This window comes from Trichomycterus rosablanca, chromosome 2 (genome assembly GCF_030014385.1).
Source record: "Trichomycterus rosablanca isolate fTriRos1 chromosome 2, fTriRos1.hap1, whole genome shotgun sequence".
Classification (NCBI taxonomy): Eukaryota; Metazoa; Chordata; class Actinopteri; order Siluriformes; family Trichomycteridae; genus Trichomycterus; species Trichomycterus rosablanca.
The window spans coordinates 2,971,924-3,044,012 of record NC_085989.1 but is presented as its reverse complement, the minus strand read 5'-3'; the positions used below and the strand labels follow the sequence as shown (position 1 = coordinate 3,044,012).

The following is a 72,089-nucleotide window of genomic DNA, read 5'->3' as shown; positions in this document are numbered from 1 at the left end:
GATCTAAGAATCTTCTCTCATGGCTGGCATGTGCTTCCTTGCGAGTCTTTGTTTCCATGGTTACAACATAAACAAGTGTTACCTTCAAATGATTCTTTACAGAAACCATACACTGTTGGGGTAATGACGATAATGCTGGGGACAGTAATATATTGCTCAAAAATATGCATAGGTTGTACAAATATGAAAAATAAATTACATTTTTTTTCTTTTTAAGTTATTATAAAACTCATTTTGTGATTTTTATAATGAATTGATCACTTTTTAGCCTTTTATTAGAGCAGAGAATTTTTAAAGTCTGGGTTGGGGACAAGGCCAAAGTAGCAAAATATTGATGTTTAAATCATCATAAAAAATGGAAATCATAATTATTTTGGTATGTAATTTTTTTTAGTCATGCAATGAATGATCTTTTTAATACCTAAAATATTTGTTTTGTAATAAAGTATTTTTAACACAAATTTATAACCTAGGGACGTAAACGTTCCCCCAACTGAAGAATCACCCAATAACTGTTCCACATCTAAAATAAAATGAGTTCTAAGACTCATCCTGGGTAACGCAGACTGAAAATATTGATTGCAGCTGACATTTTGGATGTGTCCTTTCCCTCAGACGCTTATAATAATTCGGCTTGAAAAAAAATCCATTTGAATTTCATGGGGAAACGTGAAGCATGGAGAGGAATGTTTGAGCTCGGCGGGTAGCCTTTACACAAGGATTAAATTCCTTCAGAATCGTATTAATCAAATCAAATAAAGGATTTACGGCGCTGCTATATTAGTTCTGGGCGTGCGCATTAATGTGAGCCGGGATTCGGTGCCAGGACGTCGCTCCTCGGCTCCCTCGTGAAACAGCAGGAGGGTCCGGTCTGGTCACGCCGGAGCTAATCACCGCCGGTCAGGACGTTGGTGTTCGGGGGCCTCTGCTGTTGTGAAAATAGTGCAAACAGAGCCGCATTTCAGCACCGGTGTCACATAAAGCTTCCTGTGAAACATGGTGGGCCGGAGAACGCGGCTGGACTCGTGTTTATCTGTCTGTGAGCTACAGAGGTTACGGGTCCACCGGGGTGCATGATGTTCAGACACAGCTGGGTCAATTTAGCAGACGCTCTTATGACTGTGACAGTATACAGTCTGAGAGATTAAGGGTTAGGGGCCTTGCTCAAGGGCCCAACAGCAGCAGCAGCCTGGCAGTGGTGGGGCTTGAACCAGCGACCTTTTGATTACTAGTCCAGTATCTTAATCACTAGGCTATTCAGGGTCGCAGTGGGCACAATTCACTGGGCGAAAGGCAGGAAACACCCCAGAACACACTCACACACACACACTCACTCACACACTCACACACACACACTCACACTCTCTCTCTCTCTCACACACACCCTCACACACACACTCTCACACAAACTCACACACAATTACACACCCTCACACACACACACACTCTCTCTCTCACACACACTCTCTCTCACACACACACTTACACACACACACTCTCTCTCTCTCACACACACACGCTTACACACACACACACTCATACCTAGGTGCAATTTAGTATCTCCAATTAACTTGACTGCATGTCTTTGGACTGTAGGAGGAAACCGGAGCACCTGGAAGAAACCTGGACCGCTCCACTTAGGAATCGAACCCAGGACCCTCTTATTGTAAGAAGACAGTACTGCCCACTGAGCCACTGTGCCACCCTTGATAACAAAGGGCAGTTGTAGCCTAGAGGGTACTGGACTGGTAATCGAAAGGTCACCGGTTCAAGCCTCACCACTGCCAGGTTGCCACTGTTGGACCTTTGAGCAAGGCCCTTAACCCTCAATTGCTTAGGCAGTATACTGTCACAGTACTGTAAGTCGTTTTGGATAATGGGGGATTAAACCAGCGACCTTATGATTACCAATCCAGTACATGAAACCGCTGAGCTATTGCTGCCCAGAAGTGAAATTAAAGAAGCTTAAACTGGAAATGAAATGTCTTAACTGAGCAGCTACTGTATATTTGGCTAAAATTGGGCAGCTTATTAGATTTGTATGTATTTATTTTTTTATTGTAATATATTTTCATGTATGTGAGCGAAACATCCGCAGCTTTAATAAATCTAACATCTCAGGAGAGAAAGAGCAGGACAGTAAATACAGGATTGATTGGATTTTCTATTACCTGACTTAGATACACACATTAGGACAATTACGAATAAAAATCGATGAGGGAAATGCCTCGCACCCAAACATTTTGGATTATTGGACTATCGATCCGCGTGGCTCTGAACGGCAGCTAATGGCGACACGTAATAAAACGTCTGATGGACGATTTACATCGGTGGCTATTGATCGGCCGTCACTCAGACCACTATTGTGTACTGTAATTCAGGGATCTGTCCGGCTGTGGCTTCAGGTCCGAGATCTGTGGACATTCACTGTGGATTTGGAAATTAAAAATACACTGATCAACCATAACATTAAAACCACCTTGTTTCTACACTCACTGTCCATTTATCAGCTCCACTTACCATATAGAAGCACTTTGTAGTTCTACAATTACTGACTGTAGTCCATCTGTTTCTCTGCATGCTTTGTTAGCCCCCTTTCACCCTGTTCTTCAGTGGTCAGGACCCCCACAGGACAACCACAGAGCAGGTATTATTTAGGTGGTGGATCATTCTCAGCACTGCAGTGACACTGAGATGGTGGTGGTGTGTTAGTGTGTGTTGTGCAGGTATGAGTGCATCAGACACAGCAGTTCTGCTATAGTTTTTAACACCTCAGTGTCACTGCTGGACTGAGAATAGTCCACCAACCTAAAATATCCAGCCAACAGCGCCCCGTGGGCAGCGTCCTGTGACCACTGATGAAGGTCTAGAAGATGACCGACTCAAACAGCAGCAATAGATGAGCGATCGTCTCTGACTTTACATCTACAAGGTGGACCAACTAGGTAGGAGTGTCTAATTTTGTGGACAGTGAGTGGACACGGTATTTAAAAACTCCAGCAGCACTGCTGTGTCTTATCCACTCATACTAGCACAACACACACTAACACACCACCACCATGTCAGTGTCACTGCAGTGCTGAGAATGATCCACCACCTAAATAATACCTGCTCTGTGGTGGTCCTGACCATTGAAGAACAGCATGAAAAGGGGCTAACAAAGCATGTAGAGAAACAGATGGACTACAGTCAGTAATTGTAGAACTAAAAAATGCTCCTATATGGTAAGTGGAGCTGATAAAATGGACAGTGAGTGTAGAAAGAAGGAGGTGGTTTTAATGTTATGGTTGATCGGTGTAAAATAAAATAATCTGGATGTGGTGATTAGATCTGATGTTTGGGGTCTGTAGAATTATCCTCTACATGTTTTAAAAAAGGTGCTACAGTTTTGCAGAACGTTTATATAAGCAGAAGAAAATGTTTCATAACATTAGGAAAACACCTCAGTTCCTCATAACGTCGGATGATGAGCTGAGTTATTCTCGGGTCGCTGTAACCACTTTTATAGCTCAGCCCTATAAAGTAAGAGAAACAATATGAAAGGTTTTACTGCGCTACAGCCGTGATGAGGTGTGTGTTAGCGGTGTTTATAGCGGACTGGGGGAGTCTAATAGTGGCCGGGCTTGTTTTGTTTACTGTCTCTTTTGACGTCTTTATGAAAAAGAAAGTGAGGTCTGGGATGTGAGGTGTGAAGAGCATTTTAGAGGATGCCCGGAGCAAAGTCCACCATCCCAACTGTTTTACACAGAGCTTTACAGACACTGAAGTTGATTATCTTAATAATCCATCTTGGTTCTGAACATCCTTCTTTGTCACACCATCCACCTTCATGTCCTTCCTCTCCTCCTCAGCACCCTGCTAACCACAGAACTCTCATCCCTCTCTCTGCACATGCTCAGACCATCTCAATCTCACCTCAATAGCTTTGTCTCCAAACCTTCTAACCCACACCGTCCCTCTAATAAATTCATTTTTAATCGTCGTCACTCCTAATAAGAACCACAGCATCTTTATCTCAGCCACCTCCAGCTCCATCTTCAAACTGTTCAACCTAGCAGGTCTCACTACTGTCTCGTAAACTTTCCCTCTTACTCTGGCAGAAACCATTCTGTGGCCCACGTCACCCTGCTTCTTCACCTCTTTACCACAAGTACTTTTGTTAAAAAGTCAAAGTAATGTCCCAAATATTAAAGAGGCATAAGTGAATAACACTGATTATCTCTTCATCACGGCACCTGTTAGTGGGGGGGATATATTAAGCAGCAAGTGAACATTTTATCCTCAAAGTTGATCTTAGAAGCAGGAAAAATGGGCAAGCATGAGGATCTGGGCGAGTTTGACAAGAACCAAATTGTGATGGCTAAACAAAACTGCATCTCCAAAACTGCAGCTCTTGTGGGGTGTTCCCGGTCTGCAGTGGTCAGTATCTATCAAAAGTGGTCCAAGGAAGGAACAGTGGTAAACCGGCGACAGGGTCATGGGCGGCCAAGGCTCATTGATGCACGTGGGGAGAGAAGGCTGGCCCGTGTGGTCCGAACCAACAGACGAGCTACTGTAGCTCAAACTGCTGAAGGAGTTAATACTGGTTCTGATAGAAAGTTGTCAGAATACACAGAGCATCACAGTTTGTTGCGTATGGAAGGTGGTCATAATGTTATGCCTGATCAGTGTATCTTAGAATTGAAATTGTGTCTGCAACTGTTCTTCTTCTGTAAATCAATAATACATTTTATTTATATAGCGCTTTTCAAGATACTCATACAATGATTAATGATACTAGATACAATGATTTAAACACGTTCCAAAAATAAAATATAATAAATTTTCTTATTCTTATTTGAGCAAACCATCAGTGACAGTATAAATTTAATGATGTATAAAGCTTTATAATGGCTTTCAAATTTAAATCATTAGTGATTATAGCTGGACTACAGTTGGTGACCCCAGAATAATAATAATAATAATAATTGGTGGCAAAGTGACTCCTTACAGTAAAAAGGTCCTGGGTTCGATTTCTAGGTAAAGTGGTCTGGGTCCTTTCTGTGTGTTTGCAAGACCATTAAACAGAGCTGCTTGTTTGTTGTTTAGTTCATTCTCCGACTGGATTAAAGGGCTGGAGAATTTATTAACACTCGGAAATGTCATTAGCCGATAGTTCCTAATGGTAATTCCTTGACCCGCCTAATGAGCCCTAATGAGTCAATTAAGGCCAAATGGGTTATTTACATTAAACATGTATGTACCACCACTTAACTCAGCATTAACACATATAATCGAAACTCAGATTAATAAACTGCATGTTGAACTGGGGTCCCCAGATTTTTTCATACGTCCTTGTGTAATAACAGGGCTGATCAGATGAAGTGCAATTACTGCTCCTGCTCAACCTTCCTTTAGGAAAGTGACCCTTGAACAGCGCTCAACGTGAACGAAGCTTAACGTGACTTATTGTGCTAAAACAACAAGCGAGGAATTTCATTAGTGAAGAGAACTTATGAGCAGTAATAATGAAGAGAAGTTTAGTGCTCCTGTGTCGTTCTTTTAGTAAGTTAAACCACATTAAGCTTTATTTTTAACCAGAAGCGTTTTAGACTCTGGGAGAAGTTGATTCTGATTCTCACAATTTCTCAGAAGCTCAAGATGTAACAAAAGTTTAAAAGTGAAACAGTGAGGAAAATCCAGATAAACACAGATACATGTGGAGCTTTCAGGGTGGGCGGCAGGTGGGTAGCACTGTCGCCTCACAGCAAGAAGGTCCTGGGTTCGATCCCCAGGTGGGGCGGTGCGGGTCATTTCTGTGTGGAGTTTGCATGTTCTCCCCGTGTCTGCGTGGGTTTCCTCCGGGTGCTCCGGTTTCCTCCCACATGGATAAATAGGGAGGGTTGTGTCAGGACGGGCATCTGGTGTAATCAATAATGCGGATCACGATCCGCCGGCGACCCCTAACGGGAGCAGCCGAGGAAATAGAGATCGATAGACATGTGGAGCTTTCAGACTGGATTTCACACAGTGGTTATTCCACACAAATGCAGATTCGTCTCATATTCGCACTTTGCTGACGTTTTAACGCAAAGCGCCGATTTGTGCCCTTAGCCGAAGGTAGAGAACTGGTGTGCGGCATATCTGACCTTAGACTCCGGCAAGGAGTTCAGTCAGGAACGGGGCGATGTGGTGAAATCACAGGAGAGAGGAGACCAATGTAATCACGTCCACTCGATTTGCTGCCTCACGTCACATGGCAATGGAAAACAAAAATCAATCCGTCTGGCTGTAGAGAGAGAACGGTGGAGCGAGGTGTGCTTAGAGAGAGAGAGAGAGAGAGAGAGAGAGAGAGAGAGAGAGAGAGAGAGAGAGCGAGCTCGGAGGGTAAATGTATTCAGCTCTGGGAAATATTGGAGTGCCTAAGACACAATTGAAGATAAATAAGGCACAGGGGCATGACTTTAAAATAGTATATTAAAGGAGTGCCCGGGGGGATCGAAATCATTGCCTGTGAACCCGGTCCCGAAGCAAAATTACAGAGGGGGGTAGGAATGATTTCACGCTTCACTAACTTATTTTCTCAACAATTTTTTCCTCTCTCTTTCTCTCCCGAATGGTTGTTGGGTTGCTTTTCTGTTCTCGTTAAGCCCCGGGGACGTACGTGTTAAAATGTAGACGCTGAAGGTGAATACGAGCTTACCTTTCAGCGCTCCTTCACTCGTAAACCCACCGTGCTATATACAGCTCGTGACCAAAAGTATGTGGACGTCTTCTAATCGTTAAGTTATACATATATTCTCAACTTTGTGGCACCAAGAAGACCCTTCAAGGCTTGTACAGACTTCTGATCTCAGTTTTCATTTAACTAAATGGGCACAAATTCCTACATTCATTGTTCTGGACTAGGAAGTCCATCAGGCTCAGCAGGTCCTTCATTCCAGCAGCTATCAGAACCAGACCCTATAACCAATGACCACTCATTAGACTGCATATTCTCAATAACAGTTTCTATCTCGGCACTTTCTTTGTGATACAGTATGTTACTGGATATGTCCACATACCTTTGGCCGTGTTGTTTACGTGATATGTCAACATACTTTTGGCTGTGTTGTTGACGTGATATGTCCATATACTTTGATAGATTAAGGATCCTGTAGGGATATGTATGGCTGATAATGCCATATTTACTAGTTACGTGATATGTCCATACACTGTTGGCCCTGTTGTTTACGTGATGTGTCCACATACTTTTGGCCGTGCTGTTTACTTGATATGTCCATATACTTTTAACCATGTTGTTTACGTGATATGTCCATATACTTTGATAGATTAAGGATCCTGTAGGGATATGTATGGCTGATAATGCCATATGTACTAGTTACGTGATATGTCCATATACTTTTAACCGTGTTGTTCACGTGACATGTCCACATACTTCTGGCTGTGTTGTTTACGCGCTGGGCTCAGTGGAAGCAGAAGCACCTTGATTAGAGCCTGAGATGGAGTGAAGATTTGAGAAAATCACTTCACACCTCTGGTGTGACAGTTTAGCCGAGAGCGGTGCGGATAAGTGAGCGAGGTGCCACTGGATGGTACGAGGAGGAGGGAGGGGTGAGAACCACACGCTGGAGAAATGAGGTGGCATAAATTGAGTTTGAGGTAAACGTAAGGGAGCAAAAAAGCAAATATTGTTAAATAGTTTTTCTCTCAATATCAGTTTGATTTAATAATTAGTGCTAAAGCTTTATTACAATTCAAACTTCAAAGCAATTTACAAATCACCACCTCACTCAATTTGTTGACACGGATGTAACACATTTGTCAGCTGTTTTCAATCAATAATCTCTTTGTAAGGTCTGTCATTATTGAAGAGACTGTCCACAAAATTCATCATGTCATCCTTAGACAGCTGCTCCAGAGGTAGCTCAATAGTTAAGGTCCTGGACTATTAATCAAAAGGTTGTGGTTCAAGTCTCACTGCTGACTTATTGCCATTGTTGGGCCCCTAAACAAGGCCCTAATTGTATTCAGTCATAACTGTAAGTCACTTCGGATAGGGTGTCACACCACAAACACAAGATTTCACAACATGTGTGGCTTGGTGGGTAGCACTGTCGCCGCAGAGCAAGAAGGTCCTGGGTTCGATCCCCAGGCGGGGAAGTCCGGGTCCTTTCTGTGAAAGTAAAAAAAAAAGTCAAAGTGAACTTTATTGTCATTCAGACTATACAGCTAGGAGTGTACAGCTGAATGAGATTGCGTTTCTCAAGCTGTGCAGAATATGCAAAAAAGAGCATATAAAAGACAAAATATACATAAAGTTCTTTTTTTTAAAAAGATATACATTAAGTAAAAAAATTAAAAAATTAAAAAATTGTGCACAGACATTGTAGACAGACATAAAATACACGTTAAGTAAAGTGAAAAATATATACACACTAAGTAAGAGATATTGCACATAATTTGCCGTGGTGAGGTACCGGTGTAATAAATAAATAAAATGCCTAGTGTTAAACACTTAAGTTATTGCACAGAATATAATAGAAGAGTAGCAGCATGATGTAGGTATTTAAATTTTAATAAATAAATGTGGTCCGTTAGTGAGCAGGTATGTTGTGTGTGCTGTTATAGGGAGTTGAGTAATCTGGTGGCTTGTGGAAAAAAGCTCTTGTTGAGTCTGGCAGTCCTGCATCGGATGCTGCGGTAGCGTTTGCCAGAGGGCAAGAGGCTGAACAGTCCATAGGCCGGGTGTGTGGGGTCACCGACTATCTTGGTGGCTCTTCTGAGGCAGCGTGACTGGTATAATTGTTGTATGGAAGGGAGTGAGGTTCTGATGATTTTCTCCGCCGTCCTCACTACTCTCTGAAGGGATTTCTGGTCTGAGGCTGTACAATTTCCAAACCAGACTTGGAGGCTGTTGGTGAGAATGTTCTCTATAGCACCTTTGTAGAAAGTTGTGAGGATCGGAGGGGGAAGGTTTGCTCTTCTCATCCGTCGCAGGAAGTGAAGACGTTGTTGTGCCCGCTTGAAAAGGGAGGTGGTGTGTGTAGTCCATGTCAGGTCGTCTGTGAGGTGCACCCCCAGAAACTTGGTGCTTTTGACTGACTCCACAGCGTTTCCATGGATTGTAAGCGGTGCATGTACCATGTGTTTCCTCCTGAAGTCAACAGTGATTTCCTTTGTTTTGTTGACATTCAGTGACAAGTTGTCATTTTCACACCAGACAATGACTTTACTTCCTCTCTGTAGGCCGAGTCATCGTCGTTGCTGATAAGGCCCACCACTGTTGTGTCGTCCGCGAACTTTATGATGTGGTTCGAGTTGAATTTGGCACAGCAGTCATGTGTCATCAGGGTAAACAGCAGAGGACTCAAGACACAGCCCTGGGGAACCCCAGTGCTCATGATGATAGTTTGAGAGGTGTTTTTTCCAACCTTTACTGTCTGGGGTCTGTCCGTGAGGAAGTCCAATAACCAGTTACACAGTGGGGTTTCAATGCCTAGTGGTCCAAGTTTTCTCACCAGGTGCTGGGGGATTACTGTATTTAATGCTGAACTGAAGTCAATAAAGAGCATCCGCACATAACTGTTCTTATTCTCCAGAAGGTCCAGGCTCAGGTGTAGTGCTGCTGATATGGCGTCATCAGTGGAGCGGTTAGGACGGTATGCAAATTGGTTGGTCGAATGTTGCAGGGAGTCTGGATGTAATGTGGTCTTTTACTAGCTTTTCAAAGCACTTCATCATGATGGGAGTGAGTGCTATAGGGCGGTAGTCGTTAAGTGTTAGTGCTGGTGACTTCTTTGGTAGTGGTACAATAGTGGTGGTCTTGAAGCATGGTGGCACGATAGCTTGTCTCAGGGAGATGTTATAAATGTCTGTAAGGACATGTGCCAGCTGGTCAGCACATTCCCTAAGTACATACCCTGATATGTTGTCAGGACCTGGCGCTTTCCTTGGGTTGACTCTGTATAAGGTCCTCCGGACATCAGCTAGGTCTAGACAGAGTACTTCATCGTCCAGACTGACAGGGGCTTTTGATGTTATGGTGGTGTTCATTTCCTCAAACCGGCTGAAGTATGTGTTGAGTGTGTTGAGGAAGTCGGTGTTGTCATTGCTGAGTGGTGGTGGTGTGGGCCTATAGTCTGTGATGGACTGAATGCCTTGCCACAAGCGCCTGGGGTCTTTTGAGTTGCTGAAATGACTGTGGATTTTCTGTCCATAAGCACACTTTGCTGCTCTCATGCCCCGGTTCAGGTTTGCTCTGGCATGCCTAAGAGCATCTTTGTCCCCAGATTTAAAGGCGGCACGTGATTCTGTGTGGAGTTTGCATGTTCTCCCCGTGTCTGTGTGGGTCAGGTTAATTGGAGACACTGAATTGCCCTATAGGTGAATGGGTGAGTGTATGTGTGTGTGTGTGTGCCCTGCGATGGACTGGCGCCCCATCCAGGGTGTTGCTGTGTGCCTTGCGCCCGTTGTGGGACGCTGGGATAGGCTCCAGAACCCCCCATGTCTCTGATCTCAGCCCCACCGAACAGCTTTGGTATGAACCGGAACATTAACTGAAGCTTTCTTGACCGACATAAGTGCCTGTATGAGCACAAATTCCCACAGACATGAATCAAACTCTTGTGAGAATCTTTCTCAGACAAGCAGCTGTTGTTATAGCTGAAAGATCACATACAGGTCAGTCCATTTTACTATCATGAATGTCCACCAAGCTCATGATCAGGTGTCCGAATACTTTTGTTCGGAGGGTGAAGACTTTTTAAGGCCCTGTAGCCGTGCAGGACTGGTGGAATGAGCTGAAGAAATGAAGTGAGGATTACAGACTGAGCTGCCTGGCCCGGTCTGTGGGATGTGATAAGGGAATTTCTGGGAGGAATGAAGCTCTAATCCATCAACTGTATTTCTACCTCCCACATCTGTCACCCTGAAACTCAATTCATCTCCACAAATAACTTCCATCATCGACTGGATCTGATAATAAAATAATATACATGCGATTCAAGATTTAATCCAGACTCAAAGCGGGAGGAGATACGATCCCAACTCATCTGCGACTCGTGTGAATCTGTGGCTGAACGACTGGTCTGCACTTGTTTGTCCAGTCGTGGCTCGGTGGGTAGCACCGTCACCTCACAGCAACAAGGTCCTGGGTTTGATTCCCAGGTGGAACAGTCCGGGTCCTCCTTGTGTAGAGTTTGCATGTTCTCCCTGTGTCTGTGTGAACATGAGTGCTAAACATGCACATATTATCAAGAGTAAAATGAACAAAATAAATACATGTGTAAATATGTAATGCAAAACCTGTAAATAAATATTAAAATGTACTGTACTACTGGGGTGGGGGATTTCATTTACCTTGTGTGGTGGAGATGTTTTTTGGTGATGATATAGTGGGGACTCTGAGTATCTATTATTCTGAGTCTGAAGCTCTGCTGGTGCAGAACTAAGCACTAGAAGCAAAAATGAAGCATAAAACACAGAGGAAAAAGGCGAGAACGAAGCGAGCCTCCCGACAAAATAAAGCCTCTCACTTGTGTAAACTTAGGTGTGCGCCGACTAGTGGACAATCACTGAACTACTGGTGTTGGTCCGCTTCCCGGGGGAATTTTAAACAATCAACATGCAAAAATGGTCCAAGGAAGGAAGGAACAGTGGTAAACCGGTGACAGGGTCATGGGAGGCCGAGGCTCATTGATGCACGTGGGGAGCGAAGGCTGGCCCGTGTGGTCCGATCCAACAGACGAGCTGCTGTAGCTCAAATTGCTGAAGAAGTTAAATGCTGGTTCTGATAGAAAGGAAAAGAATACACAGTGCATCACAGTTTGTTGTGTATGGGGCTGCATAGCCGCAGACCAGTCAGTTAGGAAGGTGGTCATAATGTTATGCCTGATCGATGCAGAATCACCTCAGGGTGGGCACTGCACCCCATTACTCCCGGCGTCATGCTGAAATGAATCAGAATTCTTGTAGCACTAATTACGGTTCGGTCTTTATTAGACGTCGGGGTGAGGAATCAGCGGGAGGCGGCTTGTTGAGGTGTAAAAAAACAAGTGTTATAGGTTCTGATTTTAATGTTTTTTACTGTTGTATTTGATATAGGAATAAAAACGACGTGAAGTCTTATTTCTATGCTAATGCACTTTGAAAATGACATAATTAAATTCGTAGATAATTAAGCGCACACGTATTTTGGAGGAAAACACAATTAAACAGCCCCATCTGGTTATTGGAAGTGGTACCCTGTCTTTCATAATTAATATTTCGTTTGTCATGCGTGCACATCCCGCGCCCCTCCCTGCATCTGTCACAAACTGTAAGCGTGTACGACATGTGAGTACAAACTGAATACATCCCAAAGTGTTAAAACGGTTGTTTCACTTGGCTAGCGCTCAGTGTAGCGTAAATCACCGGCTTCATCTTTACCATACGTATTTTATAAGCTTCAGGGATCATCAGACTGTGTGTGTGTGTGTGTGTGTGTGTGTGTGTGTGTGTGTGTCAGTTGTAGAGTTGTCACCAACTTTTGATACACTGGTGTTGTGCCACTTTTCTGATGTTCTCTGTTACGTAGGGTGACCATACGACCTCTTTTTTGGACCCAAAAACATCACCAAACATGTTCCACCCTTGATTGTTTGGTGTTATAGGACCACTTCTGTTCTGACTATTATTATGAGTTATGACTATTATTGACTATTATCATTATGATATTGGCAGAGGTGGAAGGAGTACTAAAATATTGTACTCAAGTAAAAGTACTATTACTTTAATGAATTTTTACTTAAGTAAGAGTAAAATTACTAGTTTAAAAATCTACTCAAGTAAAAAGTAACTCATTTAAAATGTACTCAGGGTAAACGTTACTTTTTTAACAGGAGGGCGTGTCTCTCCTGTGTAATGCAAACAGGACAAGTGGATATAAATCTCACAATAGTTGTTTTTAATTCAAATATAATAGACAAAAACATGTTGATACAACATTTAAAACATTTAGGGATGTGTAATGTGTCATTTTAGTACAGACCATCCCATAAAACTTTTTCAAACTGTATAACCACTGAAGTTGGCATTAATTGTGGATTCTATAGACCAGCCTTCTTTTCATCACCAACAAATACCAAACAACATCATACTGAAAATCTCATAACTCAACACAAGTCAAGGTTACAGGTGTTGTGACTTTCACTAAATGACCCAAAGAAAACCTTCAAGATGTAAGAGACAAAACTTTGCCGTTCTTTGACATCAGACTATGTTATCAAATAACAAATCATCAAACTCCAAACATGTTAAACTTTTAAAATCACCCTTCCCTCCCTACTCTGTACCTAGATTACAGCTCCTTTATTTTAGCACCAGTTTATTTTCCATCCCAGAATTCACTGCAACAGTTTCCCAGATGTGATTTTTAACGGTTTTTTTTACTCAGTAACGGACGTTATTTAAAATGTAGCGAATTACAATTCTTAATACAAAACATACTTAAGTAAAAGTAAAATTACTGGTTGTAAAATCTACTTTAAAAAGTACAAGTACACAAAAAAACTACTCAATTACAGTAACGCCAGTAAATGTAATTTGTTACTTTCCACCTCTGGATATTGGTGTTGTCCTGGATAACCAGCTGACCTTCTCTTCTCATATAGCCAACATAACAAGATCGTGCCGGTTCCTCCTCTACATCATCAGGAAAATTTCCCCATTTCTCTCCATGGAAGCCACTCAGATTCTGGTCCAGTCACTTGTAATCTCACGGTTGGACTACTGCAACTCCCTCCTGGCAGGAGCTCCCATGTCCACTATTAAACCCTTGCAGCTCATTCAAAATGCAGCTGCTCGCCTGATTTTTAACCAACCTGAACACTGCCACATTACCCCACTGCTGCCACATCACCCCACTGCTGCCACATCATCACCCCACTGCTGCCTCATCATCACCCCACTGCTGCGTTCTCTTCACTGCCTTCCTGTAGCTGCACGCATTCAGTTTAAAACACTGATGCTTGCATTGGACCAGCCCCAAGCTACCTTCGTGGTCTAATCAAACCCCGCTCTGTACCGCGCAACCTCCGAGCCACTAGTCTCGCTCGACTTGATCCTCCACCCAGGACTCAAGGAAGACGAGCATCAAGGCTCTTCTCTGTACTGGCACCCAAATGGTGGAACGAGCTTCCTCTGTCTGTCTGAACATCTGAGTCTCCTGCTGTCTTTAAAAAACAAGCACTTAAGCTGACTTGTACTTACTTACTAACCCTCTTATTCATTTCTTTTAAAAAAATAAATAAAAATAAATAAATAAATAAAAACACTTTGGTTCTAACAGGTTTGAGCAGATTTGTGTTCTAGGACTGTTGTTTACTTAAACTAGAGTAAGGTAATGTTCACTATGGAAGCACTTCTGTAAGTCGCTCTGGATAAGAGCGTCTGCTAAATGCCGAAAATGTAAATGTAAAATATTTTGCTAATGCACAGCTGAGACTTGATCTCTGGAGCTGGAACTCTCTGGGTTAGTGTATTAGACCACTGCAGCACCAGAGCGTCCAGGCTGAAGATTTAAATCCTTACAATACCCATAATCCAACACTCCCCCGGTGAGAGGACAGACTTATTTCACACTCGTCCCCTGTCTGATGACCTGCCTGCTTCAGCTCTGTTTATTCCTGCTGGACCATGACACTCGGTCTCAGTGCTCAGAGTGGATACGGGTAGCGGACGCCGCCTCGCCGCTAATATCCTCTCCATCGTCTGCAGTATCGCCTCTGAAATGAACTGTTTTAAATGTATGGTTTTGGACGATTGCTGAATTGGGCGTCTCAGAGGAGCTCGCTGTGTCTGATTGGAAGCGTTTGAAGACATTAGCCATGCATTCGCGGCATTCGCGAGTCAGAATGAGAAGGTTTTAAACACTCGCCTGGTGAGTGTGTGTACGGTGGGGTGTGAATTCCTTCTGACAGTTAAATCACTTCTGCATTTGTGCTCATAAACGTGGGCCTGCGTTTGCATACTGGAACGATTATCTGTAACTGGATCATTGTGATTTGAGACACGGTGGGTCCGGAGTGTACCCAAAACCATTAAAATCTTAACCCCAGCACCTAGCACCTTAGAATCTTAGAAGCACTAGCACCTAAAAACATTATATTAACAATTAAACTAGTCATACAAACACTCTAACCACTATACACACAGATAAAGAAAGCAAATCGACCCCCTACTCTAATCTATTATTCAGTCATGATAATAGTAGTTTTTAGTTCTACAATTACTGACTGTAGTCCATCTGTTTCTTTGCATGCTTTGTTAGCCCCCTTTCATGCTGTTCTGTAATGGTCAGGACCCCCACAGGACCCCCACAGAGCAGGTGTTATTTAGGTGGTGGATCATTCTCAGCACTGCAGTGACACTGACATGGTGGTGGTGTGTTAGTGTGTGTTGTGCTGGTATGAGTGGATCAGACACAGCAGCGCTGCTGGAGTTTTTAAATACCGTGTCCACTCACTGTCCACTCTATTAGACACTCCTACCTAGTTGGTCCACCTTGTAGAGGTAAAGTCAGAGACGATCGCTCATCTATTGCTGCTGTTTGAGTCGGTCATCTTCTAGACCTTCATCAGTGGTCACAGGACGCTGCCCACGGGGCGCTGTTGCCTGGATATTTTTGGTTGGTGGACTATTCTCAGTCCAGTAGTGACAGTGAGGTGTTTAAAAACTCCAGCAGTGCTGCTTTTTCAGTAAAGGTCTTCAATCTCAAGGTGGGGCGGTCCGGGTCCTTTCTGTGTGGAGTTTGCATGTTCTCCCCATGTCCACGTGGGTTTACTCCGGGTGCTCCGGTTTCCTCCCACAGTCCAAAGACGTCCAAGTGAAGTGAATTGGAGATACAAAATTGTCCATGACTGTGTTTGATATAACCTGGTGAACTGATGAATCTTGTGTAATGAGTGACTACCGTTCCTGTCATAAATGTAACCAAAGTGTAAAACATGACGTTACAATAAACAAACAAACAAACAGTAAAGGTCTGAGTTTATTTTAAATCTACAGATTATGAATCCAAGTGTGTTTGAAATCATCTATTTATTGTCATTTTTTATGTTTCCTCAATGAATCAGATGTTTCATCTTTTAACAAAGAGTGAAGTTATTCATCTGCATCAAACAAATCTGGGTATGTAGATGACAGGCATCGGTGCCACCTCTACAGATGAGCAACTTTAGAAGCTTGAAAGCTCCTCCGCTTTTATTTTAAATTAGAATCTTTTTGAATGACTTTGAAGAGATTTCGGTTCATCAGTGATGTTCCTGAAACACAAACGCTATTTGAAATGAAATCCCAGCGGACCGGCTCTCTCGCTGTGCCCTTACAATCGTACGTTCTCTCTATTCGTCAGTGTAAGATGTTTACTCGTCGGGATGGAGCCAGCTCTCTGCTGATTTATTTCATTGCCCTCTCGTCTCCGTCCACCCTCTCGGTGCCAGCGCTGATGGGTCGAATCAGCCATGAAGAGGCACTTGGTAAATAATATTGTCCCATTTTCATGTCAAATGGCCAATGTAAAAGCCTCTCAGGCAGTTTGTGCCCTGCAGCCATTTCGGCCCCGGCCCTTTAGTCGGGTTTATTTACGCCGCCTCTACATTTCTGTCTCTCATCAACGGCCTCTGGTTATTTTCGTCTGGCCTGAAATTGTGCTGTTTTCACATCTCGTTGTGGAACAGCCGGTAATAATGGCCGTGGAGTGCGCAGACAGCCTCTGCAACCCGGCGTTATTAGAAAATTACACTTCTCCGTGCTACGAGACGAGAAGTCCGGCTCGTCCGCCCACGTCCGTTGTTAGGGAACGCGATGCTATCAAATCTCTCACTCATATCAGCTCGCTCCTGACTCCGCTTTCATAACAGCCACTCAGCGCCGTGTATTTTGGGCTCTCGATTTGCCCCGGCATCCGCCGGTTCAACGCAGTGGGTTGATTTGAATCCAGGCCAGCGAGGGCCAGGCGTGATGGTGTAATGAGAATACAGGTCTGGAGAAGTTTCTTTTATTTGGTTTGTTGTTTGGTTGTTTTTTTTAGGTTGATTTTTGTAGACTGGTAAGGATGAGTACAGCCTACACACACAGATCTGTTTTACTTTAAAAACTATCCCTGTAACCTGTGCACTTTTAACATCCAGGGTTGTTTGAAGACAGCACTAAAATGCAGTAACTTTTTCTATCTCTAAATGACGTTAGATGTTTTTGTTACTTTAATTAAACCAAGCTAAATAAAAACCTCATGAGCTGCCTTGCTGCCTATTACCTACCTGATCAGCTGCCTCAGTAGAGAGGATTCTAATAAGACATGGAGCTCATAAGGCAGATTATTCAGACGCTCTACTTGGACAGCGTTCAAACCGACGGGCTGAGGCTGCACAACCCGCCCTTCCTCCGTGTTCCGAAAACGGTTAAACTGTCCCTGACGAGCCCGAATTTACAAATAAATGACACTGCTGCACCTTTATACAAATTAAACATCAATCAGAATTTATTTACATTTGAAAAGAACTCTGTTGGTTGCTCCACATTATATTCGTCCACCACGTTTGTCATTTTTGGTGAGAGAAGTCATGCCGCAATGAATGCTGGGATTGCCTTCAGTGCTGAGGAAGCGTCGGGCGCTCCCTCGTTATTCAGTCAGATTATCGCTCAGAATGAAGGCACCTCAGTAGGAGCATTTTAAGGAATCTAGGAATTTTGGTGTTTAATTTTGAATTAATGGTCAATATTTTGGAAAGAAATGCTCAACAAGCCCGTATGGATGGATGTTTGGGTGTCTGGTATACATCCAGGTAGCATATAAGCCTTAAGGTTGCACATCTGGATCAACTTGTCGTTTATGCACTGACGTGATTCTATATTATGCCAACGATAATGTGTTTTGTGATTTCATTTTAAACGACGTTTTGGATGCCAGTACTGAGGCTATTAGTGTTTCTGGAATAGTAAATCACGACGTTAACGTTCTGATCGATTGCAGATTCTGTACCTTGTGTATATATGGACTGTTTTAGCTGTTCTGTATGAGAGGTTATGATGTTTAATTGTGCTTTATTTTTTCCCTAATGTGATGTAATAAGCATTCAGGTTCAATCATGATGTGGACTGGACATGTTGCTAAGCGTTTACTCCACTCACGGTAAAATACACAGATCAGCCATAACATTAAAACCACCTCCTTGTTTCTACACTCACTGTCCATTTTATCAGCTCCACTTACCATATAGGAGCACTTTGTAGTTCTACAATTACTGACTGTAGTCCATCTGTTTCTCTACATGCTTTGTTACCCCCCTTTCATGTTGTTCTTCAATGGTCAAGACCCCCACAGGACCACCACAGAGCAGGTATTATTTGGGTGGTGGATCATTCTCAGCACTGCAGTGACACTGACATGGTGGTGGTGTGTTAGTGTGTGTTGTGCTGGTATGAGTGGATCAGACACAGCAGCGCTGCTGGAGTTTTTAAACACCTCAATGTCACTGCTGGACTGAGAATAGTCCACCAACCAAAAATATCCAGCCAACAGCGCCCCGTGGGCAGCGTCCTGTGACCACTGATGAAGGTCTAGAAGATGACCGACTCAAACAGCAGCGATAGATGAGCGATCGTCTCTGACTTTACATCTACAAGGTGGACCAACTAGGTAGGAGTGTCTAATAGAGTGGACAGTGAGTGGACACGGTATTTAAAAACTCCAGCAGCGCTGCTGTGTCTGATCCACTCATACAAGCACAACACACACTAACACACCACCACCATGTCAGTGTCACTGCAGTGCTGAGAATGATCAACCACCTAAATAATACCTGCTCTGTGGTGGTCCTGTGGGGGTCCTGACCATTGAAGAACAGCATGAAAGGGGGCTAACAAAGCATGCAGAGAAACAGATGGACCACAGTCAGTAATTGTAGAACTACAAAGTGCTTCTATATGGTAAGTGGAGCTGATAAAATGGACAGTGAGTGTAGAAACAAGGAGGTGGTTTTAATGTTATGGCTGATCGGTGTATACTATATAGATGTTATTTTAATATGTGTAATGTTATTGTACCCACACATAACTCTGGTCTCTGGGACCCCAAAAAATAAGAACACAAGGGTTAAGAAACTTAAGTTGTTTATACTCAGTGAAAATAGTAACATGTAGGCCCTGCCTGCCCAATCTTACAGAATTATAGAACAGAAGAGCGTTGGCCTGCTCGACCACTCAGATCTGTTTTCGAAACCCTTCTTTTGTGTTTCACCCACTCATGTTGTGAAATTTGCTGTAGGGGGTTTCGGATCAAAGTTCTGGTGTACCATTTATTTTTGGTTGAGATTCAGATTATTGACAGAATTGGTCGATTTTGGCTCTGAATCAAAAGCTCCTCGGGAATCGATGCATAAAACAACCAAACTTATAAATACTAAGCTTTATTTTACTGCTGATCTGAAGGGCTTTATTCTAGTCACATTATTTATTTGGGGTATGTCTAAATAACTCCAGTACTGGTTTTGTTCTGTATTCATATCATCTGTTAAACACAAACATAAAATACATTTACTGTAGTTCAACCTGGCAGCTAACAGTTGCTAACAGGGGTAATAAATCAGTTATATAAAAGAAATAATATGCTTTCAAATTTGCTGCAGCAGTTTGGGGAAGTCCCTTTCCTCTTCCAGCATTAAAAATGGTTTGTTTTGTTGTTCATTAGGATTTTAACGTCATGTTTTACACCTTGGTTACATTCATGACAGAAACGGTAGTTACTCGTTACACAAGATTCATCAATTCACTCAAGTTTAATATCAAACACAGTCATGGACAATTTTGTATCTCCAATTCACCTCACTGCACATCTTTGGACTTTGGTAGGAAACCCACGCAGACACGGGGAGACCTGGACCGCCCCACCCGGGGATCGAACCCAGGACCTTCTTGCCAAGAAGGTTAAGAGCAACTTTTAACATCATTTAGATCAAGACTGCAATGATATGATATAAGAACAGTTAGAAGCGCATTATTTATACACCTGTTAGCAATATGTGAGGCTTAAACACTTGAATTCATTTATTAGATAGATAGATGATAATATATAATACAACAATTATAACTATAGCTATTTACATGTATGGTATAAGGTCTATATACATAGTAATATAGTAATATATACATAATAATAAGCATAAGAATGGGAATACTAGTTATGTATAATAATAATAATAATAATAATAATAATAATATAGATATGTAAAAGGAGGGGTGTCCACATACTTTTGACCAAATAATGTAAATTTTTCTCACGTGTATGTAAACTTTTAACCTCGTGTAACTGTGCTGTTATTTTTTACCAATCTGTCCTCATGTTACAGAAATAACAGGGAACAGTGTGTTCTCCTCTACCAGGAAACAGTGTATTAGTCATGAACACGGTATTTATGATACTGAGCTGAGAGAATTTTCCTAGAAATCCTGTGTTTTCTACATTCAGGGTTTTTCAAACTTGTTTTCAAGTGACCCACATTTTGTCCATGATTTTTGCCGACTGGCTGTTGTTCATAGGGCAGGACAAGCCGGACAGGGACTCCCCATGACTGAGCGAACTGCAACCTCTGCTGGCTGATTGATGACGTCTGCACAAGAGTTAAGGATTAATGCTGATCAGGGTGTGGCTCTCTGTGCACAGAGCTGATCAGGCATATGAACTCGCCTCGTACAGGTGAAAAAATGTGCGATTACTGCGCACGTGTCGGAGGGGACGTGCGGAAGTCTCGCTCTCCTCAGTCGGGGTGGGGAGTAGTTTCCAGTAGAGAGGAAGTATAATGCAATTGGGTACAAATTGGACGCAATAAAAATCGAAAGACAAATGCCAAAAATATTTTTAAAAATTAAGGTAATCTGGTCCCACTGTGGTTTACAAGATGTAACATAAAGCCTCCACAAGGGGGTGTACGTGTACAAGTTAATTTCATGTTTCTGTGCTGTTAAAATTTGTTAATTCATTATTATTTTTCTTTGCAACCCATTTATATGACTTTCGAAAAACCCTGTTCTAGAAGATGATTCACCAAGAACAAACCTTGTCCCTAACCCTAATCCTAAATCCTAAACCCTAACCCTTGTCCCTGGTTTAGTTTTTTTTAAGTATTAAGTGTACGTGTTAGTTAAGTGTAATTAAGGTGAATGAAGATGTGTCTGTGCTGAGGTTCAACACACTGGGTTGGATTGGCTAATGTAGTTAGTTGTTGGTTAGTAATAACGTGAGCATAAATCTGTATAGAAATTGAGCATCAGCACAAAATCCAGTCCTCTTAATGGAGAAGAATGGAATTCCATCCCACATACATTAAACAAGGTGAACACTTAGCCTCGGCGTCGCCCCTGCTTAACCCCCGTTCAGACCGGAATTCATCATTTAAATCACGATGATTTTCGGACGCAACCCTGTCCAGAATGACAACGTTGCCCTTTTAAAATCTCCAGTACGTGGTGTATGCGATGGGCACCGTGGGCTCAGGTTAGTTGTGTAGAAAAGGTTACCCACACCTCGAGTCGGACCGCCGGACCGATGTGATCAATGGTTGTAAATGTTAATGGAGCCCTAAAGCAGAGGGAACAATGGGACACTGCAGGATGTTTGACCCCACTAAAGCTTAGGGCTTCTTGCTCCGGGGCAGAGAGCTTTCTGTGGGAGAGAAATGGCCCATCAGTGCTCTAATGGCATGGGCAATGGGCGAGCTGGCTGGTTAGTTGATTATTGCTTTAGGAATGGATGTGTGTAAACATAATTTATCCTTTATGGAATTTCCTGGCTCTGATAACTGCCAATAAACCCTGGCTTTCATAGATATGGAATAGATAGCCTGTAGAAATGAGTTATTTTGTATTCAGCGCATGTGAATTGATTAGGAAGGCATTTGGGATTCAGCATTCAGCATGTTTGGAAGCAGATCTGTTCTCGACCGAACTGCACACAGATTTTGAGGTTCTTCATATTAGATGAACTTACTGAGCACTGCTCGGCCTGCGGATGCTCAAAATGATGGAGTGGCTTCACTTCTCAGTTTGTACAGGCTAAAACAGTGTGTGGACCAAACACAGAAATGTAAACCAGTGTAACACTAGCTGTCAGCACACACACACACACACACACACACACAGCCGGGTTCAGATTAGCTTAGTGCAGTAAAGTGCCTCGGCGCTCCTAATGGCTCATAAATCAGCCGAGTCCCAGCCCTGTTTATTGCCGCAGCGCCCCACTCCTTTACTTTACAGGCTTGGATGGAAAAAACATTGAAATGAACACAGGACCCATTAGGTCTGAATCCCAGGCTCTCAGAGCCAGCACGGGCTGCCAGGTCCGCAAGCATTTAAGCTCTAATTTTATTTATTTATTAAAACGTCTGCGGTGATCGTCAGATGGAGCCATCAAGCATTTATATCATTAGTTTGTAAATAAATGGGCCGATCTGACATCAGGACGGCCGTCAACTGCGAAACAACGTTTGAATCGTATCGTTTTATTGGTTTATTGATTCCACGCTGAAGCGCTGCGGTTCGGAAACACATCTCTGTACATTTCTGCATAACACAATTAGGAAATGCGGATTTTTCCCTTTGGGAGAGCTGCCGGCGTGTCTCTTTTATTAAATGAAATGACGAGTGCTTCGTGCACACAAACACACAATTACTCTTTCACAGGCTCATTTACTATCAATTTCCTTCTTATAGGTTGCACACACTGTCAGATTATCTTCTTTATGTTTCTTACTCTTGACACATTTTTACTCATTATGCGGTTTAGTGCGTAAACAAAAATTTAACTCAGCGCACGAAATGTCACGCAGAGCTAAACACAAGAACAACAAACTTTTTTTGCAGTTTAAAAATGACTTGACGAGCGTTTACAGCCGACGTCTAAAGTTTACCCACACTGTAAGGATGTGTTTGTGATGGCATTTGAATCATTTCTGGGGGGTTTTCTTTGTGCAACAACACTAAGGTTCTTAATAAGGCTTGCTTGACTGTGAACAGTGACGCCTACGTTCCAGCAACTTTTCCTTTAACTCTGCCGTGACATATACACCTACGAGCCAAAACATTAGGACCACCCCGCTTGACCCAGACTCACTGAGACATGTGAACAAGTCCTGTGGTATCTGGTACCAGGACCTACAACTACGGTACATCCTCTAAACAATGCTCACATGCCCGGTTGTCCAGAAGATCTTGGAGAAAACAGGATTCAACTGACCAGTCGACCTACTTCCGTTCCAGATCAGAGGTCTGTGTGTCCATTTAGGTGGGTTTAACGCTGGACAGGAGTTGGCATGGGCAGCCTTAAACTCAGAAGGGTTTGTGTGTTGTGACACACACTATACCCCTGACCATGAGCTTGCTGGACGTCCCATTTCATAAACAAATGGTATTAAAATAGAGTGACCACTATGTGATCTTTCCAGCTATAACAGCAGCCACTCTTCTGAGAAGGCTTCTCGCAAGACTGTGAAGTATGTCTGTGGGAATTTGTGCACTGATGTTGATCAAGAAAGCCTCAGTTGATGTTCCGGTTGATTCCAAAGCTGTTGAGAGGTCAGAGCTCTGTGCAGGACACAGCACAGGGGTACAGTCATGCTGGAACAGGAAAAGGACCTTTCCTAAGGAAGGATTTCCTTTACATAACTGATTTATTACATCTTTTGCATTTACATTTTCAGCATTTAGCAGACGCTTTTATCCAAAGCGAGTTACAGTAGTGTGACAGAATACAGTCTGAGCAATTGAGGGTTAAGAGCCTTGCTCAAGGGCCCAACAGCAGCAACCTGGCAGTGGTGGGGCTTGAACCAGCAACCATTTAGTCCAGTACCTTACCCACTAGGCTACAACTGCCCTTTTAGCAACTACTGTGGCTAAAACACATAAATTCAGTAATTAGAAGGGGCGTCCCAATATACACCGATACACCGTGCTGCTCTGTGTACTCTGACACCTTTCTATCAGAATCAGCATTAACTTCTTCAGCAGTTTGAGCTACAGTAGCTCGTCTGTTGGATCGGACCACACGGGCCAGCCTTCTCTCCCCACGTACATCAATGAGCCTTGGCCGCCCATGACCCCGTCGCTGGTTTACCACTGTTCCTTCCTTGGACCACTTTCGATAGATACTGACCACTGCAGACCGGGAACACCCCACAAGAGCTGCAGTTTTGGAGATGCTCTGACCCAGTCGTCTAGCCATCACAATTTGGCCCTCGTCAAACTCGCTCAAACCCTCACGCTTGCCCATTTTTCCTGCTTCTAACATCAACTTTGAGGATCAAATGTTCACTTGCTGCCTAATATATCCCATCAATTTCCCATTACTGTACAGCCTGGTGAAAAAGCTTCATTAAAAAGCCTAATAAAAAGGAATCATTTCAATACCACAACAGTTCTTTCCTACCATTAACAGCACGGTGCAGGATGTGACCTCCTCTATCCATAATTAAATATTATAAACTATGTGTTCCACAGGAACGCTGTACGTGTTCTGTCTCCTCATGTTTCCGTACACTCATGTTATACTGAAAGTGTGGCTGGCAGGACCGGCGGCTCCAACATGCACCAGACGAGTTTTCTCTCCCCCCTTCTGAATGTTTTGCTGTTCTAATTAACGCCGCTGGAGGTGTTGTCAGGCCCCGTCTCTCGCCGCACAGTGTAGCAGCTGTTTCATTCCGCTGAGCACAATGCTAAGTCTCATTATTGCCCAATGCGTTCACACGCGGGAGGTGTTCGGCGTTTTCACACCATCATATTGGAGATGTGGATAAAATCTGTCCTGCTGGGTTCGTTCTTCTGTTCCAGCAGTTACTGTACTGAGGAGAAATTCGACATTAACGCTCGCTGTTTAACACAGTCTGAAAAAATCATGTTTTCTGAAAATATGACAAATTCTGTTGGGATGAAATATACAGACAGCAGCTTATTATTATTATTATTATTATTATTATTATTATTATTATTATTATTATCATTACTATCATTATTATCATTATTATTATTATTGTTATTATTATTATTATTATTATTAATAATATTAATATTATTTTTATTATTATATTATTAATATTTTTACTATTATTGTTATTATTAATATTATTATTAATATTATTATTATTATTATTTTTATTGTCATTATCAATATTATTACTATTATTGTTATTATTATTGTTATTATTATTATTATTTTTGTTATTATTAATATTATTACTATTATTGTTATTATTTTTGTTATTATTATTACTTTTATTGTTGTTGTTATTATTATTACTGTTATTATTAATATTATTATTATTATTATTATTGTTATTATTATTAATATTATTACTATTGTTGTTATTATTATTATTATTATTATTATTGTTATTATTATTATAAATATTATTATTATTATTATTATTGTTATTATTATTACTATTATTATTATTGTTATTTCTTTGGCAGTATAGAAAGTTCTAGAATTGTTATTTACCTTCCTGACATGGACTCTTTAAATTTATATTTATAAAGTATTGGGACACCCTTCTAATTACTGAATTCATGCATTTCAGCCACAATATTTGATAACAGGTGTAATAAATCAATTTATGTATATATTAAATAAATTATATGCTTTTAAATTTGCAGCAACAGTTTAAGGAAGGTCTTTTCCTGTTCCCTCATGACTGTGCCCCTGTGCTTGGTTTAAAGAAGCTCAAGTGTCTTGCACAGAGTCCTGACCTCAGCCCCACTCAACAGCTCTGGAATGAACTGGAGCATCAACTGAGGCTTTCTTGACCAACATCAGTGCACAAATTCCAACAGACATACTTCAAAGTCTTGTAAAAAAACGTCTTCAAAACTGAAGGAAATACTGTATGTTTTGCTTTCAGAAACTGACCTGGACTCTGAGTGGCCAGGGTCCTTTCTGTGTGGAGTTTGCATGTTCTCCCGTGTGTCCATTTAGGTTTACTCCGGGTGCTCCAGTTTCCTCCTACTACAAATTAACCTAAGTGTGTGTGTGCCTGTCTGTCCTGTGATGAACTGGCAACCTCTCGCCCATTAAGTCAGACCCACCATGACCCTGACCAGGATAAAGCGCTGGTAAAACAGACAATATTTGAATGAAACTGAGTTTGTTTTATGCAATAATAATGATTCACACCCAGTCTGCACTGTGTTAACTGCAGTCTAACACCTAATATTGACTCTACATTATTACCTCACTGCTTTCAGTCAACACCAATACAATCTTTTTACTGTACTGGATATAGTACTGCAATTCAGGTGTTGTATTATTTCTCCAGGTTTAGAAAGGTTTAATGCCAGACTGAAAATAAAACAGGATTATAAAAATGCATGTCCAAAGGCACACAGAGCAAAAACAGTTTCAACATTTCATGCATTCATCAGCTAAAATGCATCAGTAACTACACTGATCAGTCATAACATTAAAACCACCTCCTTGTTTCTACACCCACTGTCCATTTTATCAGCTCCACTTACTATATAGAAGCACTTTGTAGTTCTACAATTATTGACTGTAGTCCATCTGTTTCTCTACATACTTTTTTAACCTGTCAGGACCACTACAAAGCAGGTATTATTTAGGTGGTGGATGATTCTCAGCACTGCAGTGACACTGACATGGTGGTGGTGTGTTAGTGTGTGTTGTGCTGGTATGAGTGGATCAGACACAGCAGCGCTGCTGGAGTTTTTAAATACCGTGTCCACTCACTGTCCCCTCTATTAGACACTCCTACCTAGTTTGTCCACCTTGTAGATGTAAAGTCAGAGACGATCACTCATCTATTGCTGCTGTTTGAGTCGGTCATCTTCTAGACCTTCATCAGTGATCACAGGACGCTGCCCACGGGGCGCTGTTGGCTGGATATTTTTGGTTGGTAGACTATTCTCAGTCCAGCAGTGACAGAGAGATGTTTAAAAACTCCAGCAGCACTGCTGTGTCTGATCCACTCATACCTGCACAACACACACTAACACACCACCACCATGTCAGTGTCACTGCAGTGCTGAAAATGATCCACCACCTAAATAATACCTGCTCTGTGGTGGTCCTGTGGGGGTCCTGACCATTAAAGAACAGGGTGAAAGCAGGTTAAAAAGCATGTAGAGTAATTGTAGAACTACAAAGTGCTTCTACAGTATATGGTAAGTGGAGCTGATAACATGGACAGTGAGTGTAGAAACAAGGAGGTGGTTTTAATGTTACGGCTAATCAGTGTATATTAAATAAAACACATGACTATACAACAGCTAAACTAATACAACCTATTACAAATTAATGCAGGCCATTTTATTAGAAACACCTATAAACCTGCTTATAATTATCCAGTCAGCCAGTCACAATACAGCAGCGAAAATCAATAACATAAAATCATACCGACACGAGACATGAAATTTAGTTTCTATTCAACAGAAACAAACAACAGAATTGAGATGAAAAATTTGACATGAATGACTTGGCCCTCAATACCAGCTTGGTTTAAGTGCCTCAGCTCAGTACCTTATGGTCACGATTTATCATCTTTAATGGGTACTTCCAGCCTGAAAATGCTCCACGTTACAAAGCCATGTCATTTTAACTGGTTTCATTAACAAGGCAAGGAGTTCTGAGTGCTTCAGTAGTCTCCACCGTCAGCAGATCTGAAGCAGATAGAGCACCTCCGGGACAGGGAAGAATGGAAGGCTTCTTACAAGACTTTGAAGTATGTCTGTGTATGGGGATTTGTATGGCTGGACAATGATGTTGGTCAGGAAAGCCTCAGTTGATGTTCCGGATCATTCCAAAGCTGTTGAGAGGGGGTGAGGTCAGGGCTTTGTGCAGGACGCTGGAGTTTCTTTATTTATTTATTTATGCATTTTCTCCCCTTTTCGCCCAAGTTAGCATAATCGATCTGTCTTCCGCTGCTGCTGGATCCCTGATTGCAGTTGAGGTGGGTACATTGCTGCTCACGCCTCTTCCGACCCACGCTCAGCCCTCAGCGGAACCCTTTTTCACCCATGCACTCTGCACAGGCGCCTCTCTATCTGCCAATCAGGGTCTTTACACAGCTTTTAAAGACCCCACCCACATAGTCCAGCCATCCCTCCTTAGCAGAGACGTGTCTGCTGCAGGCACTGGCAATTATGCCCACTAGATGGCGCCCAGCTGACCGGTGGCAACACCGAGTTTCGAACCGAGGAGTTCAGAATCTCGGTGCTGGTGTGCTAGAGGACTATCCCGCTGTGCCACCTGGGCGCCTCGCTGAAGTTTCTTTAAACCGAGCTTTTCTTCATGTATTTATAGAGCGCAGTCATGCTGGAACAGGAAAGGGCCTTCCCTACACTGCTGACACGATGTAATGAACTATATACCAGAAGATTTTGAAGAAGAACATTTGGTCATTAATTCAGATCTGAAGCGCTGAAGACCCGCTCTTATATCACATTTTGTATTAGGATAATGAATCATATTTTTATTCATGATTTAATATTAATATTTATTAAACTGTTTACAAAAACAAGAAAATTAATGTCTCCCGGTGGCAGGCTGGCTCGTTTTAGATGTAAATCCCCGCTGAATTTACAGCGGATCTGTGTAGGTTGAGACAGAGACGGGTGTGCGTTATGTAAAGCACGGACGTTTAGGTAATTAAGGGTGGCGTGAAGTCTTGTCGTTGATGTTCCCCGGCGCTGAATCTGGTGTCCATTACTCACCATGAAGCTCATTACAGGGAGCAGCGCGGCCCGCTTCTTATCGCTACATTTCAGCCCGTGTGTATGGAAATGAAGAGAGATAATTAACTGCACCTTCATCTTTTAACAGGAAATACGCAGCCGTATAAAATAAAATAAAAGAGCTCATTTCAACACTGAGACTAAATATAAACGTATAGCTACTGACGTCTGTTTTAAAGTCGCCCTTAACTCAAAAACATGATTAATCATTTAATGATTTCATTCCTTCTGGCTGATTTTAATTGTATACTTTGGCATTTGGAATAAATTGCTTTCCAGCGTGCATAGAATACATTTTCAAAACCCTGGAAGCAAAAAATAGGAACTTAAATAATAATAAAATATTTAAATGATAAGGGAATGATGACAAACCTGCAAGCTAGTTTATTAGCCTTTACTTCACCAGTGTGCATTAATTCATGTATTCACTCTTTGGCTGTTTTTCCACTGTTTTATTCTGGTCAGGGTCTCAGTGGGTCCGATTTATTGGACAAAAGGCAGGAAACACCCCAGACAGGTCGCCAAGCCATCACAGAGCAAACACACACACACATTCTAGTATTGTCCTGACTGCATGTCTTTGGGCTTGTAGGGGGAAACAGGGAGACACAGAGAGAACATGCAAACATCCACATGTTCTCCAGAAAGAACCCTGGCTGCCCGGCCACCGTGCCACCCAATAGCGCCCTTATTGTCCCACAAACACACAAAACACAATCCTACACCATTTACGACTAACATCTTCCAGTCCCAGTCTGACTGCCCACTTAAACAAATACAGACACACAGGCTTGCTATTCTATATACACCAACCAGTCTTAACATTATGACCACTGATAGGTGAAGTGAATAACACTGATTATCTCTTCATCACAGCACCTGTTAGTGGGGGGATATATTAGGCAGCGAGTGAACATTTGATCCTCAAAGTTGATGTTAGAAGCAGGAAAAATGGGCGAGTGTGAGGATTTGAGCGAGTTTGACGAGGGCCAAATTGTGATGGCTAGACGACTGGGTCAGAGCATCTCCAAAACTGCAGCTCTTGTGGGGTGTTCCCAGTCTGCAGTGGTCAGTATCTCTTAAAAGTGGTCCAAGGAAGGAACAGTGGTAAACCGAGAACACGGTCATGGGCGGCCAAGGCTCATTGATGCACGTGGGGAGTGAAGGCTGGTCCGTGTCGTCCGATCCAACAGACGAGCTACTGTAGCTCAAACTGCTGAAGAGGTTAATGCTGGTTCTGATAGAAAGGTGTCAGAATACACAGAGCAGCACAGTATGGGGCAGCAAAAGGGAGACCAACACAGTATTAGGAAGGTGGTCATAATGTTATGCCTAATCGGTGAATAGTATTATTGTATTTACAATGATTTAAACCTACATATTTAGGGCACAAAAGACTAGAAAAATACAGCAGCTCTCGGACTGGATGGGTGTGGAGAGGAGCGACAAGGTGTCGTGTAAAAGAATCATTAACTCAGCTGCCTTCGATACAGTAAACGCCTGCGCACAAAGATGCTCTGTTCTTTGCTGGCCCATAAATCGGGGGCCCCGTGAATGGCCGGCTGTATTATTTCCCATTAACTTAGCTGATTTGTGGATGATCCTGATACAGACCTCACTGTTTTTCTTCCTACCAGTGACAAATCCTTGGGCAGCAGTTTATCAAATTTTTTCCAGACACGTCCACGTTAGGTCGAAGAAATCCCTCAACGTACTAATACGCCTGAGCGGATAACATAGCAGGAATCACACCGTCGCTGCGGGGTAAAAGTCAGAGGTCATGTTCGCTCCGAACATCACTGACCGGTGTAAAGACAGCACAAATGAGGGGGTTTTAAGGTAATGAAATATTTATCAGAGCACCAGGCAGCCTCTAGACTTAAGTACGTCCAATTAGCTCTGGCCAGAGGAGCAGCAGCTTAGTGGGACTCTCTGAACGATTTATTTATTATTTATCTACATGCCGATCCATACAGCAGCATCAGGGTCTGACCTTAACATCACAGGAGCTAATATACAACTTTTACAAATTAAATAATAATAAAATCAGCATTAAGAATGTCTCTTCTTCTGCTTCAACTCACATGGCTGGAACCGAAGTGTGTTAACAACATGCACAGTTAAAACATTTCGATTGGGAGGCTAAATCTGTTCAGTAATCACTTATTTATCAGCTAAAGCATTTTTGAATCAAAGTTTTTCACTGCCAAACTGTTTTGTTTGTGTTTTTGTGAGATTGTTTGGCTGTTGCTTATCTAGAACATCAGAGTCATTACTATGTTATAAATCGGAACCTGATTTGGTCGTTTCCACATGGACTGTGAGGGGAGGCAGAGCCTGATTAAGTGTCCTAATGTACTTTAATGTATCTGTTGGACAATGTGAAATATGTCTGATGTCTAAAAATGTGAGCAGTGTCGTAACAATTTTCATAAAATAAAGAGTACTGTGGATAAATTTCTGGTAGATAGATTAGATTAGAATAGAATAGATAGATAGATAGATAGATAGATAGATAGATAGATAGATAGATAGATAGATAGATAGATAGATAGATAGATAGATAGATAGATAGATAGATAGATAGATAGATAGATAGATAGATAGATAGATAGATAGATAGATAGATAGTCACTGCTGGACTGAGAATAGTCCACCAACCAAATACATCCAGCCAACAGCACCTCGTGGGCAGCGTCCTGTGACCACTGATGAAGGTCTAGAAGATGACCGACTCAAATAGCAGCAATAGATGAGCGATCGTCTCTGACTTTACATCTAGTACAAGGTGGACCAACTAGGTAGGAGTGTCTAATAGAGTGGACAAGGTATTTAAAACTCATACCAGCACAACACACACTAACACACCACCACCATATGTCACTGCAGTGCTGAGAATGATCCACCACTTAAATAATACCTGCTCTGTGGTGGTCCTGTGGGGGTCCTGACCATTGAAGAACAGAGTGAAAGCAGGTTAAAAAAGTATGTAGAGAAACAGATAGACTACAGTCAGTAATTGTAGAACTACAAAGTGCTCCTATATGGTAGGTGGAGCTGATAAAATGGACAGTGAGTGTAGAAACAAGGAGGTGGTTTTAATGTTATGGCTGGTTTTAATGTTTTGGAGTGTTCTTTCCCTAAATTCTTTGCAATTGTTCATGGAAAATTGTTGTTCTTAAGATGATGGACTATTAGTTTACACAGTTTTTTGAAAAGTGGCTAAGTCTGAAAAGTGAAAAGTGGCTAATTCATAAACAGCTGAGCCTTTTCTTATTCTTCTTTTATACTTAATCCTGACAGCATCACCTGTTTTTTACATTAGACATAATTAATTCTTAAATTAATCCATCCTAACTTTTTTTAAATATGTTGCAGGCATTAAATTAAGAATTAGCACATTACAATATATACACATCTGCTGTTTTCAATTTCTTTTTTTATTATTTTTATCATTATTTATTGCCTTTTAACTACCTTTTTCCCTTCGGGCATCGCTGTAAAAAACTGCATGTTTATTTAAAGAATAAAGTAATATATTTAAATGAATTCCATTACTATTGTTTGCACGTCCTAATTTATTTTACATTAATTAACTCCTGCACATGACAACACATCATTATCACGGAGAGAAAGTTTGCGCGTGAGGTTTTTATTTACACACGCCACTGTGCTCGTGTACGTTTACTCTGGCTGCTGCTTTATGTTCAGTCCCATTTCTTTAAGTGTATGTCAGTGGGAGTATTAATTAACATTAACAAATAATTAGCATTACTTTTGTAAATTATCCTTCACATGTGTTGCTGTTATTACATTTTGAGCATTTTATTACATTTTGATTCATGATTTAAATCTGAAATAGACTTTACAGCTGCATCCTGTTTGTTGGTTTTGCCAAACCATTCTCATTAAGTGTTTACTAAAAGTTACCAAAAACAATGACCTGCTTAAACGCACACCCTCCGTCACCCGGCAGCCCATTAGGTCTGACACGTCGATGTTTTCTGCCGCCCAGTTTGACATTTTCTCCTGAATGCTAAAAAATGAATGATGACCTCAATAGTCTTTTACATCTGCCTGCAGATCAATACAGCGTGCGAGAGTAGGTCAGGGGCTCTCCAGAGGTTGGAAAAAGGGGAGAGAGGGGGGGATGCAGAAACCTCTTTGAGGTGAGCTGTGGATGCACGCAGGCCTGCCAGGCTCTCTAAGCGCCGGCTTTTTAATTGGAGGCCGGTTGTTGGCAGACAGGGTGTTGAACAGCTCTGCAGCCAGAGCCGATCTCCTCCGAGAGCCTGGGAGTCCCATTTATTATTGATCGCTCCAGAGATGAAAGACGAGGCTCGCTCGGCTGCTTCTCACTCTGCTAGGGAGGCTGAGAGCGGGTACAGGGAAGGGGCATGCCCTGGCTTCCACTACTGGATCTAGAAACAAGAAAAACAAGACCTTGAAAGTTTGATTCGTTATCAAATACAGCATATACTATAGGAATGCCATGGCACATTTTGGATTTTTTTAGAATAAGTTAAAAAAGTTAAGCTAGAATATAAACTTGTATACGTGTCGAAAGCTCTAGGACTCCACCATACCCCAGTGAGAGCCATTTGTACAGAAAATTTTGGAATAATGGTGAGTCAGTATATTGTTTAGTGTGCTAAAATGTCAAGAACTCATCCAGCAAATCTCAAAAAGATCCCAGACAAACAGATACTCACCAGCTTCAGCAAGGCTCAGTCTTCATGACTTCAGAATACATAGGAGACCTGGAAAAAATTGAATTTATGAGAGGGCAGCGAGAAGGAAAGTACTAGTGCTAACCAAGAAAAACATTTACATAAAAGCACCTGAGTGTGTTTTATGTTTTATGGACAGACAAATCAAACTGGAACGTTCTGGACAACAAGGGTCTCATTATTCCAGGTAAAAAGCAACTACAGCATTTTGGAGTAAAAATATTATACCAGCAGTTAAACATGGTGGTGGTAAAGTGTGTGTGTGTGTGTGTGTGTGTGTGTTATGAATATGAATGTGTATGAAAGTTCAGAAATTATGCAAAAAAAACACAAAAAACGGGTTCTGCTGTGAATATGAAGCTGTTGCATCATGATATCTGGTAACACAGTCAAGCAAGCTTTACACTGCCATGGACCTAGAGGTACAGCACAGTTGGTTGATGATCACATAGACCGTAAAAAAACAGGATCAGCGACTTCTGTGTCGCCGCTGTTGCCATTATACTATAGATAGATAGATAGATAGATAGATAGATAGATAGATAGATAGATAGATAGATAGATAGATAGATAGATAGACAGACAGACAGACAGACAGACAGACAGACAGACAGACAGACAGACAGACAGACAGACAAACAGGTATGCAGGCAGACAGACAGGCAGACACGCAGATAGATAGGTATGTAGGTAGGTAGAAAGATAGATAGATAGATAGATAGATAGATAGATAGATAGATAGATAGATAGATAGATAGATAGATAGATAGATAGATAGATAGATAGACAGACAGGCAGGCAGGCAGACAGACAGACAGACAGACAGACAGACAGACAGACAGACAGACAGACAGACAGACAGATAGACAGGTATGTGGGTAGATAGATAGATAGATAGATAGATAGATAGATAGATAGATAGATAGATAGATAGATAGACAGACAGACAGACAGACAGACAGACAGACAGACAGACAGACAGACAGACAGGTATATGGGTAGATAGATAGATAGATAGATAGATAGATAGATAGATAGATAGATAGATAGATAGATAGACAGACAGACAGACAGACAGACAGACAGACAGACAGACAGACAGACAGACAGACAGACAGATACATGCAGACAGACAGATATTCTTGATGGATCCTCACATTAAGCAAACCTAGTGAGAATGGAATGTCATTCATTCATTCGTTCACTTGGCGTGAAGAATAACTACCCATCTATCGCAGAGCCTGATTGACTCACCCGTCCACCAACTCACACCAATTTTGATCTGCAAGCCAACCTGCTATGCTATTGAAAGGTGAAATTAAACCATAGTAGTATCCAGTGAAAATCTTTTCAGGCATGGGAAGGACGTTCTGGTTCTAAACAAAACAAGGTAGGAACAGTGTCACAGCTGGTAGAATGGATGGTCACTTTCGTTATTTTCTGTACAGAGTTTCCCATGTGCTTCCTCATGTGTCTGTGTATTTTTCCACATTGAACGTCAGTTTGTAAGTGGTGGACTGGCTACTCTTGTCCGGGTGGAATTAAGTAAGTGAATATGTGTTGCCCTGTGATGGACTGGTCCAGGGTGTAACTATAACTGTGCCAAACGTAACAGTGATTAACAACATCTACACGCCTGAACAGGCATCGAGCGCATGAACGCCAACTGTCACCCGTGTCCATGATATTTCACGAAATTTAAATATTAATTTAGGTCAAATTGACCTTACAGCCTAACGAGCGTAGCAAAGAGACTTCAGCTCGTCCCTCCCTGAGAGGACGAACAGGGGCTACGCTGCTCTCGTAATGCTAATTCAGCACAGAAACGACACGGCTCTGGTACTGGCAGCGTGGGCATCCGCTCAGTCAGACACCCCGGGGCCCCCAACATGAAGCCACGGAAGACAGCAGATGTTGCAGACCCCCCTTTGCACAGAACACACACACACTCACACACACTTCTGCCCTCTGGCTGTGTGCAGTGCAAGCTTAGTGTGCAGGACGAATGGACAGATGGCATGGATGAGGACTGAGCCGAGCCAAGACGAGCTGACGATGCTAGTGCCAGCGCTGGAGTCCTAGATGTGTGTGACATGTTTACCTCTGTGGATTGAAACTTAACAAAATGTGCCCTTTAATGTGCATGCAGTGGGACTGTTAATGCCCTCCACACACACACACACACACACAGACACACACAGACACACACTGTCTGAAAAGTGTCAACAATATGCATTATTTACTCACTTACTGTGGTGTGGAATGAACTGACAAAAGCAGTGATTGCATAATTAGAGAGCAACGTGAAGGAAGCATCATAAAATAGTGACGAGCTTTCAGCGAACCACTTACACTGACTGTAATTCAACAGAACGTTGCGCACACCTCTGATTAACTACATTCACAGCTGGGTTACTCGTGCCAGGTAAGAAGTTAATAAGGTGCCCCTGAATGTAAAAGCACAACGTTTAAGAGGTTAGAATGTCATCATATTGCAGTTTTTTAATACTTATTAATTTTGGTTTTTATTTTTGATATTTTTAAAAAGACATGCCGCCGGGCCAATTGAAGCTACTAAAAATGTGTGTGTGTGTGTCCTGTGACGGACTGCTGACCTGTTTCAGGGTGTTTCCTGCCCTTCACCCAATGAATCAGACCCATCACAACCCTGACTGGGATAAAGCGATGGTAAAACAGGCAATAAATGAATTGATGAACGTGTTACAGGCCACTTACGTATTTAAAACTTAGTTTTCATGTTTTCAAAACGAACTCAAAGGCTCTCTACTCATGAATTAAACAAAAGCTAGGGTACACAACTAGACTGCCAGCTGTGTGCTAATGTTAACTAAATAAAATCATGGTTATGGAAGATTCTCTCATGTCTGCCTAATAAATACTGTATAAGTGAGAAAGTCTTGTTGTGTGGTGCAACTGTTTAACTGTGGCAATGGGTGTTGTACAATTCTTACTTTTCATGTTATAATGTTTAATCATGGCTGGATTACTGACCGGGCCATTGGGGCCAGCGCCCAGGGGCCCTTGAGGTCAGGGGGCCCCGGGGGGGCCCTGGCCCAAAACATTTTGCGATGCCTATCAACATTTATGATACAATATATTTTTATTTCCGAGGGCCCTCCATTTTAAGGATCCTCTGACTATTAGGGACTTTGACCCCAGGGCCTCTTGGGGGCCCTAGCCATGCTTTTGGGGCCCCTAGCCATGCTTTTGGGCCCTAGCCATGCTTTTGGGCCCTAGCCATGCTTTTAGGCCCCTTATGAAAATGGATGAGGCGTTGTGGCACTGCTCTGACTTCGACTTCTGGCTATTAGGGGTCCTAGGAAAGAGGGGGGCATATTTTTAGAGGGCCCTGATTATGAGAACCCCTACCAGGGGGCCCTAGAGAAGAGCAGGGCATACCATTAGAGGGCCCTTGATCACTTTGCCCAGGGGCCCAGACTATCCTTAATCCGTCCTTGTGTTTAATAATAATAGTTTATTACCTGATCAATTACATGATCTGCTGCAACCCTGATCAGGAAAAAACGCTACTACAGATGAACAATGTAATGATGAATAGGTTAAAATAACACACCAAACTGTGCTGAAAGGCAGAGAAACAGGACCACACTTGAACCGAGTCACCTCAGATTTGTACCTTGGATGAACTAAATAATCTGGGGTGGCATCGCCATCTAGTGTTCAGATAATAAGCATCGATTTTGATCCACATCTACAGGCTGTTTTTTTCTACTGTTGTCATCCTCTGTTCAGTACAAGTATGAACATTATAAGTCAAAATTTTACATACACCTGTATGAAAGGTTTACATAATGGCAGTTCTTTGAATTTCAATTATTTCTGCGAGTGGTTTTCTGGAAATATGTTAAAAAATATACACAAAATAAGTTAGATTATTATTGTGCTGTAGACCAGAAATTTACATTAGGCAGAACATCCAGTAGCATAATTTTGGAAGGAGAATCCAACCGCTTTATTTAAAGCATCTAAACTTATGCTTAACATATTCCAGCAAACCTTCTTCTGGTGTTTAAAGAATGGTATTACAAGCCATATACAAATGGATTTTAAAATGTGCATTCCAATCCTAGCACAACCCCACACACATAATGGCAGTGTCAATGGGTCTCATATTTTGATGTAAAATCGGATGGTGGTAATAAAACAACTCCAGATTAACAGCATTTGAAGGGATGTCCAGTCATATCCACAAAGGCATTCAACCTTTTAATCAGTTAGTCTTGATCTTTAAACATCAGCTGTATCTGGTGAAGCTGTTGCATGATTAGTATTAAAGCCTGCAGCCAAACCGGCCCTGTGTGGTAACAATCAGACCTCAAAATAAATCAATCATGTCAGACGATGTCTTAAAGTCGTTTACTTTATTAGGACTATTGCTGCCTTTATGTGCAACTTGCCCTGTTTGTCCCATATTTGGATCCAAATTTTCTAAGTATACAACATGTTATTCATACAAAGGTTTGCGATCTATTTACAATTACAGACATCTTGGTAGTACAACATATGCAGTATGTTGTTTGTGCTGTGAGTTTTCCAGTGAATTGGGCAAATAATCTGCCCCTTAACAATCCAGCAATGGTTTTCTGTGGAATGCAAAAAAATGCCAAGTAAACACATCCTAGTACTGTTTAACCCAACAAGTGGCACAGCATTTTGTTGTTGATGTCTAATTCTGTGGAGCTAAGTCAAATAGAAGAAACCTTAACAGCAACCTAAAAATGCACACCTTATTTTAAGTGGGTTATAGTGATGTGGTGGATGTGTGGTGCATAGGTAGATTTTTCATGTGAGAGAGTTCTGTCATGTTCAAACTTCCGTCATGTTTACTAAGTCGCTGAATGACTTTCAATTTCATCTCTTGACAGGCAGCAGCATTTTTGTCTACTTACTTGTAAATCCCACTGGGGGAAAGATAAAAATGACTTGGTAGCTTTAACCAGGCTTAAAAACACATTACAATCCATCACAGACACTTTCACTGAATGCCAAATCAGAAAAGTCAGTTGGAGTTGACTTGAGGATACTGGGATGAGTAAAGAGAATCATTAATGTAGCCTGAGCTGTGTTAATGATCAGACCAGGAGCTGCAGTCCATCTAACCGGATCATATTGAATGTACTAATTGGATTCTCTCCTCTTCGTGGTCTGATAAATATTTTATTAATCTTCACAAAACCTCCCATTTGAGTTGTTCTTGCACTTATGAAACTTGGAAGTAATGGTCATAACATACAGAATTGTTGCTCTTTGCCATTGTGTTCCTGCCAGTGTCAGTGTCTGTTGAGGCTAGCCTGGTGATGTTGATGGAGTATCCTAGACTTTCCAATTTTTACAGAAAAGATTTATCCAAGCAAACACCAATGAACTGAAGAAGTACTTATGAAACCTATTATGCTTTTTTCTGTAGTAAGGGAATATGAATATTAAAGCCAAGGCCCTGGAGTCAGTGCATAATGTGCTCATTATGTCTGCAAGTCAGCGAAGTGTAAATGCCATCATCGCCAGTGCCTCTCTCTCTCTCTCTGAAACTGGATTTGACATATGAGGATCTTAGACGACCAACACTGGGGGGGGAACTGAGCTAAGATCAAAAAGTCAGAGGCTATGTTTAATTATTTCTAATGCACTCTACTTAACTTTACTTCATGACTTTAAAATATGCCCCAGCATCATGATATTACTACGAATTGAATATCATAAAGCAGCATTAGATCTAAAAAATACATTTAATAGACCAGTTTTTAAACCATTGGACATGGGACCACAAGTGGGCTGCCAAACCAATGAGCTAGAGGGCTAGTGATGGTACCTTATATGTATGTATGTATGTATATGTATGTATAATTAAAAGCCAAATTATGTGTTTTCATCAGCTTGACAATGCAGCTACAATTGCTTAAAATATGTGTACTTCATTTGCAAGATATCTAGAAATGTTTAAAACAAAAACATAGGGGGAATAGCATCAGATCCTCCACAAGTACAATTTTGAATATATTAAATTATGGTATTTTATGGGAGGCGATGATCCTAACCAAAACCCCAGTTTGGGAAGTGTTTGACTCTGTCAAATAAGGTGCCTTGGAACCAAACTGGGCAATATAAGGAAAAGATTTTTCAAGCTAAAGGTTTTGTGTTTGGACCATCTGTGAGCCTTTGTGCACACTAGTGATAAATAAGTGATTCCTGAGGTGGAAAAGGTTTAGAATCGGGGTGCTAGATTATTTATTGGTAGAATATAACATATAGCACACACATATTGTTGTTTCTCCACCAATGTATTTAGACATATACTGATCAGCCATAACATTAAAACCACCTCCTTGTTTCTACACTTACTGTCCATTTTATCAGCTCCACTTACCATATAGGAGCACTTTGTAGTTCTACAATTACTGACTGTAGTCCATCTGTTTCTCTACATGCTTTGTTAGCCCCCTCTCATTCATGCTGTTCCTCAATGGTAAGGACTCTCCCAGGACTACCACAGAGCAGGTATTATTTAGGTGGTGGATCATTCTCAGCACTGGAGTGACACTGACATGGTGGTGGTGTGTTAATGTGTGTTGTGCTGGTATGAGTGGACAAGACACAGCAGCGCTGATGGAGTTTTTAAACACCTCACTGACAATAGTCCACCAACCAAAAATATATCCAGCCAACAGTGCTCCATGGGCAGCGTCCTGTGACCACTGATGAAGGTCTAAAAGATGACCGACTCAAACAGCAGCAATAGATAAGCGATCGTCTCTGACTTTACATCTACAAGGTGGACCAACTAGGTAGGAGTGTCTAATAGAGTGGACAGTGAGTGGACACGGTATTTAAAAACTCCAGCAGCGCTGCTGTGTCTGATCCACTCATACCAGCACAACACACACTAACACACCACCACCATGTCAGTGTCACTGCAGTGCTGAGAATGATCCACCACCCAAATAATACCTGCTCTGTGGTGGTCCTGTGGGGGTCCTGACCATTGAAGAACAGGGTGAAAGAAGGTGGTTAAAAAGCATGCAAAGTAACAGATGGACTACAGTCAGTAATTGTAGAACTACAAAGTGCTTCTATATGGTAAGTGGAGCTGATAAAATGGACAGTGAGTGTATGTAATATAAAACAAGTTAATTAATTAATGTATTTTTATAACTGCTTCATTGTGCTTAGGCGTGTGGGTCTGGTGCCACCCAGAGAGTTCTTTACCATAATTATAATGCTGTTTTACCTCTGCTCTTGAACAATGTAATTCATTTATTTCAATACTTTTCTTCACTGATCATTTTAAATATGTATGATAGAAGCATTACACACCATCAAGTAGTTATTCAAAAATAGTCCATCATGGCTTAGCACCACTGTGATAAAGCACAGTAGTACGAGGGTTAAAATGTAGCCATGGCGACCTTCGGAACATGAGAAATGAATGGTGGCGTACTGTTTTACACGCCAAATACAATAGTTTGCCCGTTATTTATTTATTTATTTATTATTTATTTATTTATTTAATTATTTTGGCGAGAAGGAGCAAACATGTTACGCGGGTGAGACCGTGTTGAGGATCAGCACCGTCAACAAAACGAGGTATCGACTACCGTTATTATATACGTTCTCACAAACGCAGTCGCGCGACGACCGTTACAATTTAAATACGATTTAAACGCTAACGGTCGCTGCGCGCGCTGATGGCTGCTGGTCGCTTGCAGGGTAGGAGAGACAGGAGAGAGAAAGAAGCACTAGAAATGAGGATGTTTACATTGAATACGCGACGATGTTTTAAATATTTTATGCAGGTTATTGATTTATGTTTCGTGAACCAGTGCTGTGAGAGGTGAATGCGACATTCATGAGCTTTTGGTGGTGAGAAATACACATTTAACTGTTGTGTTTACCAATGTTTGGTCGCGTATTCTGAGTCACCATCATTAAAGAACCTGTTGATTAGTGTTCTGCTTATGGTGGATATTTCATATTGTTGTTAAGACAATACTACAGTAAGATGTAAACGCGAAATAATTATAAATTATATATGCAATTATAACTGCTCAATATGAATAAGATGGCATGTCTTATTTACGTTGCTGGGTAAATGATACATTAAAACCACCTCCTTGTTTCTACACTGTCCATGTTATCAGCTCCACTTACCATATAGAAGCACTTTGTAGTTCTACAATTACTGACTGTAGTCCATCTGTTTCTCTACATACTTTTTTAACTTCTTTTACCCTGTTCTTCAGTGGTCAGGACCACCACAGAGCAGGTATTATTTAGGTGGTGGATCATTCTCAGCACTGCAGTGACACTGGTATAAGTGGATCAGACACAGCAGCGCTGCTGGAGTTTTTAAATACCGTGTCCACTCACTGTCCACTCTATTAGACACTCCTACCTAGTCGGTCCACCTTGTAGACGTAAAGTCAGAGACGATCGCTCATCTAGTGCTGCTGTTTGAGTCGGTCATCTTCTAGACCTTCATCAGTGGTCACAGGACGCTGCCCACAGGGCGCTGCTGGCTGGATATTTTTGGTTGGTCCAGCAGTGACAGTGAGGTGTATCCATTCATACCAGCACAACACACACTAACACACCACCACCATGCCAGTGTCACTGTAGTGCTGAGAATGATCCACCACCTAAATAATACCTGCTCTGTGGTGGGCTTGTGGGGGTCCTGACCATCGAAGAACAGCATGAAAGGGGCTAACAAAGCATGCAGAGAAACAGATGGACTACAGTCAGTAATTGTAGAACTACAAAGTGCTCCTATATGGTAAGTGGAGCTGATAACATGGACAGTGAGTGTAGAAACAAGGAGGTGGTTTTAATGTTATGGCTGATCGGTGTGTGATGCCTGTGTACCGATGGCATGAAATGTTATGCTGGGTCAGAAATGTACACACACTACACCTAACATATATAATAATAAAAAAAAGTCTAAATAATTTTTTTTTAAGTATTTTCCCTCGATCATAATTTTATATTTTGCATTGTATTTATGCCACACTAGATAATTAAGGTTCTTAATACACATTAGATAAGAAAATGATATTGGATTAGAATATACAAGGAGACACAAAACAGCGTAAAAAATTAATAAACACATGGTTTTGCAACACAACACATTTGAAAATTCTGTACATTGTGCCATCTTTACAACTTTTCCTATACACTTCTGATAACTGGAGAGCATTCTTTTAACTGACCCACTTTTCTTTGCCGAATTGCTTTAAATCAACCAAATTGGAGGGCTTTCAAGCATGAACTTCCTATTTAAAGTTCTACCACAGCATCTTTACCCTTGTGTTCTGTTGACGATGACTTTACTGCCTTTGGGGTTCCAAAGACTCCAGTGTTGTCTGGGTACTTCAAAATGATCAAGTTACTCAACCAAGTGAACAGGATTGTGTAAGTGTGTAAGACAGTCAGATGTACCTTTAGTACCAGACAGAAACATAAGAAAATGTATTGGCTCCATTGGGAACACAATATCAATGCAAAAAATATTGCTTATTTGCATTTTTCATTGAATTAGAAAAAGTCATGAAGTATCAAGCTCATTTACCACGTTACTGGACTTAAGTTATTACTTTGCGAGCTTCTTTGGTAGCCTTTTGTGATATCAGTATTTTGAAGTCCAGTAATATTGCAATTATTAGTACAAATGATATTGTATAAATCTAGCTCCAGTCATTCTGCATGACAGTGAGTGTAGATGCAGTTAAACAAGTGAGATGGGTGTTTGTGTGACTAATAGGACAGTTGCCATCTTCCGGGCTGCATTTAAAGCCATTGGAAAGAAAATATAGCAAAAGACAAGGAGTGAATATATGACAAATTTTTTAAATAAAATTGATTTATAATAAAAGAGTATGACATGAGTAGGGCTTATGGAAGTTTGCTTTATAAACCACTAGAAAGAAACTTTATGAAATATGAATTTTGTGCTTGTTGGCATTTGGTGACTAATGAATCACTCAGTGCCCACACTTGTCTCTAATTGGCACAGCTGAGTGTTATTTTCGACAAATCTGGCATTACAGATTTGACATTTAAACTCATATTAAGTTGCCTCATTTCCAGCGCAGTCAGTATTGAAGATGTGATATCATATAGATGATGTCACATCTATAGGAACTTCTTATGCCAAGTTCACACTACACGACATTCCAAGTCGGCAGGTCGCTGTACAGTTCACACTACACAGCTGGATCTCTTGTGATCGGGAGTCTTTCAAGTCGGTGTGGCTTTATACAATAAGGTCAGAAATACTGTAAAACTTGTGTGTGCTGATGTATTCTGATAAGTGGGTAGCACTGTCGCCTCACAGCAAGAAGGTCCTGGGTTCGATCCCCAGGTGGGGCGGTCCGGGTCCTTTCTGTGGGAAGTTTGCATGTTCTCCCCGTGTCTGCGTGGGTTTCCTCCGGGAGCTCCGGTTTCCTCCCACAGTCCAAAAACATGTAAGTGAGGTAAACTAAATTGTCCATGAGTGTGTTCGATATAACCTTGTGAACTGATGAACCTTGTGTAATGAGTAACTGCCGTTTCCTGTCATGAATGTAACCAAAGTGTAAAACATGACGTTAAAATCCTAATAAACAAACAAATCTTGCGTTCTCATTGGCTGTTCGACATCGCACTCATTGCCAGTTGGGCAACTCAGATCCAGATATCAGCGAAAATCAGGGCAAAAATCGTGTAGTGTGAACTAGGCATTAGTTGAAGGTTTTTTTGAGAATTGCTCATTATTTATATTCATACTTCACATCTTCCAACTTTAAATGTATACGTTGAAGCATATGTTATTATGTTCCACCAGGATCTTGCAGGCTGTTTGTGATTGTATCTGATTAAAATGCTTTATTTTGCACTGGCTTTCCTCAAACTTTGCATCAGCAGTCTATTGCACCTAGCCTACCACTATGGAGACCATGTTTGAATTTTTGCTACCAGCCTGGTCGGGCTCCCTAACAGAGATGGTCGTGTTTGAGGAATGAAAAGCCAAATGTGAATTTGCCTCCTAAAAACAATAATCAGAACTTCAGAAATGTAATAATCAACCAGATTAATCAGAAATGTAATAATATTTAATACAACCATGGCCTGTCATTTTTTAGGTTTAAGATATGGCTTCTCGTTCAGAGGTACGTGGGTCGGAGAGCTTTAAAAGCATGCCGGGCTCTGGTTACGGCGTCCGTTCCTACCTACACTATTTCTACGAGGAGTGCACGGCCTCCGTGTGGGACCAGGAGGATGTGCAGAACCAACGCTCATTCAGGTGGTGGAGTTCAGGCCTCTGCAAGGTATGGACGATCAGTTTATCACGTTTGTTCTAAAATATGTTGAGATACAACTCTTAGCATGTGTTCCAGTTTTGACACTACACATTTGTCTGTATACTTTTGACTAGAGATGGGACGATCGATCGGCTATGAATCGGTATCGGCCGATTTTTAATCAAAATATGCTATCGGCGATCGGCCGATATTTCCTAAAAGTAGCCGATCCGATCGTGTGATATATAAAGATCACGTTAAGTTAACAGCTCAGTGGATCGATCCAGACTTTAAGCTAGGAAGCACCAACCATCACATCACCATTCATCAACCATCGTACAGAAACCACAGTGAAAGCTCTTGATGACCTAAAATAACATCATTAACGTTGTGCATCATACATACGATGTAATTTTGCTGATTGTAATATTTACTTTAAAAAGATAATTCAACCCGGTCACATCTATCAGCACGTTATATAAACTCCTGGTTCACTTTGGTCAATCGTAAGCGGTTCTTACTTGTGATGTAGATGAGAACAGAAAACGTTACAGAGCCAATCCGAGGCAAAAGTTTATTCATTAGCAAATTAGTTAGTTCAGGATCATCTGCTGAACTTTTAGCTCCTTAGACGGAACAAGTCTGTGGTAATAGCAGTTTAATGAAGCTTTTTAATGTAAGAGAGTCACACAGAATGTTCTGTAGTAGCTGGTGTTTATTTAAAACCACGACATTTAATTAATAACAGTAAACACGGAGAGATAACCGAGAAGAGAAACTTACGCTTCGCGAAAAATGAATCGACTCGTGAATCAATGAATCACTTATAGCGATACTGTGAACAAAGCGTCTCTTCTAAAGGCACGCGCTGCTCCGGTTTATCTTCACTGTGAGGCTCTTTTTAAGTTTATTTATTTTATTTACTGCTAACCCCCCGATCGGAATCGGCTATCGGCCGATGTCCCTGAAAGGAGATCGGAGATCGGAATCGGTGCCAAAAAACCCGATCGGTACATCTCTACTTTTGACCATACAATGTATTATTAATACAAACCAAAAATTGTTATTAAAAGACTATTTTGTTATAATACGATGAGTTTGAATGAATTAATAAAAGTACTTACTTGTTTTAAAATGTTGGTTCATAACGTTACTCCATATCTTCCTGTATTAATGCCTGGTGGCTGATATTCACTTTTTAAATGCAGACTAGTGACTGGAGGCATCTTCTGCGTCTCTCAGGTGTCCCTTGCACTTGGAGCAGTAGTGTTAGCCGTTGGATTGGTGGTGTTGGTCGTGGGTTTCTCCGTTCCGTCCCGGATCGAGGCGTTCGGTGAGGGCGAGCTGCTCTTTGTGGATCGGCAGGCCGTGCAGTACAACCACGGCCTGAACGTGTGCGTACAGGCCGGTACCGGGATGCTGAGCCTTGGGGGGCTGATGTTGGCCGCTGGCCTGCTGTTGTCTGCTTTCTCCGGAGCAACACCTCGTCCACTTCCTACAGGGAGAAAGAAGGGGATGATGGGAGGTGGAAGTGAAGAAGGTGAAAGGAGTCCGGCAAAAGTAGTCAGTAAAGCTCCCAGTCCGGCAGCAGGTGATGGATCTGTGCCCATCACTCTGTATAAAGTGGAGAATGTTCAGCCGTAAGTGATCCCTAAAAAAAGCGACCCCAAGACCTGGGAGCATCTAGTCAGTTTGGCTCTAATGCAGTACATACAGCAACCTAGATTGTTTATTTGATAGTTGAATAATTTCAGTTCACTTTGTGGCATTGCCTCTTAATTCCATGTCAGTTATTATGATCGACTATAGCTGGCAACCTCTAAGTGCCCATATAAATAGGGCTAACTGCGTCCATTAAAAGTAGCAGTGGTATTCTGCTGGTTGGGTTTATTTTTAGAGGATATTTAGTTAGATGTAATCCAAGAATCACGGTGTATCTCTGTACTGGCATGAGATTGAAGCTGACTTGGTGTCCCCAGGTCTTTCCATACTACTGAAAAAAGGGGAATCATTGATGTTGGAGTGAATGGTAAAAATGATCGAATCTTTCTTGCGTTTCTAATTGATTTGTTTTAATGTCACAAGTTTCAAATTCTTAATTCATTCATTGTTTACCACCAATTTATCCGGGTCAGGGTCGCGGTGGGTCTGCTTTATTGGGTGAAATGCAGCAAACACCCTGGACAGGGTAATTTCTAGTAGCTTTAATTGGCCTGACTGCATGTCATTGGACTTGTGGAAGGAAACGGGAGCGCCCGGAGGAAACCCACACTGACACAGGGAGAACATGCAAACTCCACACAGAAAGGAAATCAAATCCATGCCCTTTTTGCTGTACGGCAAGGCACTACTTTATATATATATATTGTTTATGCATTTTCTCCCTTTTAGGGAGATGCTTCATATCCACCAATGCCGATCCCCGCTCTGATTGATGAGAACGAAGCTAACCCACACACGGGCAGAAGCCGTATGCATTTTGTCACCTACACTTTGACGAATGCAGTGCAGCTCAGCACTGTGTACGGAGAGACACACCCTGAGAGCTCTCTTTCCTCACCTCTGTGCAGGCGCCATCAATCAGCCAGCAGAGGTCGTAACTGCACCAGTCATGGGAGAGAGACCCCATCCGGCTTAGTCCCGCCCATATCTGAACAACAGGCCAATCGTCGTTCATGTGGCCGCTCAGCCTCAGACGGCAGGCAGAGCCGAGGTTCGATACGATGTATTCGAGATCCCAGCTCTGGTTCCAGCGTGTGTCTTTACCGCTGCGCCACCTGAGCGGCCGGCAAGGCACTACTACCCACAATTTCAAATTAGCGTTTGGAAATGTATTTTTTGCAGTATTTTATGATCGGTGGGCATCGTAGTGGCACAGCTACAGCTGGTAGAGTGGAGTCTTCACAGCAACATGGGTCCTGTACAAAAGTGGGTTTAATCCTGGTCTCCGGATACTCTCTGTAAAATGTTTAGCATGTTCTCTCCATGTCTGTGTGGGTTTGCTTAATGTATTTAGGTTCTACTCTTTTCAACATGCAGAAATCAGACTGACTTAACTTAAATGAACACACAAAGTGTCATTAGTACTCATTACAAATCCATCCACTTTAACCTGTAATGGGTTTTATTCCTCATTAATGTTCCGAGTTCCGTTTGATTGCGTAATTATTTGTGTATTTCAGTATTTTCTGTGAGAAATGCTTGTAACGTGAAGGAATAAATGATCAGCATACTCAAATGTCTTTTCTCTCTCACTGAAATCTCACATTATTTATGCATAACGTATAACCGTCTCTGTTTTTACTCAGTCCACAACATTCTATTGTGCAGATATTTCTGAAGCTGTAAACACACAGGAAACAAAGTGATGACTCAGTCCACCATCTCATTTCTCTCTCCCTCAATGTGAATCATCCTCCCTCACCTACCACTCACAGTCAACAGCACAGGAACCATTAACAATCAATTCCCAGCATGCAAAGCCTGAGTAATACAATGCTGCTTTGTTATAATCTGCCCTCATGTTGAACACAGGGATTCATATATATACTATACTGCCAGAAATACACTGATCAGCCATAACATTAAAACCACCTCCTTGTATCTACATCTATTTCTCTACATACTTCTTTAACCTGCTTTCACCCTGTTCTTCAATGGTCAGGACCCCTCACAGGACCACCACAGAGCAGGTATTATTTAGGTGGTGGATCATTCTCAGCACTGCAGTGACACTGACATGGTGGTGGTGTGTTAGTGTGTGTTGTGCTGGTATGAGTGGAGCAGACACAGCAGCGCTGCTGGAGTTTTTAAATACCGTGTCCACTCACTGTCCACTCTATTAGACACTCCTACCTAGTTGGTCCACCTTGTAGATGTAAAGTCAGAGACGATCGCTTTGAGTTGGTCATCTTCTAGACCTTCATCAGTGGTCACAGGACGCTGCCCACGGGGCGCTGTTGGCCGGATATATTTTTGGTTGGTGGACTATTCTCAGTCCAGCAGTGACAGTGAGGTGTTTAAAAACTCCATCAGCACTGCTGTGTCTGATCCACTCATACCAGCACAACACACACTAACACACCACCACCATGTCAGTGTCACTGCAGTGCTGAGAATGATCCACCACCCAAATAATACCTGCTCTGTGGTGGTCCTGTGGGGGTCCTGACCATTGAAGAACAGCATGAAAGGGGGCTGACAAAGCATGCAGAGAAACAGATGGACTACAGTCAGTAATTGTAGAACTACAAAGTGCTTCTATATGGTAAGTGGAGCTGATAAAATGGACAGTGAGTGTAGAAACAAGGAGGTGGTTTTAATGTTATGGCTGATCAGTGTATGTGGACACCTCTTCTAAAATCTACTTGATCTATTCATTTCAGCATGACTGCACCTCTGAGCATGCCTGATGCTCTCTAGCTGAATAAGTACACACTCCAATACCTTGAGGAAAGCCTGTTCAGAAGAATGGGGGCTGGTATGCTTATGTTTTTGGAATGAGGTGTACAGCTGTCCACAGACTTTTCGTCTGAACATGTGGCTCCCCAAAACGTATTATAGTCTTTATTACCATATCATTTGAAAAACCATGGGCATTAATATCGGTTTGGTTTATATTCACCCATCACACTGCTGGATATGGAGTCATGATTTATCACTAATAAATGTTTCAACTGTCATTTTAAGCACATGTGGAGCTGCTTAAGCATTGAAACCCAGTGTATGAGCTCCTGACAAACAGTTCTGATGCTGATGGTGTGTTACAACCAAGGACAGTTAGATATTATTCACTAGGTAACTCAGCTGAGCTGTTGTTTCTCCTAGATATTTTAACACGTCCAACAATGCAATATTAACATCATTGAGTTTTCCAAAGCCTCGTTATTGGAATAGGTGTCCACATACATTTAGTCCTGCAGCGTATCTGATTATTTTCAGGAGCCTGTGCAAGTGCTACATCCATTGGATTTTGACAGTTTATGGTCTTTTAGCCTCACACCACTGAACACACACTGATTTTCTACACTCCTCTGAATATCTTCATAACAACAATCTGTAGGCTCCTAATTCAGGCCAGGATCATCGTGAGCATGGAGGGGTTCAGTCAGCGGAACAGAGCGCATGGAGGGAGGAACGCTGCAGGGAAAATGAGACGAGACAGAGATGCTCCGGTGACTGGATAAGAGTCTTTCTGAGGGATCAGCAGTTGTGTTCCTATCCTCACTAAACCTTCGCAGTTCTCACCACGTGTGTTCCTCGGTCTGCTGCAGTGCTTTCAGCCTCAAATGTGTATGTATGTATGTGTGGTAGATTTCTGCATGTGTACTATTCATCATAGGTAATCTTCTGCAGTTCAAAAGCTGGAGGGCTATATTAATATTATTATGAATAGATTTATATTTCTAGGATTACTCTAGCTCAGCTAAACCAAATCCCAGTTTGCGATGGTTATTTACATGGAAAAGGGGGCTGGGGGTTTATATAGTTTTTGAATGAACTGGGTGGTGCAATGAGGGTGCTGAAGTGGCTGAAGCATGACAATTATTATTATTATTTTTATTATTTTGAACTTTTTTCCCCAATTTTTCTCCCGTATTCTAGTCGTGTCCAATTCCCCTGATTGCGTCCTCTATACTGGTTCGACCCTTCACCGCTGACTGAGGACGCCTCTCAACTGACAAACGCCCCCTCCGTCACGTACAGTCAGTACAGACTGCATTTTCCACCTGCACGAGTCGAGTTCATACACTGACGGGCATTGTGTACGGAGGGCCACACCCCCATCAGCATTATTCCTCAGCCCTGTGCAGGCGCCATCAGTCAGCCAGCAGGGGCCGCAGTCGCACCAGTGATGAGGACCTATGATCCGACTTTTTTACCCTCTAACCCTGAACAACAGCCGATCGTTGTTCATGCTGCCGCCCAGCCCAGTCGGAAAGGCAGAGCTGAGATTCGATACGATGTACTCGAAACCCCGACTCTGGTGCGCTAGCGTACGTTTACCGCTGCGCCACCTGAGCGGCCCAAGCATGTCATTTATTTAGGGCTGCTGTGATTGGTCGACCTAATCGATGACGTCGATGCTAAAAATGCACACTGCAGCTCTAACACGATGTTGCACGTCTATATTGTTTCATTAAGCTTCTTAATCGCGAGATCTTGGAGTACCGTATTTCTTAGTGAGTTCAGTTTAGGGCGCATTAATGTGAGAAGCAACACACGCCGCGCACTTTCGCTGCGTTGGGCTCACGATTTTCACGAGCTTCTCATGTGAATGCACCTGAACCACTGTGTTTACATGGCTTAGAATTTGAAGTAAGTTCTGAGTGAATGTGTAGGTTAGAATCTGGGCTCATTCTGTCTTTACTGTACGTTGGACTTAATGAGACGCTCCCACCTCTATTTTATTTCTACTATAAGTTGAAGCACTTTGCTTTGTGTATGGAACGCCATATATGGAGCACTTTAGAATGTGATAATGTGGACATAAACCCTGAGTACATCTAGTTTTGTGCCATATTATTATGCCATACAATTTGTTGATAAAATAAAAGAAGCTTAAATGAGATTGTAAATTACATTATTTGGAGGAAAATTTATCGTTTAGATTAATCGACTAATCTGTAAAATAGTCTATAGATAATCTACTGTATAGATTTGATAAAAAAATAGTCGTTAGTGGCAGCCCTACAACTATTATATTAACCCTTGTGTTTTGTTGATGCTGACTTTACTGCCTTGTTCTCTGGGGTCCCAGAGACCCCAGTGCTGTAAAAATAAAATTAACTTAATTAAATAACCCTGGAGAGAGAGAAAGAGGTGGGGGATTTTGTAAAAAAGTTGTGTATATACGTATGCGTGTAACAACTATTGCCTTTAATCATTTCTTCTTCTAAACAGAAGTGGAGAAATTAAGTGTGTTTGGAACACGATGTCATAATAAAACTATTGTTTATTTGCAATTTTTATGAAATTAGGAAATGTCCTATAGATACAATAAAGTGTTTAGCTGATTAAAAAGGCTCAGGATATTTTTGAACTGTTAATATAGAACACAAGGGTTTAGTTAAGCAGTGCACTAAGCGAGCTCATAACCCTGCAGTCTGATCACACACGTGTTAATTGGACAGCACAGTGAGGGATATCACATCCAGCAGAACCACGTAGTATCTGCAAAAAAAAGGCAATATTGTAAATGAGATTTTAATTTGGATAATCTTTTGAACTTTAATAGAGCTGGAGCCGATGGGCATATTGCAATTGCTTCATCATTGTTAAACAAAAGTGACACAGGACCATCCATTCTCAGTGTGCGACAGATAAACGCTTCCCAGCCTGCAAACAATATTAGTTCTGGATACAGACACCAGCTTTTATCTCCAGATTGGTTTATTGAACTGGTGCTGGCTGCTGTCAGGTGCTGGGAGACGACAGACATTTCTGCATATATGAATAGCTGCAGATGTGTGAGTGTGTGTGTGTGTGTTAATCCCGTCCACTCCAGCATGGTGAATTCGAGAAGCTCATCAGCAATCTAATGAAATTCTCTCTGCTCATCAAAGACAGACATTACCTGATTCTACATGAGCCACACACACACACACACACACACACACACACACACAGCTCCACATCTGACAACATTAAATACCATGCAATACTGCAGAAGTGTTGCGTTAATTTAATTGGTTTATAAATGAAGATTATGTAATTATTATAATTATAGAAATATTACATAAGACTCACCAACCCCCTGCATTATGTGGGCAAAAAGTAAAAGCAATTTTATGATATATTGTTTTACAAAACCCACTTTGAATGAATATATATGGTGTTTTATGAATGATTAATGCATATTTTGTATATGTTATGATTTGTATTTTACTGGGTGCTTCACTCACTACAAATCTTTCCTTCACTCTGAATAATTTGGATTAAATTCCTCATACTCAAGTTATTCCAGTTAATTACCAACCCCCACAAAAATTAAATATGCAAAATACTGGAACAAAAAATACAGTTTGATGTAATAACATTATATAATATATTATGTGCTCCAGATTTTCTTCCTACCTAGAAGCTTTACTGTATTTTATGTTAATTACAGAAGCAGCTTGTTTACATCCCTCCACACTTTTCTGTGTGCAGTTTTTCTCTGTCTGTATGGTTTATTTCTCCGAATTTTTCCTTAATCTAGTCGTATCCAATCACCCTGATTGCGTTACGCTTCACCTCCACCGATACAACCCTCCACTGCTGACCGAGGAGCTGCGCAACTGACACACGCCCCCTCCGACACGTGGTCAGTACCGACCGCCTCTTTTTACCTGCACGAGGCGAGTTCATTTGCAGACAAGCCCTGTGCACGGAGAGCCACACCCTGATCAGCATTATTCCCCAACCCTGCGCAGGCGCCATCGATCCAGCCAGTAGAGGTCGTAATTGCACCAGTTATGAGGAACCCTGTGAACAACAGCCAATCGTTGTTCATGTGGCCGTCCAGCCCAGCCGGATTGCAGAGCTGAGATTCGATACGGTGTATTCGAAATCCCAGCTCTGGTGTGCTAGCGTGTTTTACCACTGCACCACCTGAACGGCTTACTCTTAACATTAACTTAAAAAAATTATTTGATACTAAAATATGTTAAAAGAAAATCAAATATAATAAAAGCTGGAATGGCCCGATACTGTCAAAAAGCATAAATTTAAAGCTATGTGCACACCAGAAACACCATGTTTCTTTCTTTCTTTCTGATGCCCCAAAGGAATTATACGTGACTTCTTTTTACATTCCACTCAATGCAGCTTTATTAAATCCGTCAATTCTCTGTAAAGAAGAGACAAATGATCATGTCCTCATTTCCTGCTGTCACTATTCATTTTGACTCTGCTGTTTTAATACTGAGCCATGACGTCCTAATTCCTGAGAATATAAAGGACACCCGGGTGGGTCAGTCCAGTCAAATACAGCTCAACCCTTTCAGTCCGGCTGTGTCCCAAATCCAGAGCAGTTTCAGGTGATGTCATTTTCTGTTTACAGATTCCACTCAGGTGGCAAAATGCTCCAGCTCCACCAAGAGAAGCCGATGATGTAATGCTGTAATGCTGTTCTTATCCTACCAAGACAGCGAGACAGCGCCACCATGTGGCAGTGTGAGGAAAAGTTCTGCTCATAACAAAAGCACGTCATGTGTTTACTACAGAAGTTTAAAACATGATGTCATGTGAAAGGAAAAGAGAGAGAGAGAGAAATATAAGCAAGTCTGAGCAAAGCAAGACAAAGAAAACGTGGGAAAACATTCCTAATACATACACAAGCATTATTATAGATTTATTATTATTATAGGCCAAGCCGTAGCCAAGTGGTGCTGGACTAGTAATCAGAAGGTTGCTGGTTTAAGCCCCACCACAGACTGTATACTGTAACTGCAATGCAAATCTCTTTGTATAAAGGTGTCACACTATATTATAGCAAATATGCACCTCAAACAAGGTCGTATTAAAGCTCTTATACTGCTTAATTCAAACATGGCTAGTAAACTAAGGTTTTGTACTTGATCTAGGAAGATTTGCATTATGTTAAATGAACAGAAAATGAGCAAAGCGTTTCTATACATTAACCACCTTGTTTTTACAGAATTAAAAAGATAGCCGCCGCTTTGTAAGTGTAGGACTAATTCCTAATTACATGCAACACATTAGCCTGCAACCACACTCAGTATGTCAATAAGTCGTTTAAAACAGCGGACCCCAACCAACCTTTTTTGCACCACGGACCGGTTTCATGTAAGTTATAATTTTACGGACCGGCGGGGGTGGAAGGATTTGAAATAGAAAACTATAGAATGGAAAATCAGTGTGAATCCAGAGCCTTTTTCGCTGCAACAAGACTCTCCCACCTAGTGGTGATAAGAGACGATAACACCCGAAGAGCATTGTAAATGTATTTGCTCTTGTAGCAATCTCTAATTATTTATTCTTGCTGTGCGGCCCGGTAATAAATGACCCATGGACCGCTACCGGTCCGCGGCCCGGTGGTTGGGGACCACTGGTTTAAAACATACTCATTCATCGTTGTAAGCCTAAATAATCTAGTGCTACTCGGATGTAAATCAAATATAAAAATACAACCACACTGCCAATCTAGCCAGCCTTAATTAATAAAGTAATACTGATGAAATCAGGGCATTGAAAAGCACAAACGAAAGCTATTTGGTGGCGGTATGGCTTCTGACTGCATGCTCAATTCGGCTCAATCGTTCGGCTAATAGCCCAAAGCTCTACCCACTAGACTACCACTGTCACTACACTATACTGTTGAATTTATAATGCATAAAGACTTGGATGTTTTTTATATTTTAATGGGCCATGTTGAGCTTGTTGGTTATCAATTAAAATAAATTGAAATTGGGAAAATTTGCAACCCAAATTCATTACAACATCAAGAGGTAGCATGTGAATAGAGCTCCAGGTCATAGTGTTTCTTTAATAGTGTTGTTACTTGTTATTTTTAGTAAAATACTACTACTAACTTTTGCCAAGTAAGCAGTAATAAGCCTGTGGTCAAGTACGGCCACTAGGGCCCAGCACACAGTGATTATGGTGATGTGAGGTATAAATGGTGAGATGAGGTGAGGTAAAATAAGTTTTTGATCACATCATTGAAGTCATACACAACTTTATTAGTACAGAAACAGTAAACAGACGTTTCACACGTTCATCCCTGACGCTGTTTGTGTCTCGGGTGGCTCTTGCAAAAAACGAACAGGCGTCCACGCCGCCGAACAAAAAAGCAGTCCTTGCATCGCTTCTTCAGCGCTGTTCTGGTTTTCATGCCCGCTGAAGGCTGTAGGGCGATGAGCTTCTGGTTCTGTCCCAGTAACTGAGACCGGAACGGCGTGTACGGGAACTGGGCGGGGAGGATGTTCCCTCTCGAATGAACTGCAGCGGTCAGGGTGGAAATGCAGCGTGTCGCTCCTACTGCAGGAAAACACCGGACAGCAGCGTACTGCAGAGTACGGGACAGCTGTCGGGTCAGGGAACCCAGCAGAGACGGTACGAGAGGAGCCATTGCGCCACTACCTGGAGCAAGAAGAAAACAACAATGAGAAATAATCCTGGTTCAAATATAATAGTACTCGACGAACTCGACGAATTTAAGAGCAATTTATTTATGTAATCATTTAAAAAGTAACATATTTACACACATTTATTAAGCTTGTGAACCCCATGGATTCACGAATCAATTATGTATGTCATGTATTAATGTATGTACGTATTAATTATATAAATGTTGGGCAGTTGTAGCCTAGTGGTTAACAAAGCAAGGCCCTTAACCCTTGATTGCTTAGACAATATGTACTGTCACAGTACTGTAAGTCGCTTTGGATAAAAGTGTCTGCTGAGCCGCTCAGGTGGCGCAGCGGTAAAAAGCACACGCTGCAACCAGAGCTGGATTTCGAATACATGGTATCGAATCCAGCTCTGCCTTACCGGCTTGAGGCTGAGTGGCAATATGAACAACGATTGGCCTGTTGTTCAGTTGGGGGGCGGGACAAAAAGCCAGATGGGAGTCTCTCTCTGTCAGAATGGTGCAATTACGACCTCTGCTGGCTGATTAGAGGCACCTGCACAGAGATGAGGAGGAGTGCCCTTAGAGTGTGTCTCTCCGCATGCAACGCTAGGTGGCACAACACTCATCAATGTGTGGGTGGCAAGATGCATACGGCTTGCTGCTCATATGTCGGAGGGGATGTGGGTTAGCTCCGATCTCCTCGGTCAGGGCAGGGTTCGGCATAGGCAGAAAGGAAGCACGATGCAAATTGGACAATTGGACGCACTAAAAGGGGGAGAAAAAGGGGAGAAAATGCAAAAAAAAAAAAAAAGGGTCTGCTGAATGCCAAAATGTAAATATGGTCGGATCTTTATTTCTTCCTAATAATTCCTAAACTATTGTGCTTATGCTTGTACTTCTATCCAATCATCGATGCTCACAATAATAAAAATCAAGCTGCTTTAATAAATGAGATCAGAGGTGTGGGTTGTAAACTATCAATTTAAACCACAAATCAATCCAAATTAATTTTATAGGACCAAAGATAGACTATAAGTATGGACCTTTGTAGAAATCCTGGAAATACCTGAGTCCCAAAGGGTCCTGCACAACACTTGTGCAAGGTGTTAATCAACGAAGAGCAACACCCAAGTTTATTTTAAATCTGCTGGGTCAAAAATATACATCCAGACATTTAGTTTATTATTTTGTTGTGCAGAAAGTTCTATAATGGTATTTAGATTTGTAGCATGGCCTCTTAGTTTCTCATCAGTGATTAGGATTGACCAGAGCTGGTGCCCATATAAATAGGGCTAGTTCTACAGCAGCTATTAGGAAGCAAGATCTGACAGAAAGCTCAAACTGTCAGATTATGTTAAGGAACAAGAAAACAAAACATATTTGACTTGGTTAATATGGAACCCTTGGTGACACCAGTGTTCCATACAGTATAACAGCACCATTGAGTTTTATAGCATTGCATTAAATTGCAGCTTCTCTGAGTGAAAGCAGAAATAGAGATTAGGCACAAAACGCAGTGCTAAATGGTTCCTAATCGTTTGTCTGATTATAAATAAAAGATAAATATCACCTGTACGGAACACTGTTTGCTCAAAGCCACTACCAGCCAACCCTGCTGTCTGGTTAGCTACATATGACAACGCAACATAGCTAACGTCGCTAAACTACTGAGCAAAACTGCCTAATATAAAGAGAATAAATGTATTAAAATACTTTTACATACCAGTCTGTATGAACAATATAATCTTATATAATAAACTGTGCAGTTATTAATCCAGTTTTACAGTTCTACTGCACACATGCTGCTTTCTTCTGACGTCGTGACTTTGAAGAAAGTCATTGGCTGTGTCCCGAATTGCACACTGCACCCTAAACCCTTCTACCCTACAAAATACATTATTTATGTTCTTCAACACCTAGGCCACGTTTTTTGTACAGTATCTTACTGTTCTGCGTTTTAGGATGTCAGGACTTAGTGGTATAATTTAGATTAGGCTTTGAGATATGTAATATTATTATCAAAGCTACTTAACTAGTGCACTACACAGTGGAAAAGTTGTGATATGAGACAGAACGCCTTCATCGATCTATCTGAACCTGCATATTGCCACCGTGTGGCTGGAGCAGTGGTAGTTTAGCTAATACCCCCTAGTTAATACTACACAGTCAATGAAATATGAAAAGAAAATAGATAGATCTGTTTTGAGGATATTTTGCACAATAAAAGTTGTTTATAAGTTTTAAGAGGTTGGAACAGGTGTGAAATGTGTAATAAATTAAGTTTAAGGAATCTCCAAGATTGCTGAGACAAAGAAGTTGAAAGTTGATTAATTCGACTTCAATTCTTATTTCATGTATTGGGAATTGATGGAGTCGACTCCGACTCTGCCTAGGAATCGATACAGTCGATTACATTTTGATTTATCAGTTGAAAAATCATTTAATAGAGTTAAACTGAGGAGTCGACTCGGAGTTGGAATCAAATTTTTAGGAATCGATGGAGCCGATTCAATTTTGATTTATCGCTTTAAAGTTGATTGAATCGAGTTAAACTGAGGAGTCGACTCGAACTTTGAATCAAATTGTGAGGAATCAATAGAGTTGATAATTTTAATTCGAGTTAGGTTGATGGAGTCGATTTGAACTCTGAATCAAATTTTACAAAGTATTGATGGAGTCGATTCAATTTTGATTTATCATTTGAAAGTTGATTGAATTTAGTAAAATCGATAGAGTCGACTCGAACTTTGAATCAAATTATTAGGAATTAATGGAGTCGATTAAATTTTGATTTATTAGTTAAACTTGAACTTTGAATCAAATTTTACAAAGTATCGATGGAGTCGATTAAATTTTGATTTATTAGTTGAAAGTTGATTGAATTGAGTTGAATTGATAAAGTCGACTCAAACTTTGAATCAAATTGTTAAGAATCTATGGAGTAGATTCATATTTGATTTATTAGCCGACCATTGAATCGAGTTCTGTTGGAGTCGACACAAACTTTGATCCAAATTGTTTGGAATCGATGGATTCAATTCAATATTGATTTATTAGTTAAAATATGGTTGAATCGAGTTAAATTGATGGAGTCGACTTGAACTTTGAATCAAATTTTACAAAGTATCGATGGAGTCGATTCAGTTTTGATTTATCAGTTGAAAGTTGATTAAATCGAGGTGAATTGATGGAGTCGGTTCGGACTCTGAATCAAATTGTAAGGAATCGATAGAGTCTATTCACTTTTGTTTTATTAGCTGAAAGATGATTGAATCGAGTTGAATTGAAGGAGTCGACTCGAACTTTGAATCAAATTATTAGGAATCAATGGACTCGATTTAATTTTGATTTATTAGTTGAAAGTTGATTGAATCGAGTTGAACTGAGAGAGTCGACTCTTCGTGGACAGCAGGTGTCAGTATAGAGCAGTAAAACTCTTCACCATCCCACAGCGTCACTGCTGAGAGGCGGGACTTAATAGCCTGAACATGGCGGCTAACCTTCCCAAGATCTTGTCCTTCGCTAAAAATACGAGGACTTTACTCATTACTTCGCGGTTTTCTGCGGTGCCCGTTCAGAGATACACTGTCCCGGTTACTAACTACGGGGAGAAAATCACTCATACCGGACAGGTAACGCTGTGTCAGCTTTTAAAATGCATATAAACACTGGTAGCGGGAGAGTTTTTTCCCCCCATCCGTTTTGTGCGAAATTGGCACCTAACGCCAGGATTGGCTAGGGTTTGACATTTAAAATATGTACTCTGCGGTAATTGGCTGGTGATAATCGTGTCTAACCACTCCTAGCATTTGAGGGCGGGATTTGTTGTAATACAGGTGGGAAAAAAAACATGCCCTACTGGTGGTATTTTGTCTTCTTTCTAGGTTTAACTATGTTTCTCGTTCAGTTTATTTATTGTTTTTATTTATAGAATGTTTACTGTTTAAATAGCAATGCTAAAACGAGATCAATTCACAGCTGAATTGTTATTTTTATACATATGTGAGGGACGTTTATTTCATTGCAGGAGGCGAGTTCACAATTTCTGCAGCTTTTCTGTAACTGAATGATAAAAACAAACTTTTTAGTAAAAAATCTTAATTTATTTTATCAAGTTCTAATAATCTACTGTCAAAATGGGCAGAAAACATCTAGTAAGTTAACTGGTTTGCAAATGTTTGTTTAGTGATCCAGGCTGACTATAGCTGGTGACTTCTCTGTGCCCAAATTAAAAGTACTCAAAACAGCAGTCTCCTCCTGCCAAGGTCTGAAAGACAACCCAAGCTGTCAGCTTATGCTGAGAGGAAATTTCTAGAGACGGTCAGATACCAGCCAAGAACCACCAGCACATACATTAAAAGATACTAAAACACAGACAATGTCCCCGGTCTAGCAAGCTTTTTTGCACAATTGCACCATGCTTAAAGATTCCTGTGTATAGCGCTGCCTTGAAAGCTTGCTCGAATGTGGACACTGTTGTTTGAGATCCGACAGCTTCTACTTCATGGCAGACCTGTTGTTCGGTTGTAAACATGACAAAAACTTCTGAATCTTGCTCAGTAGCGTCTAAATAAACCTTGTGAGGAATGTAAAGCATTTAACCTGTGACTAAAATAAGTGTTTACAATAAATGATTGTTGTTTTTGCTTGCAGGTGTATGATGAAAATGACGTTAGAAGAGCAAGATTTGTTGGGAGGCAAAAAGAGGTAACTTTAAATGTCATGCTATTAAAAGAAAAAATAAAGAAAGGGTTCTGAAAGTATGTGGACACGTAGGCTTGTTATAGTCATCCTATTCCAAAAGCATAAACATTTTGCAGTGAAATATCCCCCTTTTCCAACACACATACTGTCTGTGGACATTTGTACCTACTGAATCAAAATTTGTGGGATTGAACAAAGAGGCCTAGCTTGCAGCCAGCAATCCATTTCATTCCAAAATTGTTTTGCCAGGTTAAGATCCAGGGTTTGTGAAGATACCATATGAGTTTCTTCACACCAGACCCATCAAACTCTTAATTTTATCCACGTGTCAGTAATCGTAGTGGCTGAAACACTTGTACTCAAAAATTGGGAACAGTGTCCACATACTTTTGGCTGTGTATGTTGCGAGTACATACACAAGAGTGAGTAAAAGGAGAACGTGATCTGAATCAATTAAAAGTGTATTTTTAGTCGATCAGTTCAGTCTATATAATGATCATAATTCAAGTGATTGTAAAATTGCTTTGTTTCTGCACAGGTGAATGAAAACTTTGCGATCAACCTGGTAGCCGAGGAGCCGGTGACTGATGTGGGAGTGCGAGTGATTTCATGTGACGGAGGTGGAGGAGCTCTTGGCCACCCCAAAGTTTACATCAACTTGGTAACGTAGCTGTTCCATAACTCACTTATAAAAATATTGAACATTTTAAACACACACTCGTCCAGATGACTTTACTCGACTCGTTATTGTATGAATTGTGTTTTTGCTAATTGAAAATAATTAATTGTGCTTCTTTTTACAGGACAAAACGACCAAAGTGGGCACGTGTGGTTACTGTGGACTCCAGTTTCAGCAGAAACACCATCATTAAAACACAGCTTCTGTTCACCTGTCTGCTTAAAATACATAAATTATTCCCTTTCACTGGTGTGTTATGGTTTCCTGTATAATAAAATCATACAACTGTTAAACAAGTTGTGGAATTCTTTTGTGGAGCAAGTTTATTAAAAATGTTTAGAGATGTTTAAGCAGACAAGTCTCTATATACGTGGCCTGTACCACATTAGACAGGGCGGCATTACATTTAAATCACTATTAACTTCCTAACTTCTGGTGTGAATAGAAATACTGTTTTGTTGAGCTAAACTTGGATTAGATTTGTGACTACAAAGGAGTCAGCCTGAGGTTGAATTATATGGATTGGAAGGTGCTGATTTCATTTACTGTGCTTTTTATTATGTTTAAAATTCTGTAGTTCCTAACAAATGATCATTTTAAATCCAGAATTGGTAAAAGAAAAATTAAATCTTATCTTGATTCGACTGTCCTCATTTTGGAGGCCTTTGTTCTAATGTAAATCTAAAGTTCCTGCATGTTACAGGGCGTGTGAATTCTGTCTTTAAATCATGTTATTTTTCTCTAACGTTCTCTAAATGTATACACAGATAAATAAATGTGACCCTAATGTTCAGATCATGACTACAGTCTTGCTGTGAGTACAAAAGCTAATATAAAAGGATAAACCTGAAGATATAGGTTTCAAAGTAAATGCCCAGATGTCTTGTCAGTTTAACATTATGTGCTGTTTAATTAATGATTATTAATTAGTGTTAGAATACCTACTAATAGGGATTTTAACACTGCAGGCAACATTGAGAGTGTTTAGAGATAAACGATGGTCTGTGGTTTTAAACAGTGTTTATTTATTTTAGGGGTTTACTTATTATTAGGGGAGATTGGTGCTGGGGACAGGATCATTACAGACCTTCTTAATATCTGATTTGTGCCTCTCTGATAGTGGAGAGTTCTCACCACGAGGTGGAGCTCAAAATAATAATGCACATTTTTTCCAGTACCCATAAAATATTTACATAAACATTCACATTAGGAAAGAAAGAGTGCTGATATAAACTTGAACAGACTCTTGTGTAAGTGCTTAATTTATAGAGTGTTAAAAGAGTGTTAGTCTGGAGGCATGTTTGCTTATAGAGGTAAAAATATTCAACCAACTATTTTAAAGCAAGATGTCAGTGATCAACTGGTCAAGGACCAAGTGTTTATTGACTGCACTAAATAAATATGTTTCTAAGCTGCTGTTTGGCTGTGTGAAACATTTACTGACTCAGGACTCAACCTGAAGCACTTACAGCTTTTCCTTCTTTGTTTCTTTATTAGGATTTTAATGTCATGTTTTACACTTTGGTTACATTCATGACAGGTAGTTACTCATTACACAAGATTCATCAGTCTTTTGTTTTTAATGTCAAACACAGTCATGGACAATTTAGTATATCCAGTTCACCTCACTTGCATGTCTTTGTACTGTGGGAGGAAACCGGAGCATCCGGAGGAAACCCAAGGAGACAGTGCTACCCACTGACCACCGTGCCGCTCGCTTTTCCTTGTATTATAATAAAATACATTCATTATTATTCACAGATCAACTTCATTGCATTTTCATTTTCAGCATTTAGCACACGCTTCTACCCAAAGCGACTTGCAGTATACGGTTTAAGCAAGTGAGGCCTTGCTCAAGGGCCCCATAGTGGCAACCTGACAGTGGTGGGGTTCGAACCAGTGAACTTCTGCATACTAGTCCAGTACCTTAACTGTTAGGCTACAACTTCAATAAGGCTACAATAAGACTTATTATTATTATTAGTACTAGTATTATTTTAACAAGGTTGTTTTACAGAACATACTGTATAAAACAATACACATTTATTTATTATCTTGTGGTCTTTATTAGTAGATTGTATTTCCATTTAAGTTCAATGTTTGTCATTTGTAAGGGTGGATTGCAGTTAGCAGTGGGTGGGGTCGCACCCTAGTGGACGAACCTGCTCAACACAATCAACTTCTTGGCTTCGTTTGAAGAAATAAGTTAAAATTAAAAACTGAATTAAAATTAGCAGAGCTGAAGCAGGTCAGATCACAGCAGTGTATAGAAAGTAAACCAAACTGTTTTATATAAATTTGGCTAACCATGCATATCGTATCAGCTTAAACCAACTGATAAAGACTTTTAGGTACAACATATACACTTAAAAATCATATTGGGAACACTGCAACATGCAGGAAGACTTGTGCTATGTAGTGCCTCCAGTTTAGCGGTCTATATGAACTCAGGTGAACAATCCCAGAGTAAAAAACAAAGTTTTGGGATAAAACAAGAAATTTAAACAACAGCAACATGGCACTTGGCTGTATTTAGCCCTGTCCTGCTAGCTCCTTCAATCACTAAAGGTTACTAGTGTGATAAGAAACAGCACACTAGTAACCCTTGAACAATTATGAATGTTCTCCGCTGCCACAGCGATGCCAAATTGGCCCAGAGGTGACGTGTGAGGCAGCAAAGTCTCCGGTGGTGCGTTCAGCGGAACCGAGTTTTCCAGCCCGGGGCTCTCAGGTTGACAGAGAAGCAACCAGGCTGCTATAATTGGGGCCGGTGACAGAAAGCAGCAGACAGCGTGATGCTTATTAACCCTCGTCGAGCTCTGTCCTGTCCACTGTGTGTTAGAGGAAAGGAAAATAAGGTTCATTGTTATGGACGTTTTTACATTTTCCTCTTCACTGTAGCTGGATGGCTGGTTCAGACGGTGCTCCCAGCATGTGAGAGGTGCTGCATGAGAATTACTGTTTATATTTCTCAGAGGGCCTGCAAGAGAAATAGGAACTATATAAGATGTGGCTAATTTGCTAACATTTCCATTGACTCAGGCATTGTGAGCAGTTTAACATCCATGAACTTACTAAGCTTGTTTTGTAAACACAGTGCAGTTTTTTTATTTTTTTGCTCATTAAATAAACTATATGAAACAAAGTGAACATGGATGAGAACGTACTCAGCCCTTGAAAATGTGTCTGTACTTTCCAGACATTATGAGACTCTTGTTTTGCAAATTTAAACTGGTCTGTTTAAAAGGACTGTAGATCATCCAGCTGCTCTTTGCAAGTGTCTGATGAGCACTGATGTTTTTCGTAAGGTTCCTTTTTTGCTAATTTTTAGGCATTATGAGGTTTAACCTCTTGTGAAGGCTCATGAGTGGACTCATTATTGTTATTATTATTATTATTATTATTATTATTATTGTATAATGTGTTATTGTTATTGTGTTATTATTATTATTATAATTATGATTAACTATTATTATTGTTGTATAATTTATTATTATTATACTACTATAAATATGTTATTATTATTTTGTTGTCGTTATTATGTTATAATAGTATTAACATAATTGTATAATTTATTATTATTATTATTATTATTATTACTATTAACATGTTATTATTATTATTATTATTATTAATATTATTATTATTATCACTATTATTGTTGTTATTATTATTATTTGTATTATTATTATTATTATTATGGTTATTATTATTATTGTTGTTATTATTATTATGGTTATTATTATTATTATTATTGTTAACATCAAACATAACATCAAAACAACAACATAATGATAAATAATAATAATAAATTATACAATAATGTCAATAATAATAATAATAACACTATAATAATAATTAATAATTATTATTTTAATTATTATTATTAATATGATTATTCTGTTGTCGTTATTATGTTATAATAATAATAATAATATTTAAAATAATTAAAATAATGATTATTAATTATTATTATAGTGTTATTATTATTATTATTGACATTATTGTATAATTTATTATTATTATTTATCATTACGTTGTTGTTTTTGTTATAAAAATAATGTATATAATATAATGTAATATAATAATAATTTATGTAATAATAACAATAACAATAATAATAATAATAACCACCTCTAAGATCTTGAGCAGAATAAAAACAGTGTTTTTAAACCAGAATAAACCAGTTTAGATCAGCAGCCAGCTAAGCTAATGTAGCACAAATATTTTTTTAATTAATTATATATATATATATATGTATAAGAAAAATTAAACAAGATGTTGAGGGGTTTTTTTGCTAATGCAGCACCCAGGAAAATGTAAAGATCTGTAAAGAGGTCAGATGTGTTTATTTATTTGCTTAACTTAAATCATAACAATAAAAAAGAGCAAAACCCCTCTGTCCTGAATGTTTCATTCCACTCAAGCCATGCCGAATACTATTAATAATTAATACAGGTGTGCAAGTGTTCCTAATAAAGTGGTCAGTGAGTATATTAAAAACAATCCCGTTTCTGTTCATTATGTGAGTTGTGATGATGCTGCAGGATCGGTCAGTTCATGGAAATTCTCCTCTGAGGTCCATAACCGGCCGCCTTGCTGCAGCGCTGGACCATGAAACATGCCGTCCACCCAGTTTCTCAGAGTGGTGACCGGAGAGTCCACACGCTTCACTGCTGGGTCTGCAGAGGGGGTCGTCGCTCCCTGACTCCTGTGCATGCATGCTGGGTAATCAACATGGCGTAGCGACATTGCTGTCTGTGCGAGGGACCAGATTTTCGGGCCGTGTTGTTGGAGGTAGGACGTCCTCCCACAGCACGCTTCCTCAGCCGTCGATCCTGAAGCAGGTGGATTAAGAGCGTCGTACTCTGTAGATGTTTCAGGAGCAGGTCCGTGTCGCAGAGATGGCCTGAAATGAACATCTGCGTCGTCTCGCAGTCGTGCGCAGGTGCTCATGGGTAACCATGATTTCGGTTCACACTCCGAGCCGTCTGACTCGGTTAGATCGAAGTCGTCCACTTCGCTTTGTGGAAGGTCTGCATCGTCCATCCGAAAGTTATCTGCAACAAAGGACTGATTTAATTCAGAAGTTTATTTATTTATTTTGTTATCAGTTCACCTCACTTGCACATCTTTGGACTGTGGGAGGAAACCGGAGCTTCCGGAAGAAACCCATACAGACACGGGGAGAACATGCCCGGACCGCCCCACCTGGGGATCGAACTCTTGCTGTGAGGTGACAGTGCTAATGCGTTTCTAGGAATGCGTTTCTAAAAAAGTGACCAATGATATGGTCTGCATAACAGACTAGGCATGATTTTTACGCTGGATGCCAGGTGGCTCGGTGGGTAGCACTGTCGCCTCACTGCAAGAAGGTCCTGGGTTCAATTCCCAGGTGGAGCGGTCTGGGTTCTTTCTGTGTGGAGTTTGCACGTTCAGGAGCCATTTGTGGACACTGTTAGCACCAGGGTGGCGTAAGGAACTAAATAATGTTGGTACCATGCTGAAACAGTACCTGGTACACTAGTCTGTAATTTAGGACACTGTAATGTTAAAAATAGCATCTTAAAAAGTGGACTCACTAAATTACCCTTGATATTATTATTATTCATTATTTTATTCATTCATTTTCTTATTCGCTTATCCAATCAGGGTCGCAGGGGGGTGCTGGAGCCTATCCCAGCTTTTCAATGGGCGCAAGGCACACAGCAACACCCTGGACGGGACGCCAGTCCATCGCAGGGCAGACACACACACACACATTCACCTATAGGGCAATTCAGTGTCTCCAATTAATCTGACTGCACGTCTTTGGACTGTGGGAGGAAACCGGAGCTCAGAAAGGACCTGAACCGCCCCGTCAGGGGATCGAACCCAGGACCTTCTTGCTGTGAGGCGACAGTGCTACCCACTGAGCCACCGTGCCACCCTATTATTATTATTATTATTATTATTATTATTATTATTATATACTGAACAAGTTAATAGACTATTTAACCAAAAGAATGTGGACACCTATTCCATTGACTGAGTACAGGCGTTTCAGACACGCTCATTGCTAACAGTTATATAAAGTTTGGGGAAGGCTCTTTCCCGTTCCAGTATGACTGTGCCCTTGTGTGCAAGACAAGGTCTATAAAAGCATATTTTGGCATGACAGTCTGCACAGAGCTCCGCCCTTAACAAGTTTCTCATCTTATGAGGTCATATTTATCAAACGAATCATGGTTCATGCTTTTATACAAAATTAAAACTGACGTACCTTCAAATTCCTTCTCTGATTTCATCATCTGTCCAGCAACATCATCAGCATCCTCATCGCAGCTTTTCTCCTCTGAGGTTTTGTTCCGTGGTGACCAGGTCATTTTGTTCTCTTTCTTGAGTCGTCGGCGCGCGTTGGCGAACCACGTGGACACCTGAGTCAGGGTCATTTTGGTGATGATGGCCAGCATGATCTTCTCTCCTTTAGTAGGGTACGGGTTCTTCTTGTGCTCCTGAAGCCAGGCTTTCAGAGTGCTGGTGGTCTCCTTGGTGGCGTTTTTTCTCCTGGCGTTCACGTCCACAGATTTATGCCTGAACAGAAATGATTCTGTTATTCTGAGCCACCGGTAAGCAAAAGGGCGACTGATGAGAAGTCAAAACCTAAAAATATTGCTGTTCTTGTTCGTGCTCTGGTCACATCCTGTATAGATTATTGTAACTCTCTCCTTTTTGGTTTACCCCACAAAATACTCCATAAACTTCAATTAGTACAGAACTCTGCTGCGCGCGTTATCACTAGAACATCATCTGTTAAACATACTGTATCATCTGGTTATTAAACCACTACATTGGCTTCCTGTCCAGGATCGTATCAACTTCAAAATTCTGCTCTTAAAGTTTAGGGCTCTTCATATTCATAACTTAGCACCTAAATATCTTACAAACCTTCTCCATGTCTACACCCCCTCCCATACTCTAAGATCTTCTTCTGCTTTTCTTCTCTCTACTCCATCCATCAGCTTATCTTCCATGGGGGCCAGAGCATTTAGTTACTCTCTCCCTCCTGACATCCATGCTATTAACTCTCTCGCTATCTTCAAATCTCGTCTTAAAACTTACATTTTTAAACGTGCCTTTCCTTAATGTACTTTTATTGATGATGTTAATCTGTATTGTGAGGCATCCTTAAGTGTCTTGAAAAGCGGCCTTAAATAAAATGTTATAAAATAATAATAATTATTATTATTAAAACCTTTATAAAACTCTCAGATTACAATCATCTCAGATTCTTATTCAGTCCTGGATGTTTATTTTATGTCTTCAGTGTTTCAGATTAAATCCCTCAACCATTAGTTTAAAAATAATTAAATAGTAAGTAAACTTAATCCATTATATTAATACACAGTATTTAAATCAATATTATTTATACTTAAATATCTAAAATACCTTTTAAAACTATATAAAACCAGTAGGAACTTTTATAATAGTAAATTAGGGTTTTGTTCGTTCTTTCTCAATTCTATCATTTCATCAGCCGCTTTATACTTGGTCACAGCGGGTTTGTATTTACTGGGCAACACTGGGCAGGGATACTGGACTGGGTATCAATCCCCCTCAGACATAGCCTTTTACATCTGTAAAGATGCCCGGTTGGCTGATAGCACTTAATTTCCAGTGACCCTGACCAGGATTTTCTCTATTTCCTCGGCTGCTCCCGTTACGGGTCGTCTGCGGATCGTGATCCGCATTATTAATTTGGCACAGTTTTTACGCCGGATGCCCTTCCTGACACGACCCTCCCTATTTATCCGGGCTTGGGACCGGCACTACAATGCACTGGTTTATGCATCCTAGCGGCTGGGTACCTATAGGACAATTCAGTGTCTCCAATTAACCTGAGTGCATGTTTTTGGACTGTTGGAGGAAACCGGAGCACCTGCAAAACATGAGAACATGCAAACTCCGCACAGAAAGGACCCAGCTGGGGATCGAACCCAGGACCTTCTTGCTGTGCTACCCACTTTCCCACTGTGCCGCCCACCAGGATTAACTAATATTAAAAATGAATAAAAGAACAACATTATTTCATTCGTCATTTTACTGTATAAAGACGTTTCTTACCCACATCTTTCATACTGGTATTTTTCAAATGGGTGCTCAGGCAGGTAAGTTGTGTCCCCTTGGGAGTCTCTCGTATTCGCTTGTCCTGATTTTTCTGATTTGATGTTCTCCTATTTTTAAAACACATTGAAATGAAAAGCAAGCAACACAGAAATGCGACCAAACACTTTTTCTAATCTGATTTCAGTTTGGGGAGTAAATTTAGCTTCAGATTATTTGCAGAACTGCTTGAACTGAGACACACTGCCAATAAAGGAAAACAAAAAGTCTATTATTTTGACACCACTTCACATTCTTCATATAAATCATTTCTAAATACAATATTAAAAAGCTGTAAGCATTAATTCAACATTTTGTGGGTGAAATGCAGACCAGGGAATACAGACAGGTCGAGTCCACTCCGTATGAACTGTACGTCTCATGTTCTTTCACACAGGCGTTTCCATACGGCGATGGAAGGTCCTGCTTGGTCACCGGTGTGTCCTCGTACAGCGGGGCGTGGTGGGAACTGTGTGCAGGAGCTGATGGAGAAGCACCACTGCAGTCATAGCAGGAACTCAGAGCATTAGAGGATAACAAGAACTGTAAGGAAAGACAAACAACAGAATAAAATAACCCTGTTGAAACAAGTAGTATAAAATTTTGTATTTACATTTTGAAATCTGACCTTAGGAAAGAGACCACTGGTCCATGTACTGTTTAATGGATGCAGTCAGACTAGCCTTATTTATAACACTATGTGCAAAAAGAGATCGTTTGTGCCACAAATATAAATTAATAATATAAATTCTTGCATGTAGATGGATGGATGGATGGATGGATGGATGGATGGATGGATGGATGGATGGATGGATGGATGGATGGATGGATGGATGGATGGATAGATAGATAGATAGATAGATAGATAGATAGATAGATAGATAGATAGATAGATAGATAGATAGATAGACTCTACACTCTGAAAACAAAGCTCCCGGAGGACACAGGGAGAACATGCAAACTGCACACAGAAAGGTCCCCATCTGGCTGGGGAGTCGAACCCAGGCCATTCCTGCTGTAAGGTGGTGTGTCACCTTTTACATTAAAAACTTATCATGAGTATATTTATGTATTTATTAGGATTTAACATCATGTTTGACACTTTGGTTACATTCATGACAGGACAGGTAGTTACTCATTACACAAGATTCATCAGTTCAAGTTTTTAATATCAAACACAGTGTCACCCCATCATGAGTATAAACTAAAACTTTTATAATGTTTACATACCTAATAAATACCTACATTTTGTATGCTACGCATGCACCATAAAAGTGTTTACATGTATATAGAATCATACCGTAAATTTTTATTTTTATAGCTTGTTTCTATACTGTTAGTGAATGTTAAATGTTGTATGTATGCAAGAAGTTGTTGTCTGATGTGAGCTGCTGTAACAAAGACATTTCCTGCAAAGGATCAATAAAGTATCTATCTATCTATCTATCTATCCATCCATCCATCCATCCATCCATCCATCCATCCATCCATCCATCCATCCATCCATCCATCCATCCATCCATCTATCTATCTAATGCTGTGAATAATGTCAACTATATGATCATTTAACTTAATTTTACTTTACTTTAATTTACTTTTACAGGTCTCGCTTGTATGAATTGAAAGCTAAATCAAACACAGCAGTGTGTGTGTGTGTGTGTGTGTGTGTGTGTGTGTGTGTGCAGGTGAGGTGTAAGTCACTCACCTGAGGAGATGCTGAGTAGGAGTAGCTGAACTGGGTGTATGACATGCCTGCAGAGATGGAAAAGTCGTGCAACAGTCATCAGGTCATCAAAGCAGCATCTGCTCTAATCAGGTATCCTTTCATTCCCCCTTTCTAGAAAAATCAAAAAACTAGGTGCACGAACAAAATGCGAAATTAAATAAAAGAAAAAACGCGGCACAGGAGAAACAGATCAAAGAAAGAGCAAAGAAAATGTGGTCATGCAGCGTCCGGCGACTTTAAACCCCGGCGCCCGTGACGTCACAGGAGCGTCTTTGAAGATGCTGCTGTTGCGGACTCATTAATAACATTAATCTGTAAATAAACTAAATACTCAAAATAATCCAGCCAGGCTGTTCTGAATCAGATATCAGATGCAGGTCGGTGTAAGTGAGAGGAAGCAGCAGCGCTCCTCTCTCCCTCCTGCGCTTAGGTGCACTCGCCTGCCCAGCCTGGGGTCTCGGTGGCTTTAATGAGGAGGAGGAGGAGGAGGAGGAGAGGAACACCTGCCTGCCCAGACAGGACTTCAGCAGCTCTTCAGACAGCTCCACTGGAGATGATTGATCACCGTGTGCGGAGATTTGCATAATTGCCTTTCTTCTGGAGTTTAAAACACTTGACTACAATTAAAATAACATGATCGGGGTGTGTCTGGCTACGAAGGGGAGTGGGAAGGACCTCAGGCTATTAAACGTTTACTCGAATGAGCTGTTTTTACACATCCACACCCCGCTCCGAAACACACACACACACACACACACACACACACACACACTAATACGCAAACGAGAGCAGCTTAAATAGATGATATATAAGAGCAGGTATTATTCGGGTGGTGGATCATTCTCAGCACTGCAGTGACGCTGACATGGTGGTGGTGTGTTAGTGTGTGTTGTGCTGGTATGAGTGGATTAGACTGCTGAAGTTTATAAATACAGTGTCCACTCACTGTCCACTCTATTAGACA

General features: G+C 41.0%; 4 protein-coding genes across 6 annotated transcripts in view; 2 read left to right on the top strand and 2 right to left on the bottom strand.

The window, feature by feature from the left end:
• Nucleotides 1–40,970: 40,970 nt before the first annotated feature.
• On the top strand, nt 40,971–48,039 carry nrsn1l (neurensin 1-like). 3 transcript variants are annotated; one of them, XM_063010004.1, is made up of 3 exons: nt 40,971–41,105; nt 44,639–44,824; nt 46,040–48,039. In XM_063010004.1, the coding sequence occupies exons 2-3, from the start codon at nt 44,648–44,650 to the stop codon at nt 46,439–46,441; spliced, it is 579 nt and encodes a 192-aa protein (XP_062866074.1). In that variant the 5' UTR covers nt 40,971–41,105; nt 44,639–44,647; the 3' UTR covers nt 46,442–48,039. The 3 variants fall into 3 exon arrangements, with proteins under 3 accessions (XP_062866074.1, XP_062866081.1, XP_062866065.1); XM_063010011.1 differs by lacking the exon at nt 40,971–41,105 and adding an exon at nt 41,165–41,352; XM_063009995.1 differs by lacking the exon at nt 40,971–41,105 and adding an exon at nt 41,165–41,381.
• A 7,422-nt stretch (nt 48,040–55,461) lies between these two features.
• On the bottom strand, nt 55,462–57,695 carry mrpl36 (mitochondrial ribosomal protein L36). The gene is made up of 2 exons (XM_062989602.1): nt 57,598–57,695; nt 55,462–55,882 (listed from the first exon to the last, which is right to left on the bottom strand). The coding sequence occupies exon 2, from the start codon at nt 55,869–55,871 to the stop codon at nt 55,518–55,520; it is 354 nt and encodes a 117-aa protein (XP_062845672.1). The 5' UTR covers nt 55,872–55,882; nt 57,598–57,695; the 3' UTR covers nt 55,462–55,517.
• A 1,631-nt stretch (nt 57,696–59,326) lies between these two features.
• Nucleotides 59,327–61,553, top strand: ndufs6 (NADH:ubiquinone oxidoreductase subunit S6). Its single transcript, XM_063010021.1, has 4 exons — nt 59,327–59,506; nt 60,528–60,581; nt 61,117–61,239; nt 61,382–61,553. The coding sequence occupies exons 1-4, from the start codon at nt 59,363–59,365 to the stop codon at nt 61,448–61,450; spliced, it is 390 nt and encodes a 129-aa protein (XP_062866091.1). The 5' UTR covers nt 59,327–59,362; the 3' UTR covers nt 61,451–61,553.
• A 4,038-nt stretch (nt 61,554–65,591) lies between these two features.
• The window catches only part of irx4b (iroquois homeobox 4b), a 7,355-nt gene continuing 857 nt past the window's right edge, over nt 65,592–72,089 (bottom strand). Inside the window, exons 2-6 of the mRNA XM_062985330.1 lie at nt 71,562–71,672; nt 71,105–71,151; nt 69,776–69,942; nt 67,520–67,854; nt 65,592–66,317 (exon numbers count right to left, since the gene is read on the bottom strand). Coding sequence (XP_062841400.1) covers nt 65,779–66,317; nt 67,520–67,854; nt 69,776–69,942; nt 71,105–71,151; nt 71,562–71,672 — 1,199 coding nt within the window. The 3' untranslated portion in view covers nt 65,592–65,778. The remainder of the gene's footprint in view (nt 66,318–67,519; nt 67,855–69,775; nt 69,943–71,104; nt 71,152–71,561; nt 71,673–72,089) is intronic.

Excerpts from the sequence above, each read along its gene's own strand:
- mrpl36 (XM_062989602.1), bottom strand. The coding sequence starts at position 55,871 with ATGGCTCCTCTCGTACCGTCTCTGCTGGGTTCCCTGACCCGACAGCTG.
- ndufs6 (XM_063010021.1), top strand. The coding sequence starts at position 59,363 with ATGGCGGCTAACCTTCCCAAGATCTTGTCCTTCGCTAAAAATACGAGG. Across the intron at positions 59,507-60,527 it reads AAATCACTCATACCGGACAG|GTGTATGATGAAAATGACGT; the intron begins GTAACGCTGTGT and ends TTTTGCTTGCAG. Across the intron at positions 60,582-61,116 it reads TTGTTGGGAGGCAAAAAGAG|GTGAATGAAAACTTTGCGAT; the intron begins GTAACTTTAAAT and ends GTTTCTGCACAG.
- nrsn1l (XM_063010004.1), top strand. The coding sequence starts at position 44,648 with ATGGCTTCTCGTTCAGAGGTACGTGGGTCGGAGAGCTTTAAAAGCATG. Across the intron at positions 44,825-46,039 it reads GGAGTTCAGGCCTCTGCAAG|GTGTCCCTTGCACTTGGAGC; the intron begins GTATGGACGATC and ends TGCGTCTCTCAG.